The sequence below is a fragment of the Marmota monax genome, unplaced genomic scaffold (assembly GCF_021218885.2).
Source record: "Marmota monax isolate L192 unplaced genomic scaffold, Marmota_monax_Labrador192_F-V1.1 WCK01_AAM20220418_F8-fsc00044, whole genome shotgun sequence".
NCBI lineage: Eukaryota > Metazoa > Chordata > Mammalia > Rodentia > Sciuridae > Marmota > Marmota monax.
The window spans coordinates 2,808,411-2,880,499 of NW_026695198.1; the positions used below are offsets into that span (position 1 = coordinate 2,808,411).

General features: G+C 36.7%; 1 protein-coding gene and 1 pseudogene across 1 annotated transcript; both read left to right on the forward strand.

Moving 5' to 3' along the window:
* Positions 1–872: 872 nt before the first annotated feature.
* Positions 873–32,675, forward strand: Ube2v2 (ubiquitin conjugating enzyme E2 V2). Its single transcript, XM_046428597.2, has 4 exons — positions 873–972; positions 18,788–18,936; positions 27,400–27,525; positions 31,790–32,675. Exons 1-4 carry the CDS (start codon positions 957–959, stop codon positions 31,934–31,936), a joined length of 438 nt encoding a protein of 145 aa, XP_046284553.1. The 5' UTR covers positions 873–956; the 3' UTR covers positions 31,937–32,675.
* Positions 32,676–49,090: 16,415 nt separating this feature from the next.
* LOC124082133 (serine/threonine-protein phosphatase 2A catalytic subunit beta isoform-like) lies at positions 49,091–50,031 on the forward strand (annotated as a pseudogene).
* Positions 50,032–72,089: the final 22,058 nt, after the last annotated feature.

The window sequence follows — 72,089 nt, forward strand, 5'->3', positions numbered from 1 at the left end:
ACTTAGTAGCAGGAGTACAGAAGGGTCTGTCTGATTGGGTCCTTTCCTTGTGTCCTTGAGCACTTTCCTCATCCAGGAAGTTGACATCATCAGAAGACCCTCACCATGCTCCTTTGTTCTGGCTCTGACCCAGCCTCCTCACTGGCCATCTTTGCTTTTTGAAGGACATAATGATTGCTTAGAAAGTTTAGTTTATTCCTCTTGAAAGATGTTTTTAGGGTTAGTCATACATTTAAATAATTTTCACTATTGTGTATACAACTAAATACAATAAATTGGTTTCTTAGGGATTCTTCAAATTTACTGTCCAACTCAATTTTTCAATTGTTGATGCACATATTTTGTGTAGGTTTTTATTTTAATAACATGTCCAAATTCAACTTTGTTCAAATATCATTTCGATAATTAATGAATATGAAACATTACTGAGGGCCCCCCCCCCCTCTTTTTTCAAGGTTCTATAGGATCGAGAATCTGTGTTCTCCCTAGCTGCACATTTCTTTAGATGCCCTTTGACTATCACATCGCAGACTGCTGCCCTCCTGCACACGCCTTTTTTTTTTTTTTTTTTTAAATATTTATGTTTTAGTTACAAGTGGACACAATATCTTTATTTTTATGCGGTGCTGAGGCTCGAACCCAGGGCGTCACTTGTGCCAGGCAAGCGCTCTGCCTGAGCCACAACCCCAGCTCTGCACACGCCTTTTAACACGTTTTCTTTTTCTATTTTATGGAGACTGACTCATCTTTGTCTGCCAGCCCTCTTCTAGTGTTTTGAGGTAACTATAATCACGGGGGCCGAGTCCCCAGCGCCCCCGGGCACAACCATCACTGGGGCCCAGCAGCGCCCGCCGCCGGGGGTGGAGCCCATGGTGACGTGGACCCGGCGGCGTGCTCCCGGAAGTGACGAACCACGTCCCGTGCGTGAGGGCGGCTGCGTCGGGCTGCAGGAGAAGATGGCGGTCTCCACAGGTCGGTTCCTGGGCCGGGCTGCCTGCTTTCCCGCTCTGACCCGGCTCTCCCCCTTCCCCCGCTCCTGGCGGCGGGGTGCTGTCCGTGTAGGAGAAGCCGGAGTGCGCTCTCTTGAATTCTGCGCTCCCCTGGAACGAAGCCTGGGACTGGGGAGGGATCGGGTGGGACCGACGCGGATGCCAAGGGCCCGGGTCGGCCGTCGGGGGTGGCGGGTCGTGCTCGTGCGTCCGTCGCGCGCTTGTCCGGTGGCGGGGTGGCCCCCGCCCTGGCGCAGAATCAGGGCCCTGCGGGGTGATGATTGAAGGCGCTGGGGGAAGAGAGGAGGCGAGGCCCAAGGTGGGCGGGTGTCAACCTTGGTCACCGTAGGCGGGTGGCGTTGAGAGACATCCTGGGTCGAGTTGGGAGGTCCGGTTCTCCAAGACTCTCCTTGACGTGGGTGGAGGAGAGGACGATGGCTCTTCAGAATGAGGAGAGAGGATTCTTCTTACCTCACTGAATACATACTATCCTTTTTAAAATTTTTCATTTCAGTGAAAAGCTGCAGTGCAAACAAAACCAGACCAAGATGAAACATAATTGAACAAGTGGTTTCTTAGATAAGCTTTGCAACTTCTCTCTAGTACTGAATACAATGTTTGGTTTCTCAGGAATGCAGACTTTGAAATTAAGTGTTAACATGGAGGCTTTAAATATTTGACTGTTTCAAAAATAATTAATTACAAGTGTTAGGTGTTACTGTTTAAAAGTGAAAGCGCATATGACCTATTTGCTATTCTTTATCCAAACTAGATTATAGAACTGTGATTTAATATTTCATGCCATCATTGCATAATAAAAAGAAATTTCAAATCTGTGTGCTAAAATGAAAGGATTTGAATGTGTGTCGTGATTGATACTTTTAGGGTATTACCTCAGTACATTCTGTGTTGGTTAAATCATCTTTATTATGTGTAGGTGTCATTGATGATAAAATCTAGCAATTTTAGCCTTGGAAAAATATTTCAATATTCTTGGTGTCAGTACTAACCAGCAAAGGAAGGAATATTTATTTATTTATTTATTTTGGTACTGGGTAGTGAACTCAGGAACACTTAACCACTGAGCCACATCCCTAGCCCTGTTTTGTATTACTTAGAGACAGGGTCTCACTGAGTTGCTTAGTGCCTGCTGAGGCTGGCTTTGAGCCTGCAATCCTACTCTCTCAGCCTCCCAGGCCCCACACTGGCCAGGAAAGATTATTTTAAAAGTGAAGGTTTTTTTTTTTTTTTTTTTTCTTTCCCCTTTTAATATATTTTTTTAGTTGTAGATGGATACAATACCTTTTTTTTTTTTTTTAATTTTATTTTTATGTGGTGCTAGGAATCAAACCCAGTGCCTTCCACATGTGAGGCAAGCACTCTACCACTGAGCTACAACCCCAGCCCTAAAAGTGAAGTTTTAGCGTTACAGTTTTTGTTTTTGCTAGTTGATATCCATTTGCTTGTGAATGGGGCCTTATCCTTTTCAGACTTGTGTTTGGTACCTATAGTTAAAAGTATACTTGAAAATTAAATAATAAGATGATACATTTAATTGGATAGTTTTCATCCTCCCTCCCCCAACACTAGACATGAGAGAATGTTAAAATAATTTGAAAAAGAGGAGACATTAGATGATACTAGGGCCACATACTTTTTATTAACAACTTTTAGTTTTTATAGGAAGTTGAATATACACTATAAACAAGTTGCTGATAGTTTATTAGGGTGTTTGTTGCACATTAGAATCCTGTTTATATTTCAACATTCTGTTACAGTTTCACTGTTTTTAGATATAAGAAATTTGGAACCTTGGAATAATTAAGAAAATATACTTTAGGCAGTTGAGTTTTCATAAACCATTGAAATTCACTTTGAAACTTGTTAGTGTGGATATGGCTCAGTTGAAGAGTGTTTCCCTAGCATATGCAAGGCCTTGGGTTTGATTCCCCCTAGTACTGCAACAACAAAATGCCATGCTTAGTTTCATATTGTTTTATTTACCTATTTTTGTGCTTTAGATAATTGATGGTATTGTCAAATTGGGAGGGGATTGAGTCAAGAAGAAGCTTTACACTATGTTTTGAAATGAATTATTTTTGAATTACACTATTAGTTATATTTTTGTTTGCTTTTTGGTAGCATGAGAGGGAAACAGTACTTACACAAGTAAATATAAATAAATGTTATATGAAATTTAAACTGAAATTTGATGTTGAAATTTAAAATTAGATGAGCTGGATGGATAATATGTTTTTTTCTTTAAGCCAAAATATCTTAATACAAATAGTTATTTATTTATTTATTTTTTGTTTGTTTGTTTTTTTGTGGACCTGGAGATTGAACCCAGGGCCTTGTGTATGTGAGGCAAGTACTCTACCAACTGAGCTATATCCCCAGCCCAAAATAGTTGTTTAATAGGCTAAAAAAGAAAAAAAAAAGGTGCAGTATATATGATTTTATATGTATATGTGCAACATGTATATGAATATTTGTTTATTTTTTTATATACATACTTAAGAATATTTTGGGGGGCTGGGATTGTGGCTCAGTGGTAGAGCGCTCGCCTACCATGCATGAGACACTGGGTTCAATCCTCAGCACCACATAAATGTAAAATAAAGATATTGTGTCCACCTAAAACTAAAAAATAATATTAAAAAAAATTCTCCAGTTCAATATTATAAAAAAAAAAAAAAAGAATATTTTTGGTACTGGGGATTGAACATAGGGGCACTTTACCATTGATCTACTTCCCAGCCCTTCCCCCTTTATTGTTACTATTTTCTATTTTGAGATGGTCTTACTAAATTGCTGAGGCTTGCCTTGAACCTATAATCCTGCTTCCTCAGCCTCCTGAGTTCATGGGAATACTGCTGTACCTGGCCAGAGCTAGTTTCTTGATTTTAGATTCTTTAATACTACTGTATCACACTGTATTCTTTTTTTTTTTTGGGGGGGGGGGGGACTGGGGATTGAACTCAGGCACTCAACCACTGAGCCACATCCCCAACCCTATTTGTATTTTATTTAGAGACAGAGTTTCACTGAGTTGCTAAATACCTCGCCATTGCTGAGGCTGGCTTTGAACTTGTGATCCTCCTGTCTCAGCCTCTGGAGCCACTGGGATTACAGGCATGCGCCACCACGTGCCTCTTCATCATATCATATTTTATGTATGCTTCGGTTGCTTTTATTTTGTGGAAACCCAGTTGTGTTATTTCACAGATAAATGCCATTAACGATAAAGGCAAAACACGTTAGAGAGAGACTAAAAAGGCATTATAGGTAATTAAGAGTCCATGTTGTTTTATCAAGTGAAAGGTTGTATTGCAAAGAATAAAATATTTAGACAAAGCGATGTTAGTGGCTAAATATTGTTCCACATTAAAACAAATTTGTGAGCACAAATTTGGTTTTATAGGCAAATGACATATGAATTGTTATAAATTTATGATTGTCTCTCAGGTTGTTTTGGGTGGAGTAGAGGAAGGGAATATACTGGTAATGCTACAAACAATTAATAGAACTGCATTTAACCTGATGTGTTAAATTTAAAATATTTACAGTATTGTAATTTATTATTTCTAAAGTGACCCTTATTTATTTTTAAACATTTTTTCAAAGTCATAGCCAGGTTTTGTTTAGGTAGGTAGATACATTCTCTTGGGATTGTTGGAATCAGTGCCTTAAAAATTCCCTATACTGGGCTAGGGTTGTGGCTCAGTGGTAAAGTTCTCGCCTAGCATGCACAAGGCACTGGGTTCAATCCTCAGCACCACATAAATGTTAAACAAAGATATTATGTCCACCTAAAACTTAAGAATAAATATTAAAAAAAAAATTTCCCTATATTGGTTACCTAGAGATGTCATGGGAGAAAAATGTCTCTGAAGGAGGATTTGAGGAGTATCTGAAGAGTTAGGGGAACTTGACTCAGAACCAATGAGATTCTTGGCATATGTGACAGATTAGAATTTCAGCACAGGCCAGTCAAAGTCATAGACAGGTTTATTTAGAAAAGTAGATACATGTTCAGGAAGAATGGGGCAATCTCAAGAGAGCTATGTCTTTGGGGTGAAGCAAGGAATATATATGAATGCAGGTAATCTTCAGGGGGAAAGACATCCCTAAAATGGCTCTTTAGAACTTAAAAAAAATCTTTAAAAATTCTTTAAAAAATATTAATTTTTTTAAAACACATTCTCCTTTCTTTTTCTCTTGTGGTGCTTGGGCTCAAACCTGGGGCCTTGTGCATGTTGGGCAAATGCTGTACTGCTGAGCTACATTTCTAGCCCCCTTTTTAAACATTTAACTCTGTTATCATTTCTTCTTTTTTCTACCTTTCTGTTCTTATTCTTACCTACTTTTCCGGATAGAGTACTTCTGGACAAGACTATATATTTGATAGATAGAAAGAACTTGGTTCCAAAAATGTTGGTACTGGGAAGATTGGGTAATGCCTGTGTAACCGGCTCATCTTCTCCAGGGATTTTGAAGTTATGAAAATTTAGAGTCTTATGGAAAAGAGCCAGTCTCCTTTGGCCCTTGACCACACCTTTGAGTGATTGTCATAAGGAAGCTGAAAATTCTGGTAGATGGAGCTGTAATGGATATTGAGTTTGGTTTCAGGAAGTTACTTTTTTTTTTTTTTTTAAAGCTTTCCTAAGATACTCATGTACAGTACAGTTGTCTCTTTAAAGTGCACAATTTAGTGGGTTTTGCTATATTCACAGAGGCATGCTGTAGTTATCTTAGAACATTTTCATTTTCTCAGAAAGAAACCCTTGGGCTGGAGACATAGCTCAGTTGGTAGAGTGCTTACTTCGCATGCACATCCCCAGAACCAAAAAAAAAGGAAAGAAACCCTTTTGTTTCACTAATGTGTGCCCTAAAGCCATTTATTAACCCCTACCAACTACCTGTGTACTTCTGTCTTGGTATATATGCCTATTCTATACTTTAATATGAATGCAATTATATTGTTGTATGTGGTTATTTGTGTCTAATTTGTGTAATGTTTTTAAGGGTTATCCATGTTGTAGATGTATCTATACTTTATATCCATTTTTGTGGCTGAAAACTATCCTACTGTATGGATGTGCTGCGTTGCCTTTAACTGTTTGTTTGTTCATGCACATTTGGTTTGTTATCTGTTGGAAATGGACTGTTATAGACATTCAGGTTTTTGTATGGACATTTTTTTTGGGGGGGGGTAGATACCTAGGAGTGGAATTGGTGAGTAGTAAGGTGACTTTAACTATTAGGGGAACTGCCATATTTTTCCCAAAGTAATAATTTTACATTTGTACCAGCATTATATGAGAATACATCTTCACCAGTACTTCCTTGACTATGATTATAGTCATCATGAGATGTGACGGATATCTCATGATTTTGTCTTGCATTTCACTGATGACTAGTGATATTGAATATTGCTTCATGTGCTTAGTAGCTGTTTGCCTATCTTCTTTGGAGAAATGTCTTTGTAGATCCTTTGTACATTTTTAAATTGGGCTTTTTTTAAAAAATTGTTTATTTATAGAGGTTCTTTATAGATACAAGTCCCTAATCAGATATATGGCTTGCAGGTGTTTTCTTCTGTCAGTTGTCTTTACTTTTTGTTTGGTACCAGGGGTTAAACTCAGTGGTACTTAACCACTGAGCCACATCCCCAGCCATTTTTTGTATTTTATTTAGAGACAGGGTAGTTACTTATTTAGTGCCTCGACATTGCTGAGGCTGGCTTTGAACTTTTGATCCTCCTGCTTCAGCCTGCTGAGCTGCTGGGATTATAGGCATGGGCCACCATGCCCAGCATCTTCTTGATGGTATCCTTTGAAACCTAAAAGTTTTAAATTTTGTTGAACACCAATTTATCGGTTTTTCTATTTTATTAAAATGCAGAGTATGGCTTTTTTTTTTTTTTTTTTTTTTTTTGATTAGCTGCTGCTTTGTACTCTTGAATTCTATTGATTGTCATGTGATGAGGCAGGAGTCACATCTTAAAAGGTGTGAGGTTTATCCCCACGTTACAAGTTATGTAGGTAGATATTAGGCATACTGCAAAGTTTATTCTTCGGAAATACTGTAATTATGCAATGTAGTGACTGGAATATTATTGAAAAGTACAAGCAGTGCATAGTCTAGTGTTACCTGCTACTGAAATTACCAGTTGTGGTTTACTAAATTGTAATGATGAGTGGCTATTTCCTCAGAGGAAATACTTAAGTTATTGAAAAGTCTTTAATTTTTGAAAAAGAATGTTAGGTAACTGTTGAGTTCTCCCTGGATCTGTCTGTCTAGATAGCTGAGATATCTATAGTGTAACTAGCAGAGCCTACAACAACTTACTGCATTATATTTGAATGAGTCCCCTTCCATAGCTGGGGATTGAACACAGGGCTTTGTGCATGGGAGGCAAACACTCTACCAACTCAGTCCCCTATGGTGCAATTTCTATGTAAGTGACTTAAGAATGGCAAAGTACAATCTGTTTTCCCCTTTGCACATCATAATATTTCACTAAATTTTCATTTTTAATTTACTTTTATGAATTGAAATAGTACTAACAATAATTTATTGTTTATTTCCTCCTATTAGTGTCAAGTGAATAGGCTTCTGAATGAAATATCCACATAGTTGCAGGTTTTTGTGCAGGTGGCTGGTGGGTGGGAAATGGTGCTTAGGTTGTAACCTAAAGAGTAACAGTAGCATGGTTCATATTCTTTTATACAATGCATGTTCCCCATGACAAGATTGAGTTACTTTGTAGATGATCTAATCCTAAAGTTTTTCTATTTGTATTTGAAGGTATAGAACAAATACATCAAATCCACAAAGTTTCATTTGAATTTTGTTTTTTTTTTCCAGATATATTTTTCTATTTTTACCCTATTTCATCAACTCTAAGACCCATTTTAATTTCTGAAATGGGTATTTCAGAAATTTATGTTTTAATTGGTAGTGTTTTTTCCCTTTCTTTCTTTGTTTTTGGGTATCAGGGATTGAACTCAGGGGTACTTGACCACTGAGCCACATCCCCAGCCCATTTTTGCATTTTTATTTAGAGAAAGGGTCTCACTGAGTTGCTTAGTGCTTTGCTATCGCTGAGGCTGACTTTGAACTCACAATTCTCCTGTCTCAGCCTGCTGAGCCACTGGGATTATAGGCGTGTGCCACTGTATCGGCTCTGTGTTTTTTTTTTTTTTTTTATTTCTTAAAGTAATGGTTCATCATATAGTTGATGCCATTTTAGATTTAGTAAAAAATTTTTTGGGGGGAGTGGGTGGGTGGGCAATACTGGAATTGAAACCAGGTGGACTGCACCATTGAGCTACATCCCCAGCCTTTTTAAAAATTTTTTTGAGACAGGGTCTCCTTAAATTGCCTAGACTAGTCTTGAACTTATGATCTTGCCTTGGTCTCCTGAATCACTGCAGTTACAAACATGTGCCATCATACCTGGCAAAAGACTGTATTTAAAAATACATTAAGAAGCACTCATTGAGGTGAACATGTTCTAGATTCTGTACTGGTTTCTACAATAATGTTAACATGTTCTTATTTATTAACTGAATACAAAGCAACTGTTATAAATTAAAACTTAAATGTATTCTAGTGAAATACGTTTTTAATCTTGTGCAGTTTTTTTGGAAATATTTATTTTAGAGAGCTAGATTTCTGTTTCTGGTAAGCTTTCATTTCAGCAAAATGATATTACCTGTTTTTTTTTTTTCTGTTAATTACGTAAATAATATTTTAGGTTTGGCATGGTGGCGCATGGGTGTAATCCCAGCAGTTCAGGAGGCTTAGAAAGGAGGATCCCTAGTTCAAAGCCAGCCTCAGCAATTTATTGAGGTCCTGCTTCTAAAATACCACAAAGGGCTGGAGATGTGGCTCAGTGGTTGAGTGCCCCTGGGTTCAATTCCCAGTACTCCCCCCCCCCCAAAAAAAAAAATTAATATTAAACCAATATTTATATATATTCATGATGTCTCAGTGATGGCTGCAATTCAGTTCTAAAAATGTTTTTTTCTTTTTTTACTTTGTAAATATATTTTATTTAAACAGCCTGAGTTTTTGAAACTGGGACCAGTCTCCTACTCTCCCCAAATTTCAATTCTTTATAGTCCTAACCATAGGAAAAAACAGAAAAACTAAAAATAAACAATTAATTATTCTTACGAATTTATATAATCATAAGGTAGCAAGTTCCTTTTTACTACTTATTATGTACTAGGTAAACTGTGCGCAATATATACACACACTCATATATATAAAATCACAATTAAACCTCATGATACTCCTCTTAAAGAAAATATACTAGATGGGCTGGGGTTGTGGCTCAGCGGTAGAGGGCTCGCTTAGCATATTTGAGGCCCTGGGTTCGATCCTCAGCACCACATAAAAATAAATAAAATAAAACTATATATAAAAAAGAAAATATACTACATAGTTTCTCATTTAGCTTTTTAAAAAATATTATTTTAGTTGTATATGGGCATCATATCTTTATTTCTTTTTATGTGGTGCTGAGGGTCGAACCCAGAGCCTCACTCATGTAAGGCAAGTGCGCTGCCACTAGTTACAACCCAGCCCATTCATTTAGCTTTGACTTGCTTTTTAGCTGGGGAAACTATCTGAGGATTAAGCTTAGGAAAAAAAGCCACCCATGCTAGCTAACCTGTCCTTCATAAATTAATCCTCAACTGAGTGGTCACCGCCTACTTGCATTCACAATTATTACAGACACAGTGTAAAAGGACCAGATAATGATAAATTTCTTCATTTACCACATGAATTGATAGACATCACACAATAGTTCAATCCCTTGGCCTTTACAATAGTTATCTATCCTGGACTTATACTGAATGAGTTTTCTGATAATACATGGTTATAAATCTTAATATGAAAAAGAAGGCTTAGGTAAACAGAGTGTTTTGGGAAATTCTGCAAGAGCATTAGGACAACTATGAAAATAAACATGCAGATTTCAACATACTGATCATCTCACATACTTATCCCATTTTTCCCCTGAAGCAATAGCAGCTGTAATCTACTTGTTAAGCAAAAATTCTGGACACAATATACTATTAATATGCGAAGTTGATTATTGCCACCTTATGTATACATACCGAACAAATAAAGACTTTAAATATTTATTTTTATTAGTACATATAGTACATATAGCTATACATAATAGGTTCATTTGACATAATCATATACACATGGAATATAATTTGCTTCATTTTGGTACCCTGTTCAGTTCAAAAGGTTTTTTAAAAATGTAAATAGTATTGTTAATTGTGGGGTTGTAACTGATGTTTTTGAAACAGCCACTTGGGGTTAGCATTATGGAACAGGGTTTTTTTTAATAGTAAAGAATGGTGATGGGAATTAATGATTTAGATTCTATTTCTTGTATTACTAAATGTTCAGAACTGATAGGATGCCAGGTCTACCAAGCTAGGAATTCCACCTATATAGTGCTTGGAAATAAGCAAGTACATGCAGTCCAGAATAGAAGGCAGAGAAAAATGATCATACAGAATAATATCATTTACTCTTGGGAACACTTTGCTTTTGTTAGAGCTCTAAAATATTCTAAATATCTTTATGGGGAAAAGAGACCCAGTCAGTTTATATTTATCATCTTATTTTTAGTGCCTTAAAATAAATTTTATTGTGTATAGTTAAGTATTCATATGATGTCATTTTACACATTTATACACAGATACAGACATGTATAAATTGCACTGTAATGAAACAAATCAACATACTCATCATCTCACATATTTACCCCATTTTTCCTCTGAAGCAAGAGCAGCTGTAATCTACTTGTTAAGCAAAAATTCTGAACACAATATGCTATTAAGCATGATCCTCATGTTGTATTAAATCTGTAGACTTCTTATGCTACGTATCTGCTGCTTTGTTTCTGTTGACCTTCATCTCCTCATTTTTTCCCCCTCAAGCACCGTTTCATTCTTTGTATATTTGACTTTTTATGTGTTGCTGTTAAGTCTTTTTTATTTTTAAAAATTTTCATTAGAGCTTTATGGTTATACATGGTAGTTAGGTGGGTCTGTTTTTTTCACTTACAGTTGATATAATTCACATACTTTAAAATAACTTTATAATGTTTTAAATGATGTGACATAATTTGCCTAAATGTATATGGCAATTGTTCTTTAAGAAGTTTTTATACTGCCAAACATTTTTGTTTAGTTGATTTTCTACACTCTTCATCTCTTTTAGGTGTTTATTGCTATGAAGCAAATCATCTCAAAACGTAGTGGCTTCAAACAATAATGATTTTTATTTTTCATGACATAGGAGTTGACAGCTTGGTGTTCAGTACATGGTAGTTTTGCTGCTAGATGTATTTGGAGAAGCTGCTGTGGCTTCTTCAGATGGCTGGTTTGGTGTTCCTCACATCCTTATAAGTGTCAGGGTGGTCAGGAATCTTATATGATGATTAGTTTCCAAGAAGCAAGCAGAAGCTACCAGGCCTCTTAAAAGGACTTAGCATTACTTCTATTACATTCTGTTGATCAAAATAAGTGGGAAAGTCAGCCCAGCTTCAAGGGGAGCAGAGACAGGCTCCGTCTTGTTGAGAGGAGAAAGGGATGGGGCCTGGGTCTGGGCCTGGAGGGTAGGAAAAATGATGTACCATGGTTCTAGATGTTGTTAATACCTGTGTTTTGTTCTTGAGGGTAAGTTTTACAAGCAGGATTTTAAGTCATAGCATATAAATGTTCAAAATTCTTGTTATTTTTTTGTTAAATTAACTTCTTAAGCAAGATTTGCAGTCACTAATATATTTTCCCACAGTTTTATCTTATTGGGAATTTTTCTTCCAATAATAATAACCTCATTTTAATTTTAGTTTGCATGTATTTGTTTAGATCTGTGTGTATGTATATTACATGTATTCATTTTACTACTTCTTCAGTGGAACTGTATATTGATATTTAAGGTGTTTTTTTTTCTGAGACAGAAAAAAATCTTGCTATGTTGCCCAGGCTGGCCTTGATCTCCTGGGTTCAAGGGATCCCCCTGCCTCAGCCCTCTGAGGAGCTGGGACTATTTTACGCAGCAGTATTCAAAGGTTTTAATAGTTTAAAAATCACCTTGAGGGGCTGGGATTGTGGCTCAGTGGCAGAGTGCTTGCCTTGCACGTAGGAGGCACTGGGTTCGATCCTCAGTACTACATAAAAATAAATAAATGAAGGTATTGTGTCCAAGTACAACTTGTGTGTGTGTGTATATATATATATATATATATACATATATATACACACATATATATATACATATATATACACACATATATATACATATATATACACACACACATATATATATATATATATACATATATATATATATATATATGTATATATACACACACACACACACATACATATACATATATTTATTGAGCCCAGAGGCACTTTACCACTGAGCTCCATCCCCAGCCCTTTTTATTCTTTATTTTGAGACAAGGTCTCACTGAGTTGCCCGGGCTGGTCTTCTAACTTCTGATCCTCCTGCTTGGGTCATTGGGATTCCAAGTGTGTACCACTGTGCCTGGCTCAATTTGAAAATTTTATACCTTATACTAATTACTTTTACCCTTTTGCCTTGAAATTTTTTTTTTTTTTAACTTCTTAGGATAGGATCACATCTGATTTTCTGAAACAGTGTTACAAATGAAACCAGAGAAGGTTAAATAGGGAGGAAAATCAGACTTTCCCTCTCTGTGGAGGGAAACCAATTTTTAATCTGTAATATATAATAATTCTTGACTTTGTGATTGAGAGTTACTATATGCAGAAGTGTTTTTTTTTTTTTGTGAGATGGTGGTGGTGGTGGGTCCTTGCTGTTGCCCAGTCTGGCCTCTAACTCCTCAGCTCAAGCCAACCTTCTGCCTCATTCTTCCGCCTCATTTTTCCAAGTAGCTGGTTCTACAAATTCACAACACTGTGCCCTGCTAAGACTCACAAATTTTTAGGAAGTGAAACAGTATAAATTGCACAACTCTTGAAATGGATTTAATGTTTGATTCAGAAGGCATTTCAGACACTGTATAGATAGTTTGTTTCAAAATCAATTTATGAGCCAGATATAGTAGTCACCTGTAATTCCAGCAATTGGAGAGGCTGAGACAGGAGGATTGCAGGTTTGAGGCCTATCTGGGCATTGTAGTGAGAGCTTGTCTCAAAAAAAATAAAAAGGGTTGGGGATATAGCTCATTGGTAGAACACCTCTGGGTTCAATCCCCAGTACCACCAAAAAAAAAAAAAAAAAAAAAAAAACTCCGATAGCTTGTTTTCATAAAGTGCAAGAATCTTACATTTGAAAGGGGCTTTAGAGATACTGTGGGTCAGCAGCGGTTCTGGGGGGCGATAGAGATGTGGCAAGATTTCTCCTTTCCACAGCCTTATCTCAGTCTAGTAGATCTCTCTCCTGCAGTGGGCTCTTATATGTTGGTCATTGAGATATGCTGAGAGTGAACAAAAGATTTTATATCACTGATGGCATTCAGCCAAAGTATGAAAGTAAACGCTTTACCCAGAGTCATCTGACTAGTATCTTAGTAAAGGGGAACTATCAGTTTTTAAAAGTTTTATGTTGCCTTTACTTGTCTTATATTTTTCATACTCTAATTGTGTCATTTCTGTGATTTGCCTCCCCTTTGAACTGTAAGCTCTATCAGGGAAGGAACTATGAAGTTGCTCCTATAGTTGATGAGGGTGTGTTTCCCATCCCCATCAGATTTGCAGGATTTGGGGACAGTTTAACCAGGAGTTAGGGAAGCGAGTACCATCTAGGACCAAATAGGTTTCATGATGAAGCCATGGGAATAATGGCCGTGAACTTGGGTTGTGAACTAAGTTTCAACCCTTATTCCTCCACTCATGCTCCATATTGTTAGGTCAGACCATATGAAAGTGCTATTTCTGTTGGTTTAAAATAAGCCTGAGCATTAGCAATTTCGTAAGGCTTAACCTAATAATTAATTGTTTTTTTTTTTTTTTTTAAATTTGTGGTGCTGGGGATTGAACCCAGGGCCTTGTGCATGCAAGGCAAGCACTTGACCAACTGAGCTATATCCCCAGCCTAAGCCTCAGTTTTCTTACCTAGTAAAAGGTGAGGTTTAATAACTTGCATAGTGAACTATGATAAAATACTTTTGCCTGTAAAGTTTTTAGCAAATGTCTGTCACATAGACATGTTCAATAAATATGTTAGTTTTCATTAAGTCGGCTATATGGGGAGTTGAATTCCCAGATTGATAAAGGAACCAGAGAGCTAAAATTTAACAGATGCGGCTTTTAATGAGTTCCATCTTAACAAGGTGAACCCTCTAGTTTTTTGAAGAGTGACAGAAACCTATGTGTCTAAGGAAACTCTGCAAAGGGAAGATGAGCAGTGGCTGGTTGTGGAACCTGGAAGAGCTGGATTGTCCACCAGTACATGTGTTCCTGTGACCCTCCTCCTTATCCCCACAGATACCCTGGAAACTGGGGAAAGGCAGACCTGGGTGTTTATGAGGAGCACCTACAGTAAGGTTAGAAAGTAAATGAGATGAAAAACATTTTAAAGGTGTTTTCTTTAATTTTTGAGTAGATGATCATTCACCTGGTCAAACTGTGCAGCAATATCTCTTTATTCTTGTCCTCCCAACCAGACTAGTATTTAAAAATATTTGTTCAATTTGTGTTTTCACCCTGCCCGCCATTAACTTGAAAAAAATTAAAATGGGAAAAAGACAAAAGGTCAAAAATTCATGTATTAAAATTAGGAAATCTTTTTTCTAATGAGCATACTAAGACATGACTTCTCCTGGAGTTTTATTTGTCAGTCTTTATGCGTTTTTTGGGCACTGGGCTAAGAGGGCGGGTAGCATGTGAATTTAAGGCAATAAGATTAGATATATTTCAGCTGAAAAATTGAGGCATTCCCCCCCCCCCCCTTTTCAGTACTAGAGATTAAACCCATGGGTGCTTTACTACTGGCTACATCCCTAGTCCTTTTTATTTTTTGAGATAGGATCTTGCTTAATTGCTGAGGCTGGCCACAAACTTGTGATCCTCCCGTCAGCCAGTCAAGTCCTGGGATTGCAGGAATGTACTGCTGCCCCTGAGGAGGCATGTTTTCCAGGTTCTTTGCAGTCATGGTTTGCTTATTAATATTACTACTATTTTTGGTCATAGTAGAGGTTCCTTGTGGTGTAGTTACTAGAAAATTCAGTTGGTGGGAAACCTGGAGACTTGAATTCTTGATGTGATTTGTTGACCGGTGTTTCTGTAACCTTAAGATTTTTTTCTGCAATTTGAGATTCAGAGGGCAGTCTTTGTGTAGAGTAACTTTGTGAAGCAACAGCCCCATCTTGTGGCTGTTTTCTCTTCACAGGCATTAATGGTTAAATGAAATAAGACCAGAGTGCTCTAGCTCTGAATTTGAAAATATAGCTCATCATTTGTTTTGGTTTTGAGTTTTATACTTTATTAGAATTCTTTTAAGTGTTAACATTGTCGGGTACAGTGGCTCATTCCTAAAATCCCAGCTACTTGGGAAGCTGAGAGAGAGTCATAAGTTTGAGACCAGCCTCAACAATTTAGGCCTCGAGCAATTTAGACCCTGTTTCAAGAAACTAAGTAAAAAAAAAAAAAAAAATGGGGATGTAGCTCAGTGATAAAGCACCCTAGGTTTAATACCCATTGCTAGAAAAAAAATGTTAACATTGCCAATAATGATGAGTCTTATTAATATTAAAGCTATTTTCCCAAACTGTTATGTGGAGAGGTGGCAAAAAGTTTAGCAGTAAATGTTTGTCACATTTATGGTACTTAAGTACAGGAGACATAAATTTTACATTGTTTCTTTGTAGTTTTGGATGCCTGCCTTGACACAAAATGGAGGAAAAAATTTAACACATTTAGTTATTTTTGGAGGGCTGACTTTATAATGGCAAGGGTAATTGAGCTTGTTTGCTTGTTTAAGATTACTTCAAAAAGCAGTTTTATACAAATGTGTTATAAAGATCATGATTCTGTAGCTACCAAAAATAAAGTAAATAAACAAATAAACAGAGTAGTGTCTCACTAAAATGTAAATAGAAACTTAGAATAAAATTTCCAGAGGCCGCCCTACCAGAATTTACAAGGAGCTTTGATTCTCAACAACTCAGATGGAGTTAAATAGAAGTTTATGTCATGCTTTGGACACTACAATGACCACAGTCAATATTTATAGTATATAAGATATACTTTTTATGAATTTCTACAGTGATTCAGTAAGGTAGGAACTATTGTTATCTGATTTATAGCTAAAAAAATGTTGCTAGGATTACATATCAAAAGTGAGTGGCAGCTGGCTGCGGTGGGCCACAGAGGCTGAGCCAGGAGGATCATGAATTCAAAGCCAGCCTCAGCAACTTAGTGAGACCTTGTATCTAAATAAAAAATATTTAAAAAGGACTGGGATGTGGCATAGTGGTTGATGCCACTGGTTTCAATTGCCAGTACCCAAAAAAAAAAAAAAAAATGTGATTGGCAAAACTGAAGCTGGAGCTGGCTTTAGGCAGTTTAATTCCTAGATCTGTGTGTTTATGCCACCAGGGTGTACTACTGTATAGCTAATAACACTGTACAACTAAGTGGTGAAAAGGGCATTAAGATCTAGAAACTAGGTTTCCTTTTTCTTTTCCCAGAACTGGGGGGTTGAACCCAGGAGTATTCTACTGAACTACATCCCACTCTTTAAATTTCTTTCTTTCTTTTCTTTTTTTTAATTTTGAGAAAATGTCTCACCAAACTGCTGAGGCTGGCTTCAGACTTGATATTCTTCTGTTGCAGCCTCCCCAAAACTATGATTACAGGAGCATATCATTGTGCCTGGATAGAAACTAGGTTTTAATATTGGACCTGTTCCTGTGAGCTGTGTGACCTTGGGAATGTTGTATAACTTCTTTGGTTTCAAGTGGCTATAGGAATAAATGGAATAATTTATTTAAAACAAGTGGTTACTAATAATCATAGTAATTATAATGACTACTGATATTGGGATTTATAGCAGCTCCATATTTCTGTGCTCTATGATTTTCAATCATTTTTATGAAGCATAGTATACAAAGTGGCTTATGGTTTTTGGTTTTATTTTGTTTTAAAGTTATGGTACTTATTGGATTTTCATTATATGTCCAGAAGGATTACCAAACATTAGTAATGCCTAGTTGCAAGTTGTGCATTACCATGCACAGTTGCTTTTAAGGACAAATCAGCCTATATGTATGTGTATGGGTGGGAGGAGAGAAAGCATACAAGCACATGCATATGGATCAGAGACAGAATTTTGAGGGCATTTATGTACTTTTAACAGAATTTGTGTGGTGGGGTTGGGGAATGTTTCATGTAAGATGTTCTTGAGAGCATGGAAGACCTCCCCTTTAATAGAGAGTCCTTACTGATACAGTAATCATAGGAAAGAAAGGTTTTGGAAAAGTAGATTTGTGGTTGGCTTCTAGGGATTGGAGATTGGAATTATGGGAAAGACCAGATTCTTTGAGAAAGAAGGCATAAATGTAAACAGGACATTCTAGGCACAGGGATTCCTGTTAAGATTTTAGTAATACAGTAAGGAATGTTAAGGTCAAAAGAGAAATGAACATTTATGAACATTCTGTTGAGGTCTAGAAAATGGAAAAGTGTGACATGGAGTGGAGGTGTGAGAAGGGTTACTGGATGATGAAACATTTGCTAGATTGTGCCAGGAGGTGGTGGGAGTGTCCTAGAAAATTTAGGAATATGAGATTTATTCTCAAATCAGGTAATGCCCCAAGTGACCTTTGAGTGATGGTGTTGACCTGGTAGAAGTAGGCCAGGTAGAAGTAAAAGTAGGACCAGAGTCCTAACTAATGGAAAGATGAGGAGTAGGAACCATCGGGAGGGCTACTTCTGTATCTAGAAAACTGTAGCTTCTGGTGAATTTTCTAATATGGAACATGATTCTTATTAAAAATTATTAAATGGGGCTGGGGTTGTGGCTCAGCGGTAGAGTGCTCGCCTAGCATGTGTGAGGCGCTGGGTTTGATCCTCAGCACCATATAAAAATAAATAAATAAAAAAACAATTAAAAATTATTAGAACATATACATTAAATAATTTAACCATAAATTTTTGGGTCATGCCTACTTACTTGATACAGAATTCTTGGCTTGGAACAGAAATCTCAAGTAGGAATTTTTTTTTTAATGATTTCCTTATGATTGATTTATGTTAGTGTAAAATTGATTAAACAGGAATTTATATATACATTGTATTCTGTTATTAACTCATTAAGTCCCAGGTTTTCAATTCTCCAAATATTTTAGTGAAATTGATACAAGTGCAAGTTTGAAATCATAATCTAGAATTTATATATTTCTACATATGTAGTTTATATATGAATAAATATAACATTAAAGTATAAAGTAATGTGAAAATACATATATGAAAAAATACATATTAAAATGTTCTGATCTTCATTTATTACTTTTCTCAAAAGAATAGAACTCTAAAAACAATATTTATCAAAAGTTATCATAAGTAGTATATTTTTTGTTCAATTTATGTTTTTATAGGTATCCCACATCTGGGATGATGGTACTTAATGGGTTAATGTTTGATACAGTGCTTTCTATATCAAACAGAAGTCATTTGTAAAATTAATTTGGAAGAAGTTGAATTTACATATGTGTAGCTCTTATTATGAGTTTTGTACATTTACATTGATGTTCTTTTGTGTAGGAGTTAAAGTTCCTCGTAATTTTCGCTTGTTGGAAGAACTTGAAGAAGGACAAAAAGGAGTAGGTGATGGCACGGTTAGCTGGGGACTTGAAGATGATGAAGATATGACACTTACAAGGTGGACAGGCATGATTATTGGGCCACCAAGGGTCAGTGCTATAAATTTATATTTTTTCTATTAATATTGTTACTTTAGAATAAACCTTATTTTTATACTATTAATATTAAAATAAAAACTTATGATAAACCTTTAATTGAAAGAATTATTCTGTTAAATAATTTTGTATACATTTATGGGTATCTCTTGTGTGCAGGGTGTAATGCTTGATTATGAGGAGGATTGTGGGGGGAGGAAGATTGAGATGATTTTGTCATGAAGGTGTTTGTAGTTTAGTAGAGGAAAAAAAATCAGTAGAAATGACAGATTCTAAATATGGCAGAGCAAGTTCACTATGGGACTTTAGAATATGTTTCTTCTAGCTGGAATAATTGAGGAAGGCTGGACAGTGGAGGAAGTTGCCTTTGGAATGAGCCTTAAAGAACTGACTGGTAGGATTTCTGAAGGTGGTGATGGGGATGGAGAACATTCCAGATAGAGAGGAAAAAGGTGAGGAAATGGAGGGGGTGTTTGGGAGGAGCAGTCATTTTAATGTAACATTTTACTAACCCCCTTGTATATATATAAAACCAAGGGTTTCTAATTTTATTGAGCGCACATTTCTATTTTCCCCTCTGTTTCACGTGCCTTGGAAATGCTGTGGGCCTCAATTTCTTCATTTATAAAATATATTAAAAAATCTAGGGTTCTGCTGATGTAGCTCAGTGGATAGCATGTATGTATTTAGCATGCTGAAGTCCTGGGGCTCAATCCCCAGCACCAAAAAAAATGAAACAAAACAAAACACAGCTGAATTTTTACATACTGACTAGTATTGTTGGCAGTTGGTCTGTTGTGCATTATTCTTAGATCTTTCTTGGGTTTATGAAGATCTTTTTTTTTTTTTTTTTTTTTTCTAGATTGGGATTTTTTTTTTTCCTGCATTGCATTTCTTACTCAAAGGTCCAACCTACTATACTCCCTGCAGTGTCTTTGGAACATGTGTTATGTAATGTTTTTGCCTTGCAGGAAAGAATACAAATTTGAAGGGTTTCTTTAAATCTTTGGTGTTTTTTTTTTTGTTGTTTGTTTGTTTGTTTTTTTGCTGTTGAATAAAGATTACATTTCCTCTTGATTATTGCAAAAGAAAAATAGGTCAAGTAATTAGCAGTGTTAACTTTAGAGAATAAATTAATGAATGTTTTGTGTTGTTTTCTGGTGTTCCTTTGCAAAATTCTCATAGGTTCTTTTTTTTTTAAATTTTTTTTTTAGAGAGAGAATTTTTTTAATATTTATTTTTTAGTTCTCGACGGACACAACATCTTTGTTTGTATGTGGTGCTGAGGATCGAACCCGGGCCGCACGCATGCCAGGCGAGCGCGCTACCGCTTGAGCCACATCCCCAGCCCCCTCATAGGTTCTTAACTGTCACCTTCTTCCTTCCCCTTCTCTGGTTTTTCCTTAAGACATTTAAGGAAGGAAATAGGATGTTGATGGTTAGAACAATTTTTTATAACTTGGAATTTGTAATGAATACTTGGAGTTTTTACTGCCTGTGAACCAAGTCTGTTTTGTTTTTAAAAAAAAATGCTTGTAATTTATGAACATTCTGACTTAGAATAGTTTGGAGATTTAAGTCAGAAGTTAGATATAAATTTGTGAAACTGTTTAGATTTGGTTTCTCCAGCCATTGTTTCTGCCTCCAGTGGATTCCCCTGACCCCTGCTCCCCTAGCTGGGGTTTCATTTTGTCTTGCCCAGGCTGGTCACAAACTTGTGGGCTCAAGTGATCCTTCTGCCTCAGTCTCCTGAGTAACTGCGACTACAGGTGTTCATCATCACACCTGGCACTTTCAGTGGACTTAAGAATGTTTTGGAGCTTGTATATGGGTTCATCAGTGGTCTTTTTTTATTTTATTTTTATTAATATAATTAAAAAAAAAAAAATATATATATATATATATATATATATATATATATATATATATTTAGTTTTAGGTGAACACAATATCTTTATTTTACATTTATGTGGTGCTGAGGATTGAATCCAGTGCCTCATGCATGGTAGGCGAGCCATCTACCATTGAGCCACAATCCTAGCCCATCAGTGGTCTTGTGAGTTGACCCATAGCACAGTTCCCAGATGTTGAGGAAATGTTAACAGCTCCTGCTTACTTTCTCACTCAGTTGGGGCTCCCCATGATAATTCCCCAAGTCAGCTGCCTTTTCTGGTGTCATTGAACCACAGAAAACACCATGTACCATCCATCCCTAGGTAGTGAAGGCTGTTTCTCTGCAAGTAGCGCAGAGGGACCTAGGGAACATAGACAAGATGCTACTCTGGACCCTCTTCTTTCTATGGATTGTAGTACTGGAGCTGTAAGAGAGAAAAAGTAATATCTTTTCCTCATTTATCACAAGGTTTATGGCTGAGAAACTGGTAGTAAAAGATTAACAAGAGAAGAACATACAAATTATGAAGAAGAAATGAATACCTAAAGAAACAGGGAAGCCTGTGTATTTTTATACTGACTTTGATGAAGAATGAATGTGGACATTTGCAGGAGCATGCTTGGACAAAGGGAATATGATCTAGTGGTAATAAATTGGGCAGAATTTAGTAAGTCCTATTCAAATTTTTCTGTGTGCCTTCAGAAATGAGGATTTTCCTTTCCTGTGGATATCAGGAGAGCACCTCTGAAATGAAGTCTCATGATCTACTTCAGGGGAAAGTCAGCAAGATTTTGTGTTCTGCTGCAGGGAAGAAGGGGAGGCGCCTCGAGAGTAGTCTTCACTGTTTCTCCCATTTTCCCCAATGCCACGGTGCCATATTTTAGGGTAGTTTGTCCTGAATCCCATCAGGGCCCCCTCTGACCTTCTTTGGGTGCCAGGATGAGGCAGTAAGGGCATGGTCCTACAAAGGCACCCATACTTCCTGAGCTAGACTCTGCCTACGGTCCCCTTGTCTTCTCCAGTTCTGTTGAAGGCAGATGTTTACATTGCTGCCTTTCTGTAAAATAACAAGGGATAGTGTTTTATCCCAATTTTTTTCTCTTTATAAAGTGGAATATTTAGAGCAATTTTGTTCCCAGTTTTGAGTATCCACATTCAGCCACAACACTAGTAAGACTCTTACCTTCACATACTGTTTCATGGTTGTTTTTTATTTATTTTTTTCATTCTCTCTTTTTTTTTTATTGGTTGTTCAAAACATTACAAAGCTCTTGACATATCATATTTCATACATTTGATTCAAGTGGGTTATGAACTCCCATTTTTACCCCATATACAGATTGCAAAATCACATCGGTTACACATCCACGTTTTTACATAATGCCATACTAGTGACTGTTGTATTCTGCTACCTTTCCTATCCTCTACTATCCCCCCTCCCCTCCCCTCCCCTCCCATCTTCTCTCTCTACCCCATCTGCTGTAATTCAATTCTCTCCCTTGTTTTTTTTTTTCCCTTTCCCCTCACAACCTCTTATATGTAATTTTGTATAACAATGAGGGTCTCCTTCCATTTCCATGCAATTTCCCTTCTCTCTCCCTTTCCCTCCCACCTCTAGTCCCTGTTTAATGTTAATCTTTTTCTCATGTTCTTCCTCCCTGCTCTGTTCTTAGTTGCTCTCCTTATATCAAAGAAGACATTTGGCATTTGTTTTTTAGGGTCATGGTTGTTTTTTATTTTGTGTGATATTAATTAAGATCCTTAATATTTTTCCCCACCATGCTGAGGATTGAACCCAGGGCCTCACTCATTCAAAATACACACCCTACAACTGAGCTACATCCACAGCCTTTCTTTTTTTTCTTTTAAATTTTTTTTAGAGAGAGAGAGAGAGAGAGAGAGAGAGAGAGAGAGAAAGAAGAGAATTTTAATTTTTATTTATTTATTTTTAGTTATTGGTGGGCACAACATCTTTGTTTGTATGTGGTGCTGAGGATCGAACCCGGGCCGCATGCATGCCAGGCAAGCGCGTTACCGCTTGAGCCACATCCCCAGCCCCATCCACAGCCTTTTATATTTCTGCTTTTATTTTTATTTTTTGGTGGTGCTGGGATTGAACTCAGGGCTTTGTGCATGTTAGGAAAGCACTCTACCAACTGAGCTATATCCCCAGCCCTTGTATTCCTGTTTTTAAAATTATTCCAATAGTTATTTGGATCTATAGGATTAACAACTTTTCTTTGTATTTGTTTGTTCTATTTTCTGTAGCAATATTTGTTGGCATAAGAGGCTTAGTAACTTTTTCAAGCTTTCTCATATGTAAATAGAGGTACTGTCTCCATCTTTAGAAGTTGTGAGAATTAAATGAAATCATAGACAAAGGAGAGCACCTGACTTGTAAATATTAGCTGCTTTTCCTACCTTCATTTCTATTTTATTTTGCTATTTTGTTAGATAAAAGGAAGACTAGGCTGTTAATTTAAAATTTAGAGGAGGTAAAGTGTTAATTAAGATGTAGAAATTTAAATTTATTCTAAGCATTGAATTAGGTTAGTGGGCTAGTTTAGGGATCTCTATAACTTTACAAAAATTAAGGTAGAATTTATATTTAATGAAATATATAGATTTTGCTGTGAATTTGACAAATACCTCACTACCTCTGCTACTATTGAAATATAGAATCTTTTGTTCACTTCAGAAAGCTCCCCATGCCCTTTTTCACTTGCTCTCCCTTCTTCCTGCTCCTGAGAGTAGTTTCACATGGTCTAAGACTTTGATCAGTAGAATCATAGCGTGCACACTTAATGGTTCTGCTTCTTTACACAATGTTTGCGCAACTCAGCTATGTTGTCACAGGTAGCAAAAGTGTTTCTTTTATTGCAGAATTGTATTTTAATGTATGGATGTCAGTTTTCCTGTTCATTAGGATTTTATCTTTCTGGATGTTAGAAATAAAACTGCAATGACTGTTCTCTTTTTTTGGTACTGAGAATTGAACCCAGGGTTACTTGACCACTGAGTTACATTTTCAGTCCTTTTTTGTTTTGTTTTTTTCCTCAGTTCTTTTTATTTTATATTTTAAGACAGGGTCTCACTAAGTTGCTGAGGCTATCCTCCAACTTGTGATTCTCCTGCCTTGGCCTCCTAGTCATTAGAATTACATGGGTTTACCACAGTGCCTGGCTACTATGAGTGTATTATCTTTTAAAAAATAATTTATTTTAATTAGGTATATATGACAGCAGAATGCATTTTGATTCATTGTACACAATTGCAGCACAACTTTACATTTCTATGTTGTATACAGTGTAACACTGCACCTTATGTGCAGTCATACTTGTACCTAGGGTAATGATATCCATCTCATTCCACCATCTTTCTTGCCTCCATGTACCCTCCCTTCTCTCCTTCCTCTTTGCTCAGTCAAAGTTCCTCCATTTTTCCCATGCCTCCCCTCTGCCTGTTATGGATCAGTATCCACTTATCAGAGAGAACATTGGCCTTTGGTTTTTTGGGATTAGTTTACTTCGCTTAGCATAATGTTCTTCAACTCCATCCATTTACCTGCGAATGCCATAATTTTATTCTCTGAGTAATATTCTGTTGTGTATATATACCACAGTTTCTTTATCCATTAATTTATTGAAGGGCATCTAGTTTGCTTCCTGAAGCACAAGAAATAAAATCAAGAATTAATAAATGGGATAGATTCAAATTAAAAAGCTTCTTCTCAGCAGAAGAAACAATCAATGAGGTGAACAGAGAGCCTACATTTTGGGAGCAAATTTTTGCCACACACACATCAGATAAAGCACTAATCTCTAGGATATATAAAGCTCTCAAAAACCTAACACCAAAAAACCAAACAGCCCAATCAATAAATGGGCTAAGGAGCTGAACAGACACTTCTCAGAAGAAGATATGTATTCAGTCAACAAATATATGAAAAAATGTTCAACATCTCTACTAATTACAGAAATGCAAATCAAAACTACTCTTAAGATTTTATCTCATGCGAGTCAGAATGGCAGTTATCAAGAATACAGACAACAATAGATGTTCGTGAGGAAAAGGCACTCTCATATATTGCTGGTGGGACTGCAAATTGGTGCAACCAGTCTGGAAAGTAGTATGAAGATTCCTTGGGCTGGGGATGTGGCTCAAGCGGTAGCGCACTCGCCTGGCATGCGTGCAGCCCGGGTTCGATCCTCAGCACCACATACAAACAAAGATGTTGTGTCCGCCGAAAACTGAAAAATAAATATTGAAATTCTCTCTCTCTCTCTCTCTCTCTCTCTCTCTCTCTCTTAAAAAAAAAAAAAAAAAAAAAGATTCCTTAGAAAACTTCGAATAGAACCACCATTTGACTGAGCTATCCCACACCTTGGTCTATACCGAAAGGACTTAGCCATATCAGTGTTCATAGCTGCTCAATTCACAATATGAGTATATTCTTTTTTAAAAAATATATTTTTTAGTTGTAGATGGACACAATACCTTTATTTTGCTTATTTAATTTGTTTACGTGGTGCTGGGGATTGAACCCAGTGCCTCACACATGCTAGGCAAGCTCTGTACTACTGAGCCATAACCCCAGCCCCATGAGTATATTCTTTTTTTTTTAACCTTACAATTTATTTTAATTTTATTTTTTTTAGTCATACATGAGAGTATATTCTTAAAGAAGCCTTTTTATGAACATATGTTTGTTTCTGTTTTTCTAGGGTAAATGCCTGAGAGTAGAATTGGTACATTGTAGAGTTGGTGTATGCTTATTTTTCTTTACAAGAAAACACTAAATTATTTCTAAGTACAGCAAAGTGTAGGAGTTTGGGAGTTCTAGTTTTTTTTTTTTTTTTTTTAAGATATCTCAGGTATTTTTAATATTACAGAATTTTTTGGGTGGGGGGCTAGTAATTTTTTTTTTTTTTTAGTGTTCTTTTGTCTGATGAATTCAGATTGAAGAACCACAGACAAGATGATCTCTTGAGATCTAATTTTAGTAATTATTATATCTATCTAAAATGGAGGGCACACTATTTGTTATTAAACTTGGATGAGTTTTATACATCTCTTTTTGAACATATTGAAATGTTTAATAACATTTGTACCTTGATTGTTGCATGCATTTTACATTACAGTAGTTTAATGTTGCAAATTTTATATGCACTTGGGATTAGGGTTTATTTACAGTAAAGGAACCAGCTTGGTAAGTAAGATCAATAGAACAAATTAGCTTTTTTTTTTTTTTTTCTTCCTGGTTTATATAGGAATCAGTAGATATTGAATTTGTTATCCTGTTTTAGTATAGACTATAAGTTAACCAAATAAAAGCCTTAAAAAAAAAGTTAGTAGACATAAGAATAAGCATTGAAGTGAATAATCTAGAAGCTTTAAGTCATAGCCTTAAAATGGGTGTTTTATAAGGCAGTAATATTAATTAAACTTAATATTTAAGAAACCCTACTTTAACATTATGTCGAAGTGTAAACTTTGCTATTGGGTGCTATGGCACATGCCTATAATCCCAGTGACTGCGAGGCTGAGGCAAGAGGATGCTGAATTCAAAGCCAGCCTCAGCAAAAGTGAGATGCTAAGCAATTCATTGAGATCCTGTCTCTAAATAAAATACAAAGTAGGGCTGGGGATGTGGTTCAGTGGTCGAGTTCAATACCTGCTACTCCTCCCCCAACCAAAAAAAACCAAAACAACTTAGCTGTTGTAGCTCTGATTTCAAATAATGATGTTTAATGAAACAGTAATGTAAGTATAAGTAATTGGAGACTTAAAATAATTATGTTTTACCACTGCAAGATGGTATAATATGATTTTCTCCCTGTCCCTCTCCCTCTCCCTCTGCCTCTCCCTCGTACCAGGTATTAAACCCAAGGGCACTTAACTACTGAGCCATATCCACAGCCCCCCACTGTTTTATGTTTTATTTAGAGACAGGGTCTCACTGAGTTGCTTAGGACCTTGCTAAGTTGCTGAGGCTGGCTCTGAACTCCCAATCCTTTTGCCTCAGACCCCCAAGCTGTTAGGATCACAGGCATGCACCACAGTGCCTGGTGCTGATATTTTCTCTTTTACTAGAAGTTATTGATTGCCATTCTAAGTAGAGTGACCATAATTTGTTATCCAATCAGATCCTTTTGAGAATGAAAAGAGGCACTATTAATAATTAACATTAGATCACTAGGAATAAACAGGACTATGTTGGAAAATGAGAACCTTTCTATATGTGTGACACAAATCAAATAGTCCCTCCTTTTATGGTGTATCTTTTTTAGCAAATTCTAAATTTAAGTCGTTTCCTTTTTCCTTATTTGTCATAGGCATTGTTTATACCACAAAAAGTGAGTTCTGATTATGTTATTTTGTGGAATTATTTTAATTTTATAAAATTTCTGCTTTTCAGTATGTTTGCTGCATTTTTTCCTAACTATATAGACCAATTAAATGTAGAAAAATAAATTCTTAAGTTTACTGTCATAGTGAGTACATTTATTCTTTATTATTTCAGGTATTATAATTATGATTATCTTTTTTCTTTTCCTTTTCAGACTAATTATGAAAACAGAATATATAGCCTGAAAGTAGAATGTGGACCTAAATACCCAGAAGCTCCTCCATCCGTTAGATTTGTAACAAAAATTAATATGAATGGAATAAATAATTCCAGTGGAATGGTAAGTTAAAATAGTTATTTTATATAATATAGTCAGGAGAAAGTTTTAAAGAACTTTTGTTTAGCTGAAAGACTAAAAAAAGGTGCTTGTCTCATATTATTTTTCTTTATAAATCAGTGTATCCTTAGAAACCTTAATGCACCTACCTAGGTAGATGTGATGATAACCGTTAATTATTAAGATTTTATTGTTTGAATCTGTAGACATAGTTTGATTGAATCCTTATTTGTGAAAAGATGACTATTATTTCCTTTCTTTAGGGATAAGGGTACATTTATTAAGATAAAAAGGACGAATATTCACAAATGGTGTTTTTCTGGGAGGAACAAGTGTGCCTATTGTAACAGTCATGCCTGAGCATGTCATGTTAAGCAAATAAACCAAAAAGACATGCTGTTTCTGACCCCTATAAATTAATAGAAATAGCTGAATTTGTTATGTGAATAGATTCCTAGGTTCATTCTTGTTAGGGCCTTGAAGTCCAGACCGTCTTGGTGCCATGTTGAGAGCATACTTACATGCAAAATACATCTGTCTTAGGAAATAAGTTGTAGCCTTGATTTAGTTACTTGGTGGTGAATGCTGTAATCCCAGTGACTCAGTTGGGAGGCTGAAACAGGAGGATTGCAAGTTAGAGGCCTGCTTCAGCAGTTTATCAGGCCCCAAGCAACTTAATGGACTCTTTCTCAAAATTAAAAAAAACAACAAAAAGAAAGGGCTGGGGATGGGGATGTAGATCAGTGGGAAAGTGCCTTTGGGTTCAATCCCTAGTATCCCTCCCTCACCAAACAGCTTGACTTCTTGTATATTCCTTTTTACATTACTAACATGTTACCCATGTATCATCCATTTTGTGTCTCTCTCCATGTTTCTTTCCTATCTGCCATCTATTAAAAACCACAGCCTTATCTTGATGCCATTTGTTGTGTTCCAGCATTGTAAGATTTATTCCAGGTTTTTCTTTTTCATATTCCTCTTCAGTGTGCATATTTCTTTCCATGGCTCACTGGGAGCTCACAAGATATATGCTTGCCTGCATGTTATAAATCTAACTGATAAAGGAGCAAGTTTTTCATTTTGCCTCAGGACTTTTCCACTTTCTATTCTTTCTATCTGAGAATTTCATCTTCTGGTCTGGTTAATCCCCTATGAATACTTCTCAGTGTAAATGGCAGTTCCTCAGAGAAGTCTTTCCTGATTGCCTAATTTGAATTATGTCCCCTCTTTTACTCTATTGGAATCACCCTTTTATTCTTTTCTTAAAGTTAATATACATTTATTATTTTTCTTTGTTTTATTTTTGGTGATTTTATTTTTTCAGGGGCTTTGTGCCAGAATCAAATATTTTTGGTGTTTTTGAAACATTTATAATATATAGATAAGTTTTAGAGAATGATATAACCAACATCAAGAATGATATAACCAACATCTATATATCTTTCACCTAACTTGTCAAATTTTAATATTTATCTTTTTTGTAACTGATTTTTAAAAATTTAATACAAAAGGACATTCTAAAGTTAATTCTGTGTGTGGTGCTTTCCTCTTTCCCTGTCCTCATTCTGCGGTGGAAGCCCCATCTTTAATTTGGTGTTTATCATTCTGTACATAATTATCTTGCTTTCACTATGCATTGTGTATCTGTGTCTGTGATTATATCACTTTTATATGGTATCATGTTAGTGATTTTTCAAGATCATCCATGTTGAAGCATGCAAATTATAGCCCTCATTTTTACTGTTTAATATTCATTTTCCACTTTTTGGGCCTTTACATTTTTTTAGTTTATACTGAAAAGATTGCTACAATGAACATTCTTTTTTTTTTTTTTAATACCTTTATTTATTTACTTATTTTTTTATGTGGTTCTGAGAGTCGAACCCAGGGCCTTGCACGTGCTAGGCGAGCGCTCTACCGCTGATCCATAGCTCCAGTGCCCCTACAATGAACATTCATATACAAGTGTTCTTGTGCCCTAGGGCTGTGCTGCTTAGGGTGGCATATTTTTTGACTTAGTTGTCTGGCTTTAACCTGTTGTAGATCTGTATTTTGTAAAACACAGTAAACATTGCTAGGAAAATGAAATTTAAAAAGATATACAAAATGAAAGCTCATATTTTTACTGTTTATTTATTTATTTATTTTTGATGCCCAGGGATTGAAACCAGGGGTGCTTAACCATTGATCCACATCCCCTACCCTTTTTATATTTTATTTTGAGACTGTCTTGCTAAGCAGTGTAGGTACTTCTTGAATTGCTGAGGCTGACTTTGAACTTATGATATCTTCCTGCCTCAGCCTCCTGATCTGCTGGGATTACAGGCATGCACCACCATACCCGGCTATTATTGTAGCTTTGCAGCAGTTTTTGAAATTAGTACTTTTCTTCTTTCTTGTATTGTTTTGACTATTCTGGGTTTCTTGCATTTCTGTATGAATTTGGGATCAGCTTGTTCATTTCTGAGAAATGAAAAAGGCAGTTGAAAATTTTTTTTAGAGAGAGAGAGAGAATTTTTAATATTTTTTTTTAGTTTTCGGCAGACACAACATCTTTATTTGTATGTGGTGCTGAGGATCGAACCCAGCGCTGCACGCATGCCAGGCGAGCGCGCTACCGCTTGAGCCACATCCCCAGCCCAAGGCAGTTGAAATTTTTATAGGAATTTTATCTGTACATTAATTTGAGGAATATTGTCATCGTCATACTACTTTATAGTTCTTAATACGTACATCTCATACTTCTTTTGTTAAATTTATACCTGTGTATTCTTTTGATCCTGTATTAAATGGCATTGTTCTGCTAGTTTTTATTTTATGCATTGTAAGTGATTTTTACTTGTATTCTGCAGCCCCGCTGAGCTTGCTTATTATCCATAGTTTCTTCAGTGGAGTCTTTAGAATTGCCTGTATACAAGATTATGTCATCTGCAAATAGAGAGTGTTTTATTTCTGTCTTTCCAAGCCAACTGCCTTTTATTTCATTTTTTTACTTAAGTGTCCTGTTCAGTATAGTGTCAAATAGAATTGATAAGTACAGACATCCCTGTCTTTGTTCCTGATCTGAGAAGGAAACAGTTTATCACCATTAAGAATGATGTTAACTGTGATTTTGTAAACTCCCTTTTGAGAATTGAGGCAGTTCACTTCTATTTGTAGTTTCTTATGTGTTTATATCATGAAAAATTGTTGGATTTTGTCAAATTATTTTTGCACATACTAAGATAATCATAATATTTGTTCTCTGTTCTAATACATGGTATAATATACTGATTAAAAATATATTTAAACTGTCTTGCAATTCTGGGATAAATTCTACTTGGCATATAATCTTGTATGTTGTTCAAGGAAAGCTGTAAGTGAGAACTTATGGCCTCTGGGGTCTTTTGTAAGCCTGTGCACAGCCCTATATTTGCATGTAGTCTTCTGTATTTGTAGGCATATGTTGGAGCTTTTTGGTGCCTTTGTGGACATCTCATGTTCCAGTTTTTCTGCTTATGTATTTTGGTCATCTTTCCATTGGTTATCTTCCCAGTGGTTACTTATTTTTTAATTTAAAAAATTATTTTAGTTGTAGATGGACATAATACCTTTATTTTATTTATTTATTTTTAAATGGTACTGAGGATTGAACCCAGTGCCTCACATGTGCTAGGTGAGCACTCTACCACTGAGGACCCCAGTCCCCCAGTGATTATTGACAAACACCCAGGGTGGGAGGTGGGGAGAGATAGGAGAGGGTCCCAATGAGTGAGTTCTGAAGTCAGATTTTAAAAAGCTTCCTGAATGGGGTTTTTAGGAAATAACACTATCCCCAGATAAATGTCAATACCTGACAATCAGGTCTTTGAAGAAGTTTTAGCCCAATTTAGTCAATCACAGTGGAAGGTTAATGGATTACATTGGAAAGAAAAGTCTGAATGCAGAGATCAGATTAGAAACTCTTATCTGAATTTCAGTTTGAGTTAATTTGTCCAGATTTTGGGTAGTGGCCTTGGAAATAGAAACTTTTTGACCTTATATCATTAAGAAGAAACTTATAAATATTTTTATAAATTAGTTATTTAGTATAACATTTTTAGGAAATTCCTGTTAAAGAAGAAATATTTCCCTAAATTTTGTATTAATTCTGAACCTGTAATTTTATAGTATACTTTTTGAATCTATAATTTCATTATATAACATTCTTATTAAAGCATGTTTACAAAATTGGTGCCATAATACTTTAAACTTAGAAGTTAATTGTCCTTTTTCCTTCCCCTTTCAGGTGGATGCACGAAGCATACCAGTGTTAGCAAAATGGCAAAATTCATATAGCATTAAAGTTGTACTTCAAGAGCTAAGACGTCTAATGATGTCCAAAGAAAATATGAAGCTTCCACAGCCACCAGAAGGACAAACGTACAACAATTAATTTTAGTGAATCTCAAACTTGTCTTAAATCAACAACCTTCTACTCATATTAATGTCTTGATTAAATATCACAATGCAAAATTACCCACACATTAAGTAAAAGAATTCCAGCTGGTAAACATGACCCGGACATTTGTAAGGATATATTTAATATATGTACACCCATTATGTTTTCAGGTAACAGGAGGAAAAATGCAGCACAATTTTTCTTTCTTTTGTTAAGGCACTGTCATTTAAACATGAACCTGGAGTACTCGAAATAGAATTCAGGTTTACAAGAGGAAAGCATGGCAAGAAGTGTCAGATGCATTGGAAACTTGCGTGTTTCTGAAAAGTAAAATCTCAAGAAAGACAAACAGAAATGGCATGCTTTGTCCATCTCGCTTAGTGAAAGAGCTGCAGTTGAAATTGTTTAAGTAGCAGGTACAATGAATATTGTCACAAATTGTGGTAATTTTTGAAGCGGTGTGGGTGCTGACTACTAGTAGTATCAAAAATATGTTCAGGATTGTTTTGATACCTGTATTTATAATAAAAAATGTTGGGGGGGGGGTTGATGGATTTCTGTTAAAAGCTGTTCCTGTGTGTTACATGTAACATGGTAAATATTTGTTTACAGTCTTTGTTTAATAAACCATGCATTTAAGTTTAAGTGAAGTCAACAAAAAGGAAATAGGTGTATGGATATGTGATTTTGAGATTAAAGTTAGTCTTAAAATGTAAATAAAATGTGGAACGTGTCCTCAGAGACTGTGCCATTTCTATTATATTAATGTATATGTGCAGTACCTTGCCAAGGTGGCAAAAATTGGAATTATTGTAGCTTTTCATTCATATACACCCTTTATTATTTATCCTATTTTGTATACTTGTGAATTGGGATTTTCAGAGTATCTACTTTAAAAATTACATAATTAGTTTAATTTCTATTTCAACAAGGAGGAATCCAGGTATTATATTTTTAGATTTGATTTTACTAGAAATAATATAATTAAAAAGGTCTTTGAATTTTAGTGATTCGTATAGAATTACAGGTTGCAAACTATTCAAACATATTTTTTTTCTTTATAACTTTTTTTCTGTGAAACTTTTAGTTAATAGATTGAACTAATTGCAGACATTTCCTCCTCAAGTTAATGCTTTTAATACTAACCAGGATTAATATATCTCTGTACGCTAACAAATATGTAACCCCGAAGGTAGAAACTCATTTTTGTCTGCTTTTACCAAAGCTACATGAAGTTTCAGGTCACTGTTTTCACTTCCAAGCACTGGGTATAATGTTTTGTTGAACATGTTGTCTTCTTATGAATTCACTGAAGCATATCAAAGGCAGTCAGATAGGCTCCTTTTATTTTGGCAAGTTTGATAATTTGTCTCACTCTCAGCCCAGAATATATAGGTAAACCAAAACCATGATTGTCAAAATATCAAGTTATATGTTCAAACTTTGCTAACATAGTAAAGGAAAAATAATTAACTTTGAATTGTTTTAAAAGTATTTGAAATATTTTAGTTACTTTTTTTTTTTTTTTTTTTTTTGGTAATGGGGCTTGAGCCACATCCTGAGCCCTATTTTGAATTTTATTTAGAGACAGGTTCTCACTGAGTTGCTTAGTGCCTCACTTTTACTGAGGCTGGCTTTGAACTCTCCATCCTTCTGCCTCAGCCTCCAGAGCTGCTGGGATTACAGGTGTGAGCCACCACGCCCCAGCATTTTAGTATAACATTTAGTATAGGGATAGATGTCTCAAACTTACCCTGATGTTTTTTATTAAGCTCATTCAAAGTTAAAGCCTTGAGCTACCTTAATCACTAGTGCATTCAAGTCCGTAATAGTTTATGTAAACTTATTATTTTCAACATGGCTACTCTATTTTAATTATCAAAGATGTCTTAAATACTTTTAAAATGACATGTGAAGAACATACATACAAATTAGAATGTGTAATTTATTAAAATAGACCAAATGAATTGTTACCTTGGAATAGTCTTTAAAGTTTTTTTTAATGGTTAAAGAAGATTAAATTGGATTACATTGACACTTTGTAGAGTTTGATGGTAACTGGTATGAGTCAGTCTAATAACTTCCACTTCGAAAATATGTCTTGTCATACATGGAAGCTAGTAATTTTGATTGCTGTTGGAAAGCTGAAGAACTCATGTCCTCTTTCCTTGCCCCATATCCATCATTGTGAAAGCTGCCCCCACCTTTAGTATATGTTGTCAGTCAGCCCTATAATGTTTCCCTTCCTTTGTTTTTTGGGATTATGGATCTCTGCAGAAATCTGCATGCCAATTAACTAATTTCCAAAGCAGAATCCATATTGCATGTCTCAATCAAGATGTACATGGCAATCTAAGACACTGATTGATATGAGTTAACAGAGCTGCTCTAAATTATAGTAATATTTCTAAGATAGCAGTTTTGAAACAATTTTTCCTTTGTTTTGTAAAGTGGCGAAGGTTGTAGGAGTTATGTGATATCACCTTTCAAATGAACTGTAAAATTGCCTTAGAAATTTGTTTAAAAGGCTAGCAAGTAAGACCCTTGAAGATGATCACATATTAATAAAGATTATAAAAATAAAATTCTTGTCCTGTTAGGTCAGTGTTATGCTTTAATGGTTTTAATTACTTAACTAATTTTCAGAATTGATGATTAAAGTTTTTTTTTCCTAGCATTTTAAAGTAATGACATTTGTTTAGGGGTTTGTGCATAGCCTTCCAGGATTTTAGACATAAATATTTGGAAGGATCATCAATGGCATTTAAGTTTTTGGTTGTGAAAACAAAATTTATAATATTCTTTAAAAGAATTTATAATATTTAGAGCTTGAGTACTTAAAGAGTGAATTATTTGACTCATGGTTTATTACTCTGAATTACTTAATACTAGTAGATTGATTTTAATGTTAATTACCACTAAATATATATATTAGTAGTAGTAATTACATGTGAAAAATATTTGAAAATTTAGAGAACTGGAAACTATTAATGACTTATTAGGTTTGGTGTGTATAGCTTTAGGTGGTTCTGATAGGTACATCATTAAACTATATAGCACTGAACTATATATTGTCTTTGATCAAAACCATGTCTGCTATTTCAGTGAACGTGTGATTGTGTTCTTGTACATCTTAAAGAATAAAAATACTAATGATAAAGGATATTATCATGCATAATAGGATTTCAAGAGGCATTTAAGGATTTTTCCTCCTAGATTTTTCCTGTTAGTAAGTATACTTTTTGGATATATAGGGAGAGTCATGCCATCGTTTATTGTGGGGAAGGATATAAAAGAGACTGATTTTGCTTTTTTGGTATCCATATAATTTTCCTGCACCAATTTGGCAAATTTGATGGATTTTGACAAAAAGATTCCAGCTTCTCAAGGTTCTAGAAAGGTGTACATGTTTTGTAACCAGAAACACCAAAATAAGAATGGACATAGTGTATTATAGATTGATAGGAACGTTAGTGGTTAATTTCCACCCAAAACTGAGTTTATTAAAAAGAAGGAATATCTTTTATGCTAAATATGCCTTAATAGAAGTTACTAAAGAGTAGATGGCAGACTTAACATAATTCATACTGAAAATATTGGTTATTTATACTATAGAACGTCAAAAATTAAAATTCACCAAAAGAAATTTCTGAAGAGAAAATTATTGGATGATATATAGTAAGTGACAAGTCAAAACCACCTTTTTGTGAAATAAAGCAGTTTTGAGAATTCCTGGAATGAGTAATGTGATTTTAGAATAACCATCAGATAGGAAGAGGTTGCCATGGTGTTTATATCCTTAGTAGGATGTTCTCATTTTAAAAAATTCCCCAGAGTCAGAGTCTGCTTGTCTAATTTTTTACATGTGATCCAAGACCCAGGTTCTTTTTCCTTCATGTTTGTTTATAAAATAAAAGCAAAACATCTCACTTTCTTAACTTGGAAAGATTCCTTTCTAAAGGAATGCAATGTAAGAGTTGCGCAGTGATCCATTTGCTGTTAAATGTAGACTTACATGAATTCTTTTATCTGGTCTTTGTTCAGTAGTGAGCAGCTATAGAAATTTGGGGAGCCCAAGGATTGTACAGAAATAAAGTTAATATTCTCCTAATAGTTGACACAAAGAAACCATAACAGAAATATGGGGTCAGTAAATAAGCAAATTATTGAATATTGGTAGTGAATAATAATAGTTGATCATATTAAGTATATAAGCCCTAATGTACCTGTATCAATTTCATTGAGATATTCACAGAATTGAAAACTTGGGGGTTAAAAAAGAGGTAGACAATGCATAATTGTATTTATACTAAGTGAAGGTCAAATAACAAGGATGTTGTTTGTTCATTGCTGTAGTTGAGCAATTTAAGAAAAAATTCTTCAACCCTTACAAGGGGGCACTCTTAACAATTGAGTCTGTGTTCTTTATTTTTTTTTTTAAACAATAGATTAGTAATAGATTGCAAAGTAATCTAGAAAATTTATGTTAAAGTGTGAAGTTTTAGCAGGATATATTAAAATATAAAATTTCAACAATGAATATATATATTTTTAAACTGTAAAACTTCAGAAAGTATTTAAGGCATTCCCCTCCCCTGTATTTTTATTTTATAAGTATGCTTTTTTAATTGTATGTAAAGTTATGGTACTGTTTATTACTGGGAAGGATGTAAAAGACACGGATTTTACTTTTCTGGTAAGCATCAGTAGAATTCATTTACGATTAAGAAATATGATATCAGCCAGGCATTTCATGCATGCCTGTTATCCTAGCGACTTGGGAGGCTGAGGCAGGAGGATTGAGACCAGCCTCAGCAACTTAGTGAGACCCTGTCTGAAAATAAAAAGGGCTAGGGTGTGGCTCAGTGGTGAAGCGCCCCTGGGTAAAATCTGCAGTATCCCCACCCCTACTCTTCTAAAAAAGAAACATGATACTTGTATATGCTTTAATATCCAAGGATGGAATTTTTATAGTCCTGAAAGTTTATCAGTTTTTATTTGGAAGAAAAATTATTTTCTTCACAGTTTATAATTGATGATGAGAAATGTACTGTTTTTACTCCTTTTCAGATGGCATCAGCCAAATAAGTAGATGGTAAAATGTACAGATTATATCTACTATCACAAATTATCTATTGTATTATCTTAATTTTAAAAATCTGGGTAATTGTTGACAGTTACACAAATTTGAAGTAGATGATAAGCTGTTTCTTCAGTTACTCTAATGCTTAAATGAAGGTGATTGAATATATAAGAAAGGTAAAATATTTCTTGCTTTGGTTTCTTGGTTAATATATGTATCTCTTTAAAAAGAAAAAGAGGATTAGGGATATAGTTCAGTGGTAGGAATTCTTGTTTAGTTTGTGCTAATTCAATCCCAGCCCTGTTTTTTTTTTTTTTAAAAAGCCAAGAATCCTTATGGACTCAGGATGGTAAACCATGTAATGCATAAAACTATTAATGCAAATATTGTATGCACTTATGTCTTAGCTCTCTTAGAATTATTAGCAGCACTCAATTACATAGCAATTAAAACAATATTCAAGATGTTACATTTCTACTTGAAATGTAAATATTAGTGTCATCTGGGGCTGGGGCTGAGGCTCAGCAGTAGTGCTCTTGCCTGGCATGTGTGAGACACTGGGTTTGATTCTCAGCACCACGTATAAATAAATAAAGGTCTATCAACAACTAAAAACACTTAAAAAATATTAGTGTCATCTCTTTTTGTTAATAATTTGCCATGTCCATACTACTGCACCTCTCAAATTTTCTTCATCCTTTTTTCTTGGCAAACTACTATGAAAACATCCTTGTTATTTGATCTTCACTTATATAAATAAAGTTATGCATTGTCTGCCTCTTTTTTAACCCCCAAGTTTTCAATTCTGTGACTACCTCAATGAATTTATACAGGTACATTAAGGTAGGGTGGAAATCACAATCTAGGGCTTATATATTTAATATCCATTATTAATATTACTAATCATTCACCTATTAGTAGAATTCTGAAAAATATTTCAAAGTTACTATATGTATGTTGCTCATTTTTTTTAAAGATTTTTTATTTTTCGGTGGACACAACATCTTTATTTTATTTTTATGTGATGCTGAGAATCGAACCCAGTGCCCCGCGCATACCAGGCAAGTGCTTTACCGCTTGAGCCACATCCGCAGCCCTCAATTTAAATTTTTATATGTGTTCAACATGTGGGATGATGAGAAAAAAAGACACTTCTTTCAAAAAACTAAAACTTGAAACTTTTGACTCCACTTTGGGACCACAGTTGATTATGAAGAATTATAATAATACTTTGTTGAGGTTGTGACACTCTGTAGGAATAAAAATAATCATTGTGATGTAAAATAGCTTGATATATTAATAACACCATTTTAAACTAGGGTGGCAATTTTAATCATTGATTTCTTAAAATTATGTGATTTCCCCAAGCACAGTACTAAGGTGGCATTGAATACATTTATTGGTTTAGAAAACTGCAATTAAATTGTGACCCCCATACTCCATTGCCTGTGACTATTGCCATCATTCTCTTATAAATCTCTTGTAGTCTCTTTGTCCTTCCCTTTTTATCAGTGTGCTCACGTCTCTCATGTTTAGTTCTGTCCCCGTTGAGTTAGTTCTTTTATCTCAGCTCTTTCAGTTTTCCTTTCCCTGTCATCCTTAACATCAATACTAACCATGAATTTGAAGGTTCCTCCTGAAAACCTGCTTCACTTGTGCACTACTTCCCTTTCAAAGCCTAACTCTAGTCCTATTATTATTTTTTGCCCATGAACCTTTGACCTCAGCTATGTGGATTTCTGTCCCCTCCTCCAGCTGGGTCTTTTCTTAGCCTCTTTACACTCTAATTTGCAGATCACTGTCATTGTTGTCCTTGGATTACTTGAGTTGAGGTTTTTTGACTTTACCTGGCATTGGAGAGTTGATGTCCAAGCAGCCAACTATGATGATAACAGTAATAAAGTTATAAAATCATCTACAAATTTATTTTTTAAATAATTATATCATTTGAGTTAAAACTCCAAAGTATATATTTTATAAATTAAAAATGGGCCCAAATTAGATATTATTTTCTTTCACATTTGAGATTTTTTTGGTTCTATTTATTACTGCAATAAGATGCACATTATAAAATTCACTGTTTAAAGGTTTTACGTTTTCTTTTAAAATTTTTTTTCAGTTGTAGATAGACACAATACCTTTATTTTATTTATTTATTTTTATGTGGTGCTGAGGATCGAACCCAGGGCTTCACATGTGCGAAGCAAGTGGTCTCCCACTGAGCCATAACCTCAGCCCAGATTTTACATGTTTTCTAATAACCGTATAGTTTTACCTTTTATTTTTATGTATTTGGTATATTTTAGGAAAATTATTTCATGTTATGATATAGGTACCAACTTCTTTCTTTAGCATGTGGGTATCCACTTGTCTCAGAACCATTTGTCACAAAGACTTTTTCCCCCATTGGAAAAATCATGATTTTTACATCTTTGTCATCTTAGATGTATAGGATTATTTCTGAAACTACTGATCTATGTATCTATTCTTATGCCAGCATCATATTGTTTTGTTAAGTTTGTAGTAGGTTTCGAAATTAGGAAATAAAAGTCCTCTTTGTTCTTTTTCAAAATTTTTAGTTTTGACACATTTAACAGGAATTTTAGATTTTTTCATTTCAAAAAAGGCTGATGGGATTTTGATGGGGATTGCACTGAATCTGGATCACTGGGGATTATTGCATCTAATAATATTCTAATTCGTGAATATCTGATAATAGTCTATGTCTTTATGATTCTTTGGACTTCATAATTTTTCTAACAAAGTTTTGTAGTTTTCAGTATGTATGTAGTTTTCACCTCCTCTCCTTGGTTAAATTTATTCCTGAGTATTTAATTAACTTATTTAGAGGTGGGGTTTGGATCCAAGGCCTCCTGCATGCTAGGCAAATGCTTTACCACTGAGCTACATCCCCAATCCCTTTATTCTTTTTGATGCTACCATTTAAGTTATTTTAAGATTTTTTTTTAAATTAGGTTTTGAGGACTATATATTTGATAACAAGGAAATATTAGTCATTTTTTCAGACTAAAAAATGCTGAATGGTGCCCCAAACTAGCATTTAATGAAATGACTAGAATTGTATTTCCAAAACATGTAGGCATGCTTCCTGTTAAATCCCATGTTAAGTCCTTGTAAAAGTCTACTTATTTAGTACAGTGTGTAGATGATAATACTGAGGTCATAGATAATCATATATAAATAATGGCAATGATCAAATTGCCTCCTTGACACCTATCCTTGTTAATATAACCTAATTGCCCATTCAGTCATTCTATAAGCTGATAAATGAAGAGTAGTTGAGAGATTTCGTGCAAATTCTGGGACAAATACCATGTTGCCCTATGTCCTATGACTGACTGTGTAGTTTGCCCTTTGTAGCCTTCCGTTTTTCTATAAAGGCCATGCTTATCTCAGAGTTTTGGTTTAATGAAATTAAGTGAATAGCTATAATTAAGAGTGTTGCATAGAGATTGATCAATAAATGGTAGTTAATCCCTTCCTTCCCTCCATCCCTCTGTCCTTCCTTCCTTTTTGTAGTATTAGGGATTGAACCCAGGGGTGCACTGCTACTGAGCTACGTACATGTCCAGCTCTTTTTATTATTATTATTTTTTAAAACATTTTTTAGTTATAAGTGAACACAATTCTCACCCACGTTCCCCACGAGTGGTGGAATTTGGATTTCCTCTGCGTGTAGCAGGCTGGCTGTAGAATAAAAGCTAAGAAAAAGAAAACAGTGAAGAAGCCACAGGACACAGGAAGTAATTTTAGAAAGCAGAGGGCAGGAGGGCTCTCGGATCTTAGGGAGTGAGCTTCTGCACTGGAATGAGAGCGAGAGCCCACGCTTGCTTTATTTATTTGGGGGAAACATCAAAGATTTTCCATGGAATGTTCTTTGCCAAATGAAGTAGGGGGTGGGCTGTTCTGTTCCCAATAGGTTACACCCAATTCTAGAGCTATGAGAGCTGTCCCACTAGCAGAGATTTTACGCCTTGGGCAGTCTACACTCAGGACTGCTGGGATCATTCCCAAGGGGAGACCTAAGTAGCTTTATGGGTGGTGTCCCACACACAATATCTTTGTTTATTTTTATGTGGTGGTGAGGATCAAACCCACTGCCTCACAGGTACAAGGCAAGAGCTCTGCCACTAAGTCACAACTCCAGCCCTCTTTTTTTTTTTTTTTTTTAGTAGTAGTTTTTATTTTGAGGCAGGGTCTTGCTAAATTTCTGAGGCTGTCCTAGAACTTGTAATCCTCCTGCCTCAGTCTCCCAAGTTGCTGGAATTATAGGTGTGCACCAGTGTGCCTTCCTGGTAGTAATTTCTTAATGTTATTAATCTAAGAATGTTTGGTCAGTGTTAAAATACACATATGCATCAAACCTGTACTCCTGTGTAAAGAATTGATTTTTTAAAAAGAGGTTAAATGGTGCATTATTAAGCTACTAGTGCATTCTGAATGAAGTTAATTTTTGCTCATGGTCAAAGGTGGATAGATGGACTTTGGGACTTTTTTGAGCCCAATTACCCTAGATGCTGTCATAAATGCCTTCACCATATTACACATCGGTGCAGTGTTGCTGGGGTTGTTAATCTTTTGTTGGGTACAGTTTTTCTGGCACCAGAAGTAAGTCTTAAACATAAAGTTTGTTAGAAAGAGGTACTGCTTATAATGAGGGACTGGGGTTGTGGCTCAATGGCACAGCACTCGCCTCGAACATGTGAGGCACTGGGCACCACACATAAATAAAATTTTAAAAAGTACATACAAACTAAAAAATATTCAAAAATAAAAAGAGGTACTGCTTGTAATGAAGAATAAAATTTGCAAAGCCTGGGTTGAAAAGTTACACATTTTAATGACATTCTAAAAAAAAAAACCAAAAAACCCTGATTCTCTAACGTATATGCAACATGACTAAGAAAGATGAAATTTTAAACTTGTTTTATCACTAAGCCCTCCTACTTTTGAATTTTGTCATTGCAAAGTCATCTGGAACCCTCCTTCCAAAAAGTCGCTTTCTACTTTGAATGAGCATCAATGAGGCAAATCTAGATAGTAGGACTTTTCATAAAGAAGAATGAAATCATGTAATTTGCAGGATCATCATGTTAAGCAAAATAAGTCAGTCTCAGACCTAAGTGTCCCATGTTTTTCTCATGTGGAATCCAGAAAAAAGATTTAAAACGGACATGAAAGTAGAAAGAGGCCTAGTTGGAAGGGAGAGGGGACTAGGAGAAAGGGGATGTGGTAAGGGAGGGTGGTAGGGAGGGTGGATATGATCAAAGCGTGTTTTATGCATGTATGGAAATGTCACAATGAAACCCATTTGTACAATTAACATGTACTAATAATTGTAATAAACAAAGAGTCGGACTTTGGTCTTACATCCTTGACTTCTGGGAGTTGGCCTTAACCTAATTCCCAGTCAGGGAAGGTCTTAGTAAATGTTTATTTCATTGGCCTTTAAAAGTAAAATGTGGATTACGTTGATAAAATTTTCTAATAATTCCCCTCCCAAAGGACAAACTCTGGTCTTACTAACAGTTGTATGATTTTTGTCAATTGATTTTTATTTCGTCAATTACATTAATTTTTCTTCTTTTGGTATGGAGAGTTGAACCCAGGGGTGCTTACTCGCTGAGGTACATCTCCAGCCCTTTTTTATTTTTTTGAGACAGGATCTCACTGAGTTGCTTATGGCTTCACTAAGTTACTGAGGCTGGCTTTGAACTCGCAACCCTCCTGCCTCAGCCTTCCAGGACACTGGGATTAAAGGTATGCACCACTGCACCAGGCACATTAATTCACTAATTCAATAAAATGTATTAGGTTTCTGTAATTCACTAGGCACCATTAGGTGCTGAAGATAACAGTGGTATCATACATCCAGTCTCTCTTCTCCTGGTTTATAACCTAGTGGGGCTTAAAGATGGGTATATGGGCAATTTACATAGATGCCAAGACAAATAAACTGGTGGTCTTTGGGCGGGAGCATTAGTAAGGGGCACCCACCATCTTGGGACAAAATTTCCAACTTCTTGGGTGGCTACAACAGACAATATGATTGAGAGCACATCTTTTTTTAAAAAAAATATATTTTCAGTTGTGGATGGACACAATACCTTTATTTTGTTTATTTAGTTTTATATGGTGCTGGAGATCAAACTTAGGGCCTCACACATGCTAGGCATGTGAGCTACAATCCTAGCCTTTGAGAGCACATCTTTAAACCCTAATATTATTGTTTTGCTCCTCATCCTGGTCTTTGTTAGCTTGCAATTATTTGTTAGAGTTATATTGTCCTTCTACAAAAACTCTTGAAGACCTTGGATGACCCACACATTCGGAATAAGTTATCATTCACACACAGGCAGTTGGAGTAGGCAATTTTTTACACACTTTTAGTGCTAAGTCCTTTAATTTCTCAGTCATTGTACAGCGTCTTCTCAGCAGCACAGAATGCTATACTATGTTTTGATCATTGCTGGTTCTATGGAGGTACTGGAGTAATGGTTTTATTCATACGTAGGGTACAGTCTGTCTTTTATTTTGCAGGGGGCATACCTGGGATTGAACTCAGGAGCACTCAACCACTGAGCCACATCCCCAATCCTATTTTGTATTTTACGTAGAAACAGGGTCTCACTGAGTTGCTTAGCACCTCGTTTTTGCTGAGGCTGGCTTTGAACTCACCATCCTCTTGTCTCAGCCTCCTGATCCATCGGGATTACAGGCGTGCACCACTATGCCCAGTTTACAGTTTGTCTTTTGAAAGGACTTAATTCAGTGGTATAGACCAGTGCTTCTCAGATTTTGATGGTTTTCCTGGGACTTTGTAAAGCTGCAGATTTTAATCCAATAGGCCTGGGATGGGACCTGAGGTTCTATATTTCTTCTTTTTCCCTATATTTTTTTATTGGTGCATTATAGTTGTAATGGTGGGATTTGTTGTTAAATATTCATGCAGGAACACAATAGAGTTCTCTATTTTTAACAAGCTCCCAGGGATGTTCACCAGTTAGTAGGCCACAGTTTGAGTAGAAGAGCCTAATAAACAGTATACTAGGGGAGGGATTAAAGGAAGTGTACCTAGCAAATAGACACTATGGAGTAGGAAATGAAGACTGTGTTTTTGACATATGTGTTTAATTCTCTTGCCTTATGCAGATAAGCAAGTGTTGTCTTGCGGCAGTGCCCTTTGGTGTCCTGATTCAGTTTTTCCAAATTCTCTTTTCTCCCTCCCTGTCATGGCCCTTGGCTGTAAATTTGTATGGTGTTCTTCAGGCCCAGATTTTTGACCTAAGCGCCACTGATCATCAAAGCTTGTGGGTTTGTGTGTAGGTGTGTGTGTGTGTGTGTGTGTGTGTGTGTAGGCAAGGGGTGATCTCTGGTGATTCCACCCTGAATATGTAAACTTTAACATTGTCATATTGTGAAGGTGAGTTCCCTTTTAGACATTTCCCAACTGGGCTATGTACACAATAATTTTTGCCCCATCACTGCCCTTTGCATCAGCATAGGTCCTTGGTTGTGCAGACAGGGATGTTTCAAATTTAAATTTTACCTTTTCAAATAAAAGTTGCAACTCACATTCATTTCAAATCTTCTCCAAACTGAACTGATGAAGGGAAGTCTTTGCAGGTAGAGACATTATATTCCAGAAATGACTTGCCATGGTGAGTTCTCCCTCCCTCTAGCTGGGCCACCTAGTGTTGGCATAGCCACAACGTGAAAGGGTCAGGGTGGAAAGAAGCAAGTGATTAGATCAAGTTGCAGAAATGCCAACTTGTAGTGGAAGATGAAAGAGAACTTAGGGCCTCCTCCGTTCTTGGTCATTGTTAGAGCTGTGGAGGATTGTTTTTAAACATTTAATGATACATATTAACATATTTAAAAATGTTAAATGACCGAGGCAAGTAAGTATAAAGCAGATACAAATAGGTATATAGTAGATATTTGTCAGTGTATTTGCTAGGTAGTTAGAGTGATGTTAAGGAGCCTTGCTATCTGTTGAAAGATCTTTAATTGTATTCCTTTTTCACTTGTTTTAAACTTTAGCATTTATTTTTTTCCCTCTTTCTTCAGTATTGAACCCAGGAGCATTTTACCACCGAGCTGCATCCCCAAACCTTCCCCCCGGCCCCCTTCTATTTGAGCCCTTTTTATTATTTTGAAGCAGGGTCTCACAAAGTTGCCCAGACTGGCCTTGAACTTATGATCCTCCTGTCTCAGACTCCCAGGTACCTGGGATTGCTTGTGTGTGTCACTGTGCTAGGAAGAAAGCCTTTTAATACATTCTAAGACCTGCAACCATTTCTTTTTCTGTGATTATGTTTTTTATTATTTTTAAATTATTATTATTTTTATTTGTCCTACTTCGTTTTACATGACAGCAGAATGCATTCCAACTCATTATATACAAACGGAGTACAACACTTTAATTCTCCGGTTGTATGTGGTGTAGAGATGCACCATTTGTGCACCATTTGTTCAATCACACATGTACCTAGGGTAATGCTGTCCACCTCATTCTATCATCTTTCCTAACTCCATAACTCCTCAAGCCTCCACTTTTCCCAATCCAAAGATACTTCATTCTTCTCATTCCCCCTGTGCCTTCCGACCCCCATCATAGATCAGCATCCACTAATCAGAGAAAACATTGTTTTTTTAGTTTTTGGGGACTGCTCACTTCGCTTAGCATAAAAGTCTCCAACTCTATCCATTTACCTGCAAAAGTCATAATTTTATTCTCTTTTAATGCTGAGTAATATTGCATTGTGTATATATATATATATATATATATATATATATATATGCCACAGTTTCTTTATCTATTTATCTATTGATAGGCATCTAGGTTGGTTTCACAGTTTAGCTATTGTGAATTGTGCTGCTATAAACATTGGTTTGGCTATGTCACTGTAGTATGCTGATTTTAAGTCCTTTGTGTATAGACCAAGGAGTGGGATAGCTGGGTCAAATGGTGGTTCCATTCCAAGTTTTTCGAGGAATTTCCATACTGCTTTCCAAAGTGGTTGCACCAATTTGCAGTCCTACCAGCAATGTATGAGTGTGCCTTTTCCTCCACATTCTCTCCAACACTTAATGTTGCTTGTATTCTTGATAATTGCATTCTGACTGGAGTGAGATGAAGTCTTAGAGTAGTTTTGATTTGCATTTCTCTAATTACTAAAGATGTTGAACATTTTTTTCATATATTTGTTGATCGCTTGTATATCTTCTTCTGAGAAGTGTCTGTTTAGTTCCTTAGCCCATTTATTGATTGGGATGTTTGGTTTTTGGTATTAAGTCTTTCGAGTTCTTTATATATCCTGGAGATCAGTGCTTTATCTGATGTGCATGTGGTCGATTTTCTCCCATTTTCTAGGCTCTCTAAAGAGGTTTTTTTTTTTTTTCCCAAGAAGAAGCTTTTGAGTTTGAATCCATCCCATTTATTGATTCTTGATTTTATTTCTTGCATGTTAGGAGTCTTGTTAAGGAAGTTGGAGTCTAATCTGACATGATGAGATATGGGCCTACTTTTTCCTCTGTTAGGGGCAGGGTCTCTGGTCTAATTCCTTGGTTCTTCATCCACTCTGAGTTGAGTTCACTTTTCTTGCTAAGGGTTGCTTTGGCTATTCTGGATCTTTTATTTTTCCAAATGAATTTCATGATTACTTTTTCTATTTCTATAAAGAATGTCATTGGGATTTTAATAGGATTTGCATTGAATCTGTATAGTGCTTTTGGTAGTATGACCATTTTGATAATATTAATTTTGTCTATCCAGGAGCATGGGAGATCTTTCCATCTTCTGAGGTTTTTTTCAATTTCTTTTTTTAGTGTTCTATAGTTTTCATTGTGGAGGTCTTTTACCTCTTTTGTTAGATGGATTCCCAGTTTTTTTTTTTAAAGCTATTTTGAATGGGGTAGTTTTCCTAATATCTCTTTCAGTGGATTCATCACTGATGTATGTCATGTTCCTCATGACTAAAACAATCAGGGTCACTCCAGGTGAACTGGGCTGCAAGAAGTAATCACACAAGGGACAGAGATTCCTTTTTCTTTGGGGTTCTGTGATTGCTCCTCTGATCTTAAGGGTCTGCAGAAATAGAGAGCATGCACGTGCCGAACCCCTTTATTGAGGAGAAGCCATTAAAATGAGGCAAGGAGTCAAGTTTTGGGGGGGTTGAGTCTAGCTTCGTGATGTCTGCTGTCAGCAGGTTGACTGATATTTAGGAAGGCCACACCCAAAGGCAGAGTAAGAGAAGGGGTCACACAAAGGACGTTTCCATGGAACATTCTATCCCAAACAGGGCAAAGGGGTAATATCACAAAGGAACAGATGAGTTCCATCTGAAGACACGCCCTAACTTCCTGAACCGGGTCAACGTCCAGGTCACTTCAAAATGTAGTGACCGGCCAAAGCCTCTTGCTCCAGGATAGAAGGCGCGAATCATTCAAGTGGTTCCCCACAGGTGTGTAAGAATGCATTTGATTTGTAGGTGTTGATTTTATATCCTGCTACTTTGCTGATTCATTTATCAGTTCTAAAAGTTTTCTGGTGGAATATTTTGGATCTTCTAGATATAGAATTATGTCATCAGCAAATAGTGATAGTTTGAGTTTTTTTTAACCTATTTGCATCCCTTTAATTTCTTTCTTTAATTGCTCTGGCTAGAGTTTCAAGGACACTGTTGAATAGAAGTGGTGAAAGAGGACATCCTTGTCTTGTTCCAGTTTTTAGAAGGAATTTTTTCAATTTTTCTCCATTTAGAATGATGCTGGCCTTGGGTTTGGTATATATAGCTTTTACAATGTTGAGTTATGTTCCTACTATTTCTAGTTTTTCTAGTGTGTGCTATTTTGTCAAATGCTTTTTCTGCATCAATTGAAGTGATCATATGATTTTTGTTATTAAGTCTATTAATATGATGAATTACGTTTATTGATTTCTGTATGTTGAAACAACCCTGCATCCCTGGGATGAACCCCAGTTGATCTTGGTGCACTATTTTTTTTAATATGTTTTTGTATGGAATTGGCCAGGATTTTATTGAGAATTTTTGCATCTATGTTCATCAGGAATATTGGTCTGAAGTTTTCTTTCCTTGATGTGTCTTTGATTTTGGTATTAGGGTGATATTAGTCTCATTGAATGAGTTTGGAAGGGTTCCCTCCTTTTCTATTTCATGGAATACTTTGAGGAGTATTGGTGTTAATTCTTCTTTAAAAGTCTTGTAGAACTCGGCTGAGAATCCATCTGGATCTGAGCTTTTCTTGGTTGGTAGGCTTTTTGATGAAGTTTTTTATTTCATAATTGAAATTGATCTATTTAAATCATGTATGACCTCCTCACTCAGTTTGGGTGGTCATATGTGTCTAGAAATTTGTCAGTGTCTCAATATTTTCTATTTTATTGGAGTATAAATTTTCAAAATAGTTTCTTATTATCTTCTGTATTTCAGACATGTCCATTGTGATATTTCCTTCTTTATCTCATATTTCAGTAAGTTGAGTTTTCTCTCTTTTTCTCTTCATTAGCATGGCCAGTGGCTTATCTATTTTTTTAAATTTTTTTCAAAGAACCAACTTTTCGTTTTGTCAAAAATTTTCAATTGTTTCTTTTGTTTCGATTTCATCGATTTCAGCTCTGATTCTAATTATTTACTGTCTTCTACTGCTTTTGGTGTTGATTTGTTCTTTTCCTAGGGCTTTGAGATGTAGTGTTAGGTAATTTGTTGACTTTTTTATTCTTTTAATTTGTATTCTTTTAATATGTTGACTTTTTATTCTTTTAATGAATGCACTGAATGCAATAAACTTTCCTCTTAGTACTGCCTTCACAGTGTCCCAGAGATTTTGATACGTTGTATCAGTGTTCTCATTTACCTCTAAGAATTTTTTTTAATTTCATCCTTGATTTCTTTTACTATTCATTCATCATTCAATAGTGTTCTAGGAGTCTGTCTGGGGAGGCTAGCGTAGCAGGCAGAGGTGGGGCCAGGGTGGGTGGGGGCGGGGAGGGGAGAGGGAGGCGGCTGGGAAGGGGAGCTGGACCAATGGGTCAAGCAGCTGAATGAGTGTAAATAGCTTAATGAGAACCAAGTGAGGACGCTGTGTGAAAAGGCTAAGGAAATTTTAACAAAAGAGTTGAATGTGCAAGAAGTTCGGTGTCCTGTTACTGTCTGTGGAGATGTACATGGCCAATTCCATGACCTTATGGAACTCTTTAGAAATGGTGGGAAATCACCAGATACAAACTATGTATTCATGGGTGACTATGTAGACAGAGGTTATTATTCTTTGGAGACTGACTCTTCTTGTAGCATTAAAGGTGCATTATCCAGAACGTATTACAATATTGAGAGGAAATCATGAAAGCTGACAAATTACCCAAGTGTATGGCTTTCATGATGAATCTCTATAAAGTATGGAAATGCCAATGTTTGGAAATATTTTGCAGATCTATTTGATTACCTTCCACTTACAGCTTTAGTAGATGGACAGATATTCTGCCTCCATGGTGGTCTCTCTCCATCCATAGATACACTGGATCATATAAGAGCCCTGGATCATTTACAAGAAGTTCCACATGAGACCAGGGCCCAATGTGTGATCTGTTATGGTCAGATCCAGATGATCGTGGTGGCTGGGGTATTTTACCACGTGGTGCTGGCTACACATTTGGACAAGACATTTCTGAAACATTCAACCATGTCAATGGTCTCACACTGGTTTCACATGCTCACCAGCTGGTAATGGAAGGATATAATTGGTGCCATGATCAGAATGTGGTTACCATTTTCAGTGCACCCAATTACTGTTACCATTGTGGGAACCAGGCTGCTATCATGGAACTAGATGACACTTTAAAATATTCTTTTCTTCAGTTTGTCCCAGCACTTCCTCGTGGAGAGCCTCATGTTACCCGATGCACCCCAGACTACTTCCTGTAAATCCCTCCTGGGAAAACCTGCCTTTGTATGTGGAAGTATACCTGCCTTTAAAAAAAAAAAATATATATATATATATATACACACACACACATACACACACACACACACACACACACACACACACATAGTTAGATACAATACCTTTATTTGTTTTTATGTGGTGCTGAGGATTGAACCCAGGGCTTCGTGCTTGCTAGGCGAGTGCACCTCCACTGAGCCATAACACCAGCCCCTATCTTTCTTAAAGTAATGTTTTTACCCGTATTTCCTCTCACACGTCTTTGCTGAAGTAGTCGATTGTTGCTTGTATTTGCTCTCGTAATTCTTCTTTGCTTCACATAGCATCTTAATTGGTACATTCTGAACTCCTTCTCTGACATTTCATCTGCTGTGCTGTCAATAGAATCTATTATTGTATCAGCTTGGTTTGTTTCCGGCACTTTCTTCCCATGTTTCTTCATGTTGTCCATGTGTCTTCCTCTCTAGCAGTGTGGATTCAAGGTATTACACTTTCTACCTTATAATCTTGTAGTGTCCCTTTATGTTACCAGTACCTTGCCTGCAGGAACCTGGATGATGGTCTTGTAGGTCCTGGCTGTTGTCACTAGAGGGAAGCCTGCAGGGAAAGCCACCCCATGCATTTGTAGATGGGATGCAGCTCCTACTGTGTGTGCAGGGTCTCTCTGCTCCTACCACACGGCTGGCCAGGGTCGCTGTAGTCTTCTGCTTCTCCTCCTTCTGTGTGTTGGGTAGGCCAGGGTCACAGTTGTCTCTGTGATTATGTTTTTAAAATTTTAATCTAGGGTCCCTTGTTAGCACTTTTGGTTGACCATTCTCTAAGTTGAGATCAGTTCTTTTGAGAGAAATTTCTCAACTAGTAACGATGGCTCCAAATATTCGGTTACCTTGAGTTTCAAGATATATTCCTTGGGCAAGGAAGAAGCCAACTACTTATCAAGGGTCAGCTATCTTAAAGGTGAATCCTGCTAGAATCAAAGTTGGGGAATACTGATATCATGAGGTACTTTTGTGTTAAGATTTTTTTTTTTTTTGGTACTGGGGATTGAATCCAGAGGTGCTTAACCACTGAACCACATCCCCAGCCCCTTTTTATATTTTTATTTAGAGACAGGGTCTCATTAATTTACTTAGGGCCTTGCTAAGTCACTGAGGTTAGCTTAGAAACTGTGATCCTTCTGCCTCAACTTCCCAAGCTGCTGGAATCATAGGTGTGCACCACTGCACCCAGTGAGGAAATATTTTTATCACTGAGAAGTATTCCTGTTGTTGTCATCAAATGTACTTGTTTTCAAAATTGTTTTCTCTAAGCAGAGAAGGTATGAATAAACATATAATAACTTCCAGAACTTTGTCATCAGCTCAGGTTTAAAAATAAAAGTTTCAAATCGAAACTGGAAGTGTTGTTGGTAGTCTAATTCACTCATTCATTCAATGTTGAACAAATATAGATAGATATTGATACACACCTCACTGGCAAATGCCTCACATTGCTGAGGTGGTGCAATGTACAAGAATTATAGGCTTTAGACTTGGGTCTTGAATTAGGTAAACCTGCAGAGGCCAGACAGTCCAAACATATCCACCTTTAAGTCAACCTGGTATGAAATGCTGATCAATAGGGCTCTTTATTAGAGGATGGTGACTAATAGCTGATCATTATTTTCTCTCTAAGCATGAATGATTTGTGCTTTTTCTTTCTTCGTGTGTATGTGTGTGTGTGTGTGTGTGTGTGTGTGTGTTGTATGTGTGAAGCTGGGGGGGTTGGGATTTGAACCCTGGGGTACTTTACTACTGAGCTATATCCCCAGTCCTTTTTATTTTTTATCTTAAGATAGAGTCTTACCAAGTTGCTGAGTCTAACCTTGAACTTGCAATCCCCTTACCTCACTCTCTCAAGTTGCTGGGATTATAGGCATGCACCACCATACCTGGTCGGTACCACCATGCCTGGCTTGCCAGTCTTTCTTCCAACATGGCTTACCATTTTACATCCCCACCAGCAATGTAAGAGAGTTCCAATCATGTGCTCACCAGCACTGGTTTTTCTTTTTAATTCTAGCCATCACAGTGGGTGTGAAGTGGCATTTCACAGTGTTTTTTCCTAAATACTAATAACATTGAGCATCTTCTTGTGTCTTCATTGACTATTTTCATATCTTTGGAGAAATGTCTATTTAAGTACTTTGTCCATTTTGAAAATTAGTTTGTCCTTTTAGGCTCAATACTGGTTTGCACAAATTTTCTTCTATTATTGAAGTGTCTCTTTACATTTTCTTGTTAGTATCATTTGATGCAAAAAAGATTTTAATTTTATGCAGTCCAATTTTTCTATTTTTTCTTTGGTTACCTATTCTTTTGATATTTTATTTAAGAAACACTGTCTGGACCAAGCTCACTGTATTAGTTGGGGTTCTCCAGAGAAACCAAACCAATAGGGAATGATAGTTAGCTAGCTAGCTATTTATTATGAGGGATTGGCTTACATGATTATAGAGGCAAAAACATCCCATGACCATCTATCTGCAAGTTGAATACTCAGGGAAGCTGCTGGTGTGGTTTAATTGAAGTCTGAAGGTCTGAGAATGTGAAGAGCTGATGGTCTAAGTATCAGTCCATGGTAAAGAGTACACCAATGTCCCAGTTCATGAAGTCCAGCAGTAGGAGCAAATTTCCCTTCTCTTTATTTTGTTCTATTCAGACCCATTTTTTTTTTCTTTCTCAGTATTATTTTGGCTCTTCTGGGGTACTTTGCATTTGTGTTTAAAATTTAGGATCAACTTGTCTTTTGATGTAAACTAAAACAAATCAAAAAACAAATGGAAGTTGAAATTTTGATAGAGATTGCACTGAATATGTAGACTGTGTTGAGGAGTACTGTCATCTTAATAATATTAAATCTTTCAACCCATGAACATAATATGATTGCCTTAGTCTATTTTGTGTTGCTATAACCAAATAACTGAGGCTGGTGCCTTAGAAAGAAGAGGTTCATTTAGCTCATGATTCTGGTGGCTGAAGGGTCCAAAAATCATGGAATCAGCATCCTGGCAAGGGATCCCTGGCTGCATCATGCATTGGAGGGAGAAGTGGAAAGAGAAGTGACAAAGGTGGCCAAGTGTGGCCTTGTTTTATAATGATCAACTCTCACAAGAACTAATGGACTAACTCACTTTGCAAGACCAGCATTAACCCAGAGATGTCCCCACGATTTAATTACCTTCCACTAGGTTACATCCCTTAAAATTTCCACCCCTCAACATGGCCATAATAGGGGCCAAGCTTCTAGAACAGGAACTTCTAGGGGACAAACCACATCACAATTATAGCACTGGCTTTCTATTTACTTATGTTTTCTTTAATTTCTTCTAGCAATGTTTTGTCATTTTCAGCATACAAGTTGTGTACCTTTTTACTTTATCCCAATGTGTTTTATTCTTTTTGTACATGGGACCGTTATCTTAGTTTCATTTTCACATTATTGTCACAACTAGTTTTTGTATGGTGATCTTGCATTTTGCAATCTTACTGAACTTGTTTATTAGTGCTAATAGATTTTTTTTGTGTAAATTTTTTCCATATGTGAGATCCTGTTATCCTCAGAGAGAATTTTTCTCATTTCTTTTTCTTGCTTAATTGCTCTTCCATTATCTTTTGCAGTCAGAATTTCTACCAAGTCCAAATTTCCTGTATCATTTTTACTCCTTTTTAAAAGAAAAATTTGCAGATTTAAATTCTACCATGAGCAGTTTATAGCCATGATCTGATTTTTTTTATGTCAGTTTATTTCTAGCAATATTGTTCAAGATGAATTGAATAAGACTGACAGGTGGTATCTTATGTCAAGGGGCATATTCTTGAATTGTGCTATAATGCAGAATTGATCGATGAGATTATTTACCCAATTTTTTATGATATATATGAGCATTGCATATTAACTCTCTATGTGGTTGGCAGAAAAAATAATCAATTATGAGGATCAAATTTTTTAGGAGTCCAGAGTGAGATTAACCAACTCTTCCTTACTGGTAATTTATCCAAGGTAATTCATCAGTAATTGTATTTATCTGCATTCTCAAATTTTATCCTTTTCCTTGAGGTCTCACTTCTCAGGATCTCAAATCCAATGGGGGAAAAGAGATCACTTAAAAATTAACTTGGGGGGGGGAAAAAAAAGAGTACATGTACAATGGCATAAGTTGGTGTGAATATACTTTATATACAGAGATATGAAAAATTATGCTCTATATGTGTAATAAGGATTGTAATGCATTCCACTGTTATGTATTTTTAAAAAAGGTAAAAAATATTATCTGAACTGAAAAAATTGATTAAATAAAAAAAAATTAACTTAGGGCTGGGGATATAGCTCAGTTTGGTAGGGTGCTTGCCTTACATGTACAAGTCCCTGGGTTTAATCCCCAGTATATATATATATATATATATATATATATATATATATATATATTATATAATTCCCCCATTTTTATACTGTTCTCTATTAATAGACATTAATTTTATAATATGGAACTTAAACATCACAAAACTTGGTGATTTGGCCTAGTGTAATTTCCTGTTGCTTAAATAGTTATTACAATCCTCTGATAAATGTGCATATTAAGATTAGAGAAATCACAGTGTTTATCATAGCAAGATATAAACACTAAAACCCATGACTACAAGAGAACCTTTTTTATGGGCCCCATAAATCAGATTAATGTCTGGTTTGGACTGGAACTTAATAGGCAAATTGAATAGTGGTAGAGATATATGATTTGTGTGTGTGTGTGTGTATGTGTGTGTGTGTGGTAATTTTTATACAAACAGAGTGAATTTTCCAAATCACAGAGTGGAACCAATCTGTGACCTTGGCTGTCCTGTCAATTCCTGGGCAGCAAGCCTGCTAAATTTGCAAAATCTAAGGCAACACCCGTAAATGGATACTATCATGCTAAGTGAAATAAGCCAATTCCTCAAGAAATAAAAGGTCAAATGTTCTCTGTGATATGCATGGATGCTAACACACAAAAGAGGTAGGGAGAAGAATAAAAGTTCATTGGATTAGACAAAGGGGAATGAAGGGGAGGTAGGGGATGGGAGTAGGAAAGATAGTAGAATGAGTTGGATATAAATTTCCTATGTTCACATTTGGATACGTGACAGGTGAAACTCTACATCATGTGCAACCACAAGAATGAGATCCTAATTAGAATAAGTTATACTCTATGTATGTATAATATGTCACAATATACTCTACTGCCATGTATATCTATAAAGAATAAAAAATAATAAACCATAAAAAATAAAAATTATATTTGTACTGAATTAAAAAAAAAAAAAACAATCTCAGACAACAGCCAGGGGATGAGAATCTTCTGTGCTTTTCCCAACTCCATGTCACCAGTTGGGGCAGCTGGCTCAATCCAGGAGCTCCCTGGAATAGCTGATGCTCTTGGTTGGCAGATTGTGGAGAGTAGGGAGTCTTGCTAAAACTGGAGCTCACAAGTTCTGAAACATTGGCTTACAGGGCAGATTGCCAATATTCCTATATACCTGAACTGGGAAGTGGCAGAGATAGCTAAAAGTGAAGGTAAATAAAGAAAACTGAAGAAGATAGTGCTTTATATTCCATTATTATGGTTAACATCATGGATGATTCAAACACAAACTATTAACTTGTGTGAATAATGGTATCAGTTGGCCGTGTGCAGGATTAAGGATTACAACTGTCTCTCTTTGTCTGTGGTTTTACTTTTCACGGTTTCAGTTATCTGCAGTCAACTGAAAATATTGAAAGTCTGAAAATATTAAAAGCAAAATCCAAGAAATAAACAATTCTTAAGTTTTAAATGGCACCCCATTCTGAGTTGCATGATGAAATCTCATTCTGTCCCAATTGGTCTTGCCCAGGACATGAATCACTCTTTTGTCTAGCATATACATATTTTTATATGTTACCTGTCCATTAGTCACTTAGCTATCTAGTTTATCAGATCAATTGTTGCAGTATCACAGTTCTTGTATTCGATGATCCTTATGTAGAAGCCTCATAGTATGTCATGATATCATCATTTGCTTCAGTTCATCTTATCATGTAGGTGTTGTGTCATCTTACATCACCACAAGAAGATGTATACAGTACAATATCTTATGAGAAAGACTGTATTCTCATAACTTTTCTTAGGGTGTATTATTATAATTGCTCTATTTTATCATTAGTTATTGGTATTAATCTCTTACTGTGCCTACTTATTAATTAAACTTTACCATACATAGGCAAGTATAGGACAAAACACAGGGTTTTTAAAGTACTGTGTTCGTCATCTTTTTGCGCTATAACAAAATGTCTGAGATTTTTATCTCATGCTTTTTTTTAACCAGTTGGATGAAGGCTCTTTTTCCTCAATTTGGATAGAAATCACAAAAAGGAAAGTGCAACTCCCTTTAAAAGCTATGAATCTCCGATGCCAGAATCTTTCAGCCCTCAGAATTCTTCCAGCAACTGGAGCTAGCAGTTCCTGATAGCTCTCTCTTCCTCTCTGTTGCTCCCTGCTATTCTATGACTACTAGCTGCCTTCAGTGTTACCAGACCTGGATGCTGGCCACTTGCAGCACCTGCAGTCTTCAGTGCTACCAGCTCTTAGTGCTGTTAGCTCAACCCACTCTAAGTGAGATAGAAATCAAGAATAGGCAAAATATAACAACCATCTGAAAGAGGCTTTATTAAGACTTATGCTGCAGCATAAGGGCAAGCAGTGCATGGATTTTTCTGAATCCATAAAGGGAGCATAAGGAGAAGTCTGCTCATATAGACCCCCCCAACACACACCAAAAAAAAAAAAATATATATATATATATATATAAAGGAGACCTTACTTATAATGTCAGATAACCCTCGACTTTATGCTTAGTAGCCGGTGTGAAAGGGGCTCCTTGCATACTGACTGGGGACAGCTGAAGAGTTTACAGCTGGGTGGAGTCATCTGGGATGGACATATTAAACAAAGCTGCCATGGCCATAGTAGAAGTCTCCAGGTGGCTGCAAGGCATTTGGAGTAACCATGGCTGTCAAAGGAAAGAATAGAGTTATTTTAGATTAGGCAGAGGGGAGAGAAGGGAGCCTAGTGGGTATGGTGGTAGGAAGGATAGTAGAAAGAATCAGACATTATTACCCTATGTACATATATAAGTATATGACCTGTGGGATTTTATATCATGTACAACCAGAAAAGTAAGAAATTATACTCCATCTATATGTGATGTATCAAAGTTTAATTCTACTGTCATGTATAACTAATTAGAACAAATAAAAAAGAGAGGGAGGGATTGGGGTTGTGGCTCAGCAGTAGAGCGCTGGCCTAGCACATGCGAGGCCCAGGTTTGATCCTCAGCACCACATAAAAATAAATAAAGATATTGTGTCCAACTAAAAAATAAATATTAAAAAAAGAGAGAGGGAGATGAAAAAAAGAACAGGGGCTGGAGTCTCAATAGCCCTTTTGAGGTCATAACCCCAATTAACTAATTCCTTCAACTAGGCCCCTTTCCACCATCTCCCAAAAGTGCCACCAGGTGGGAAACAAGTCTCCAACATATGACTTTTAGGGGACAATTAAGATCCAAATGATAACAGGTACTATAAGTGGTTTTAGGTATCCACTGGGGCCTTGCAAAATTCCTCCACTCCCCCCCACAATGAAGGGAAACTACCACACTTGCAAAATTCCTATTTCTGTTTCTTTTGATCTGTGGGTAAATATAATGACTAGAGATGACCAGATTGACTTGAAAATAAGCAGGCTCAGCAAGACAGCTATTTGAGGGAATTCACTAGAGATGATGCAATACTCAGAGAGAAAGCAGCTTGACATAGCCAATTTTCATGTCTTAATTTCCAGAACAGCTTTCTTTGCTATTTATAGGCACATGTGTTATCTTGGTCCTCTGGGAGCAAAAAATTCATATGTTTGAGTAGAAGAATTTCGCCTGTAGGAAGTTTCCTATGAGAAACAGAACATTTGTTTATTTGTTTTACTTTTTGGTTTCTCTAAAGGAAAGCTGAAAATTTGCAAAGACTAGAGTTGTTTAGTATCAGGCGCTTGGAAGATGTGAGAATGTGCACACATGTTTTATTAAAATGACCTGTCGTTTAGTGATGCAATAGAAATCAGAGTGGACCACAGCACTCAAGATTGTATCCAGGAAAGGAGTCTAGCTTGGGAGACATGAATACATACATAAGAAATCTAAGAGGCTAGAAATAGACTGAGTAGAAGCTAGCCCAGGTCCTCAGAGCATGCAGATGCTTTTCCTTTTCATCTATTCTGAAGGATTTACTTTTTACAGTATGCTGTAAACATGTTAAGTGAAACCTAGATAGTGCTAAAGGCCTTTCTTTTCCTCTGTTGCTCTTAAAAAATAGATAACGTGGAGTATGATTCATTTCCTTTCTAGTTCCAAGAATGCTGGCCGAAGACATGAGGTAAGATGGAGTCAGGTTGACCATAGGAGTTATAGAAGGGGGAACTTCAGAAACCTAAGAGGGGAAGCATTGCTCATTCCTGCTTTTACCTGTACACTGCTAATGAAAGTGGCAACGTGTTTCCAGAGAAACAATGTTTCTCAAATGTTCTTGGCTGTTTTAAAAATGGAAAACCCATTATAAACAAAGACTCATCTTTGAGGAGAAAACAGAATGTCCCAGAGTCCTGGAGGGCTATAAAATTTGTAGGTTACCATCAGAATAATGAATAAGAAAACTCAATACCAGCAGACTCTTGTCTACTTTCTGATTGAACTTCTGGTATTTCTTGTATTGAACTTGAACCTGTATGTTCTCTAGGGATCCAAATTATTATTTTACCACTTTGGCATATTATTTTGTTATGTCTCAAAAAGATGTGGGTTTGGGATTAATTTTATTTTAATATACAGAAATCATTTAATAAGTGTGATAAAATTATGAGATTTGCAATAAATTAAATTGAGCACCTTAATGCATTCATTTCATAAACCGAATAAACACACTAAGATTAATACAAGATGTCATGTTGGTGGCGGTGACTTAGGACAAAGCAGCCCATGGCTTGAAAGAAACATCAATCAGGCACTGAAGGAAATGCCTGTCAATCAGCAGGATCTCCTGGCTAAAGCCTGTCAATCATCGGGATCTCCTGATCAATCCTGGTCTCAGCCAGTTCCCCGGACCAACTCCAGCAGGACAAGGGACTTTAAAAATACCTTTTCCTGTCCCAAGCCCTTCCCTTCCTGCCATAAACCCCATAAAATTCCAGTCCTGTGGAGCTCCCACGTGGTTTCTCCTCAGACCCTCCTCCTGTCCACTCTGTAGGTCTGATCGAGTTCCGCCCAGGAGTGAGTCTCAAGTAAACCCTGGGTCAGCGGGCTTTTAAATCTGACTCCTTTGGTGCCACCGTTGCCTGACCTTACACAAAACAGTGCTGGGGTTGTAGCTCGTGGTAGAGTGCTTGCCTTGCAAGTGTGAGGCACTAGGTTCAAAGCACTGCATTTAAATAAATAAAATAAAAGTCCATCAACAACTAAAATATACGTGTGTGTGTGTGTGTGTGTGTGTGTGTAGATTGAAGCCAGAATTAGGCAGTCAGTATAGTTAGGTAAATCAAGTCAGGTCAAGACCAAGGAGGCCAATTTTGAGTGAGTCAGGGAAGTTGGAGACTGTCCCCTGAAGGACTGAAATGTTAACCCCTTCAGAGCCCTTCCTCCACCCTTAACAAGTACCTGCTCCTGCTCCAACCTGTACCTAAGGTCACCTGTCCCAGGAATTGCCCCTCCCTATAGGAAGCTGTAAGGATGGCTGCTCCATCCTGTCCTTCCCCCTTCAGCCCACCTGTTTCCCACCTTTTGGCCATCCCACCAAGCATTACTGGGCCTAGTCCTGTAGGCCGGAAGGAGAGAGATAAAGGGAAGAGGGCAGGAGAACAAAGGAACCTATAAAAAGGGCAGAACATCTGCTTCTTGGGGTATCAGGATACCAGCTTTGGCCCCCTTCTCCGTCCTGGGAGAAGTTTATGTTACCCATTTTAAAATGAACCCTGCTTTATACTCTTGCCTGGGTGTGCTTCTCTAATGTTCAAACTTCAACATGTGAGAAAGCAGAACTTGTCACTGATAACTGGCGGTATCAAGAATACACAAGAATATTCTTTAAAAAAGATTATACAAAAGTTTATAAATATGGCATCTGTAAAAATTTCAGTCCAAGGGAGAGAGAAGATGGTAGGTTGAAGGAAGGATGCACTTCCCAGCAGTGCCTGGGCTCCAGACCTACACGAGAAGACTGCTCCTCAGGGAGGTGGGTGTGAGGACGGCCTTGGGCCTGAGCCTCAGCAACTCCATTTTAAAAACTCCAGTGTGAAACCTGCAGTCTCACCAGGCACTGGCAGGCTGTCCTTGCCCAAAAGGTGAAAAGATCAGGGCGGGGACCACCAGAATAGATGTTTTAACCCCAGAGTAAATGATGTCACTGAGAGATCTGGTGGCCGCTGATAAGGATTGAAAGGGGGGTCAAAAGCTCCAAAATTTGGTTTAAATATTAGAGCAAATGAACAGGTATTCAGCTAGTTGACAATGATGCCCTCACACTGAGAGCCTGATGAGGACCTGGACTGACATCCCCACACTTCTCATTGTGACACCTGATCCTCTGCATTGTTCTCATGGCTCTCAAACTCTACAGCAGCCTGTTGACTCTGGTGAGAAAAGGACTTCTCCTTAAGACCACATCCTCAGCCAGCCATCATCAGCTCCACCCCAGGAGAACCTGCCTTGGTTCCTGGCCTTACCACCATGGTCTGAGTTAGTGTGCATCTGCTGGACTTAAAGCCTAAGGCTTGAGACTTCTGATCTGACACATGAACTTAGCATGCAGAGGGAATGTCTGTCATGAGCCTTGTCAGGTCGGTGGCGGTGACTTAGAACAAAGAAGCCTGTGCTGGAAAGGAACATCAATCAGGTGCCTGTGGAAATACCTGTCAATCAGCGGGATCTCCTGACTAATGCCTGTCAATCAGCAGGACCCCCTGGCCAATCCTGGAGTTCAGCCAGCTCCCCTGACCAACTCCAATGGGACAAGGGACCCTAAAAACACCTTTTCATGTCCCAAGCCCTTCCCTTCCTGCCATAAGCCCCATAAAATTCCAATCTTGTCGAGCTCCCATGCGGTTTCTCCTTAGACCCTTCTCCTGTCCACTCTCTCAGTCTGATGGAGTTCTGCCCAGGAGTGATATCTCAAATAAAGTCTCCTTTGGTGGCTGCCCGCCTCGCCCGATCTTACAAGCCTGTCATGATTAAGTGTGTTTGCAGTGCTTAAAATTAATCTAGAATTGTTTGTTGTGAATTGATCATGTCTATTGCAGTACACAGCATTAAGGAAATTGTCATTTCCCTGATTAAGAACCCACAGAGTAAAATTGTTTTGAGGGATTTGAGTGAATAAAGCATTTACTAGGGCAGAAGCACGTGGACATTCTTTATTTTTCTCCCCCTGGACTGCGTAAGTCACACCTTTTGCCCATTGCTACAGTGGGTAATTAAGGGAACCCTCTGAAACTTAGTTTTGGACTGTAAAAGAAAACATAGAGACACAGAAAGTCAGAAACCTTATAATATAAGAAACCCTATGTTAGAGGTGTGCCAGCTTGGCAGTAGAAGTGGCTGCTAAGGGAAGGGGGAGTGCAGGCAGATAAAGAAAACTAGATGGCCAGAAGATAAAGAAATTAAAACAATAAAGAAAAATTGGCTTGGGGACACCTGTGGATCAGAGAAGAAGACTGATTTTAATGGGTACAATGTTGGGGGACGGGGAAGTAATTCAGTGAAAGCAAACTCCAAAATAGCTCACCCAAAGGATGGATAGTTTGGTGGGAATCAGGATCAGTGGCAAAAAAGCATTTGGGTACAGAAAACATCCTCAAGTGTGGGAACTGGTTGCTTTATGTAAGTGCTGAGCAGCAGTGAGCAGAGACAGGAGATAGAAGACTCACAAAGTTGCCTATTATAACTGCCTATTATAATTCCCAGAGTTGCCTGAACTAGAGTGACTGAAATAGGCACAAAGAAAATATTTCCTGGACCATTCAAGCTCTGGATCCCTTTGTTGCTGGCACCTTATAAAAGCTTTCAGGAAGACACTGAAGTCAGAATTAGACAGGCAGTCAGTATAGTTAGGTAAATTGAGTCAGGTTGGATAAAGGAGGCCAATTTGAGTGAGTCCAGGAAATTGGAGACTGCCCCCTGAGGAAATGAAATTCCTTCAAAGCCCTTCCTCCACTCTTATTGAGAATCTGCCCCTGCTTCAAACTGTTGCTAAGGTAACCTGTCCCAGGAATTGCCTCTCCCCACAGGGAGCTACAGGGTCGTTAATCAGTGTGTTCTGGGCTGCTCCATCCTGCCCTTCCCCCTTCTGCCCATCTGGTTCCCACATTTTGGCCATGCCACTGAGAATCTCCTAGCCTAGTCCTGTATGCAGGAAGGAGAGAGATAAGGGGAAGAGGGCAGGAGAACAAAGGAAGCCTAAGACCTATAAAAAGGGCAGAACACCTCCTTGGGATGGATACCAGGATACCAGCTGTGGCCTCTTCTCCCTCTTGGGAGAAGTCTATGTTACCCCTTTCTAAATAAACCCTGCTTTATATGCTTGCCTTGGCATGCTTCTCCAATGTTCAAACTTCAACATGTAGGGGAGCAGAACTGTCACTGATAACTAGCGGTATCAACACCTCTAGAGGCCACACAAGAGTATCTGTACTCCAGGGTGGATAACTGGTATTTCATATTCATCGTGGTGGAAGTGCAACCGGTGGAGGTTTAGTTCCTATACTCTAAAAGTGGATTTTACTGAAGGACTCAGAGATCCAAATGTCCTGCAGAGACCAGCATCTCCCCAGCAATAAGTGCAGGTCAGATCTCTAAGTTTAGCCAAGACTAACCCCCAATTATTGGAACTTCCTGTTTAGAACTTTGAACCACTCCTTCTGCAGAAATACACAATTTGTCAGCACTCCTCAGTTTATTCCACCCTGTACAGGGAGACTGGAAGCTGAGATCTAATATAACCAGCTTTGCTTCTGAGCCATAATGACTGGCAGTAAAGCGAGAAATGCAAAGGCGTTGGACTTAATAACCCCCAGACCTTGAACCAAGGGTTACAAAGCCAAAAATAAGTATAAAGAACAAAAATTAATCGCTGCTAAGCGTTTTGACCGCTACAGTGAAAATGAGCTCTTTATTTCTCAAATTTTTCCTTTTTTTTAAAGAGAGAGAGAGAGAGAGAGAGAGAGAGAGAGAGAGAATTTTAATATTTATTTTTTAGTTCTCGATGGACACAACATCTTTGTTGGTATGTGGTGCTGAGGATCGAACCCGGGCCGCGCGCATGCCAGGTGAGTGCGCTACCGCTTGAGCCACATCCCCTGCCCTTTTTGTTTTTCTTATTTTAATTTTAATTTTTTTCCTCTGTATCCACCCATTTAAAAAAAATATTTTTGAGAGCCAAGTGCTGGAGAGTTAGAGGGCAGATGAGTTTGCCTCCTGTTGAAACGGAGGACCTATTCCTGTGCGTAAAGGGAGGGACCATGAAGCAGCTGCCAAAGCTTCTTTTGCTTTGAGAAACTCCCACCTTCTCTCCCTGGGTGGAACAGATTGCTCCACCATGGTTCACTTTGAGAAAAAAAGAAACTGAATGTGGTAAAGTAGGAACATCCTTGGCCATATGAATGATCCCTGCCTATGTGTGTCTTGTCCAATCACCTACCAACTGCCATCATAACCCTCTGGACTGCCCTAATACTGAATAACCTTAACAGTCCATGCCCCATCTGATGGAGAACAAGGACTTTGGGTCACTTCCCCCACAACTTTGTTCTCCCTCAGCAGTAAGTAGCTTGGAGATATCTTCACTCATTTTTCCATTAAAAAAAAGGAATGTAGAAATCAGTGGTGGAAAAATGTAACAGTGGTTCACTCTATGTTTTGAATATACCTCTTGATTCTCTGCCACTGAGACTTATTTATAAAAGGACATGTTTCTTTCTCTTTCTCTTTCCCTTATCCTTCTTAATCTCGCCCCCTCCTTAATCTCAGGGGAAACATCCTAGACAGAGCTGTCTGTCCTTCAGCACACCCACCACAGGAACAAAGTAATTCAGACTTTGGGGATGGCACCAGAAGATCTCAGAAGTGACTGTCTCCTAAATTAACTAGTGAATTACTACTCCCACAGAGAACAGGAGGAAAGTAGCCTTGGAACTACACCCTATTCTCCCTGATGGGCAGAATCACAGTCTCTGGGCAAGAGTTCCTTTTGTTTCTCCTTTGAAAGTAAAGCAATAAAAAACTTCTCCCCCCACTTTCATATATATATATATATATATATAATTTTAGGGCTGGGGATAGAGTTCAGTTGGTAGAGTGCTTGCCTCACATGTACACAGGTTCAATCCCCAGCACCACACACACAGAAAAAAAAAATTTCTATCCATTTGGGCTGGGGGATGTGGCTCAGTGGGGGAGTGCTTGCCTAGTATCTGTGAGGCACTGGGTTTGGTTTTTAGCACCACATATAAATAAATAAAATAAAGGTCCTTCAGCAACTAAAAAATAGTTAAAAATATATACAAATTTAAATTGATTTTTTTCAAATATAATTTCACTGTATTTTATTACTATTATTTTTTATTTTTTCTCCATTCTGCAAGATTTTGTGTGTATATATGTGTGTGGGGGTGTGTGGGTATATGTATTCTCTATATTGGTATGTATGTGTGTGTGTGTATTCATATAATTTTGCTTTTACTTTAACTGCTTTCCTCTTCACTTGTTTATTATTTAGCCTTGGTTTGACATAGGTGGGGTATAATTATATGTGGGTTTTAGTTTTTTCTTTTTCTTTTTTTTTTTTTGGTACCAGGGATTGAACTCAAGGGCGCTTAACTCTACTGAGTCACACCCCCAGAATTTTTATGTTTTATTTAGAGACAGGGACACATTTATGCTTAGGCCCTTGCTAAGTTGTTGAGGTTGGCTTTGGACTCACAATCTTCCTGCCTCAGCCTCCCAAAATGCAGGGATTATGGCTGTGTGCCACCATGCCCAACTTTGATTGTTTTGATCTACATTTGTTTTTTTTTTCACCTAGATTTTTGTCCCTCTTATCACCCCTTCTTTAATCTCTTCTCACACTAACAGCCAAATTTTCCTGTTCCCTTTTCCTCTTTCTCTCTCTTTTTAATACTTTAATTTTTTATTTCTCCTTTATAGCTGATATAACTTATCTTATTCCTCTCCTATGTTCACTTTTTAAAACTAATTCAATCTTTATTTTGTCTTCCTACTCTATTTTCTCTTCACATAAGAAGCTGTAATCCCACTAAATAATAGAATTTTACAGTTTAGGTAATTCCTAATCTATTCATGTTGTTGTGAATTTTAATGTAGTGGATGACATAGTAGACACCCTTTCCCTTGTTCTATAATCTAGTACCGCTATATTCTTACAACCTACCTCCTAAATATCACAGCCTCTCCCTGCCCCCCATCTACAATTAAAAACTGTAAACCATTATGCAAATCTACCTGCTATATGGTAAAAGATAACTGAACTCATCATTTCTGTTTATAGTGACAAAACTGTAAATGTCAAAATAGAAGCTAATTTGCTGGACACAGTGGTGCACACCTGTAATCCTAGCAGGTTGGGCGGCTGAGGCAGGAGGACCATGAGTTGAAAGTCAGCCTCAGGAAAAGCGAGGTGCTAAGAAATTCAGTGAGACCTTGTCTCTAAATAAAATACAAAATAGGTCTGGGTCTGGGGTGTGGCTCAGTGGTTGAGTGCCCCAGAGTTCAATCCCTGGTACAAAAAAAAAGGAAGCTAATTGATCTATTGCTGCATTGGATGTGTAAACATTTGATATTGATATCCCCCTTAAAGGCGAGGTATTGGTAACTTGCAGGGACACTACAAGACAATAGGGTAGAAGCTGCAATACCTCCAATCTACACTGCAAGAGAGGAAGACACATAGGCAACATGAAAAACCAAGGGAGGAAAGTGCCCCTAACAAACAAAGATACTACAACAATAGAATCCATAGGTAGTGCAGTAGGTGAAATGTCAGAGAAAGAGTTCAGAATATGCAGAAATATAATGATCTGGGAATTAAAGAATGACCTAAGTGACCAGATACAGGCAAAAATTGATCACTCCAGAAAAGAGATAAGAGAGCAAACACAAGCAACCATTGATCAGACCAACAAAGAGATAAGAGAGCAAATACAGGTAGCATAAGATTACTTCAAGAAGAAATAGAGATTCTAAAAAAACAAACAAACAAACAAAAATGAACAGAAATCCTTGAAATGAAGGAAACAATAAACTAAATAAGAAACTCAATAGAAAGCATCACCAATAGACTAGATCACTTGGAAGACAGAACCGCAGACAATAAAGACAAAATACACGATCTTGAAAATAAAAATGACCACACAGTGAAGATGGCAAGAAACCATGAACAGAACATCCAAGAATTATGGGATAACATCAAAAGACCAAATTTAAGATTTATTGGGATAGAGGAAGCCACAGAGATTCAAACCAAAGGAATGCACGATCTCTTCAATGAGATAATATCAGGAAAATTCCCAAACACAAAGAATGAATTGGAAAATCAAATAGAAAAGGCTTACAGGACACCAAATGTACAAAATTACAACAGATATACGCCAAGACACATTACAAATGAAAATGCCTAGCCTACAGAATAAGGATAGAATTTTAAAAGCCTCAAGAGAGAGGAATCAGATTACATACAGGGGAAGACCAATTTGTATCTCAGCAGTTCTTCCAACCCAGACCCTCAAAGCCAGGAGATCATGGAACAACATATACCAAGCTCTGAAAGAAAATGGATGCCAACCAAGAATCTTATATCCAACCAAACTAAGCTTCAGATCTGATTACAAAATAAAAACCTTCCATGATAAATAAAAGTTGAAAGAATTTATAGCAAGAAAGCCTGCACTACCAAATATTCTTTGCAAAATAGTCCATGAAGAGGAAATGAAACACAATGAGGAAAACCTGCAAAGGGAGGAACTACATTAAAGGAAAGGTAAATCAAAGGAGAAACCAAGTCAAGTTATAAACCGAAAATAAACCAAAATGACCGTGAATACAAACCATGTCTCCATAATAACCCTGAATGTCAATGGCCTAAACTCATCCGTTAAAAGACATACACTAGCAGATTGAAATAAAAAAGATCCAACAATATGTTGCCTTCAAGAGACTTATCTCATAGGAAGAGACATCCACAGAGTGAAGGTGAAAGGATGTGAAAAAACATACCACTCACATGGACCTAGTAAGCAAAAGAACTTGGCTGACAGCAGGAGAAAAAAGAGAGACAGGCAACCCCATGCAAGGCTCCCTGTTACCTCTTCCATCCTCATATCAGATAAAGTGGACTTCAAACCAAAGTTAGTGAAAAGGGATAAAGAAAATCATTTCATACTACTTAAGGGACATCAACAGGACATAACAATCATAAATATCTATGCCCCAAACAGTGGGGCTTCTATGCATATCAAACAAACCCTTCTCAACTATAAGAATCAAACAGACCACAACACAATAACACTGGGTGACTTTAACACACCTCTCTCGCCACTAGACAGACTTTCCAAACAAAAACTAAACAAAGAAACTATGGAACTTAATAAAACAATCAATAATTTAGACTTAGCATATATATATATATATATATATATATATATATATATATATATATATACTATTCCACCCATCAATGAATGAATGAATACAGTTTCTTCTCATCAGCACATGGATCCTTCTGTAAAATAGACCTTATATTATGCCACAAAACAACTCTTAGCAAAAACACAAAAAATAGAGATATACCCTGCATTCTATCAGATCATGATTCCAAAACCAGAGACACATCAACTCTTAGCAAACACACAAAAAATAGAGATACTAACCTGCATTCTATGATTTGTAATGAAATTATAAATCAATGATAAAATAAAGAATAGAAGCTACTTCAACACCTGGAGACTGAATAATATGCTATTGAATGATGCATGGATAACAGAAGACATCAGGGAGGAGATAAAAAAATTCTTAGAGGTAAATGAGAACTCTGATACAATGCATCATAATCTCTGGGACACTACAAAGGCAGTATTAAGAAGAAAGTTCATTGCATTAAGCTCATTCATTAAAAGAAGAAAAAGTCCACAGATAAATAACCTGACATTACATCTCAAAGCCCTAGATAGAGAAAGAAGAAAAACCAACACCCAAAAAGCCCAAGACAGAAAATAATTAAAATTAGGGCTAAATTCAATGAAGTTGAAACAAAAGAAACTATTAAAAAATTGACAAAACAAAAAGATGGTTCTTTGAAAAAATTAATAGAATGGACAAACCCTTAACCAGCCAATGAAAAGAAAAAGAGAGAAAACTCAAATCTCTAAAATTTGTGATGAAAAAGAAAATATCATAAGAGACAGTATTGAAATACAGAAGATAATTAGAAACTATTTTGAAAACTTATACTCCAGTAAAATAGAGAACCTCAAAGAAACTAACAAATTTCTAGAGACATATGACCTAACCAAAATGAACCAAGAGGACATGCATAACTTCAACAGATGAAATCCAATCAAGAAAATTGAAGATGTCATCAAAAGCCTACCAATCCAGAAAAGACCAGGACTAGATGAATTCTCAGCAAGTTCTACAAGACCTACAAAGAAAAATTAATAGCAGTCAATACTCCTCAAATTATTCTATGAAAAAGAAAAAGAGGGAACACTTTCAAACTCATTCTACAAGATATCCCCCTGATACCAAAACCAGACAGAGACACATCAAAGAAGGAAAATTTTAGACCAATATCCCTAATGAATATAGATGCAAAAATTCTCAATAAATTTTTGGCAAATTGCATACAAAAACATATTAAAAAATAGTGCACCATGATCAAGTGGGGTTCATTCCAGGGATGCAAGTTTGGCTCAAAATACGGAAATCAATAAATGTAATTCATCACATCAATAGACTTAAAGATAAGAGTCATATGATTTTACTAATTCATGTAGAGAAAGTACCCTTTCATGTTCAAAACACTAAAAAAACTAGGGATAGTAGGTGCATACCTCAACATTGTGAAAGCTATCTATGCTAAAGCCAAGGATAACATCATCCTAAATGGAGAATTGGAAGCATTTCTTCTAAAAATGAGAACAAGATAGGGATGCCCTCTTTCACCACTTCTATTCAACATAGTCCTTGAAATGCTAGCCAGAGCAATTAGATAGACAAAAGAAAAAGAGATACAAATAGGAGAAGAAGAACTCAAACTGTCATTATTTGCTGACGACATGATTCTGTACTTCAAGTATCCAAAAAATTCTACCAGAAAACCTCTAGAATTAATAAAAGAATTCAGCAAAGTAGCAGGATATAAAATCAATACCCATATAGCAAATGCATTTCTATATGTCAGTGATAAATCCTCTGTAAGAAAAATTAGGAAAACTACCCCATCCACTATAGCCTTAAAAAAATTTCTTGGGAATCAATCTAACAAGAGAGGTGAAAGACCTATAAAATGAAAACTACAGAACACTAAAGAAAGAAATTGAAGAAGACTTTAGAAGATGGAAAGATATCCATCTTGAAGAGAGCCTACAAAATTGAAGAAAATCTTTGCCACATGCACATCAGATAGAGCATTGATCTCCAGGATATATAAAGAACTCAAAAGATTTACCACCAAAAAACCAAACAACCCAATAAACAAATGAACTAAGGAACTAAACAGACACTTCACAGAAGAAGATATATGATCGATCAATAAATATATGAAAAAGTGTTCAACCTCTCTAGTAATTAGAGAAATGCAAATCAAAACTACACTAAGGTTTCATCTCACTCCAGTCAGAATGGCAATTATCAACAATACAAGCAATAATAAGTGTTGGGTAGAATGTGGGGAAAAAGGTACACTCATATATTGCTGGTGGGACTGCAAATTGGTGCAACCACTTTGGAAAGCAGTATGGAGATTCCTCAGAAAACTCGGAATGGAACCACCGTTTGACCCAGCTATCCCACTCCTTGGTCTATATTCAAAGGACTTAAAATCAGCATACTATAGTGACATAGCCACATCAATGTTTATAGCAGCACAATTCACAATAGCTAAATTGTGGAACCAACCTAGATGCCCATCAATAGATGAATGGATAAAGAAACTGTGGTATATATACACAGTTGACTATTACTGAGCATCCAAAGAGAATAAAATTATGGCATTTGCAGGTAAATGGATGGAGTTGGAGAATATTATGCTAAGTGAAGTAAACCAATCCCAAATAACCAAAGGCTGAATGTTCTCTCCGATAAATGGATGCTGACCCATAATGGGGGGAAATGTGGAAATATTGGAGGAACTTTGATTGGGTAAAGGGAGGGGAAAGAAGAGAAGGTACATGGAGGGTAGGAAAGATGGTGGAATGAGATGAACATTCATTACCCTAGGTACATGCATGGCTGCACATGCTATGTGACTCTACATTGTATACAACCAGAGAATTTAAAAGTTGTGCTCTGTTTGTGTACAATGAATCAAAATGCATCCTGCTATCATGTATAACTAAATTAGAATAACAAATAAATAATAAAAAACCAACTACTTTGTAAAACTATAATGTAATAAAAAAATTACCATTCGAGGAAGATGTGTCAGAATCACCACTTTGTTACTGGACTTTCCAATAGACTTATATGATTTGAAGGGCTTGTTTTCATTTTTGGTGATTTCTGGCTTTTGGGGCAAGAAATGGGGAGAAAAGGAAAAGGGGTTGAGAAGGAGATGTACTATCTAATTTTCTAACTATTTCTCCCTGATTTATTAGGAATTGTGTTTTTCTCTTTGGGAGCAATATTTGAATTCGCTCATGACTTTATTTGCCTATTTGCATGCTTCATTGGGCATTAAGAATAGTCCTTTGCTGGATGGGGGTATATAGAGCACTTGCCTCGTGCTTAAGGCACTGGGTTCCATCCCCAGCACTGCAAAATACAAAACAAAACAGAACACCCTTACTTTCTGTTGTGTGTGAACCATGCTATGGTTTGGATCTGGACTATCCCTCAAAGACCCATGTTGTAAAGCCTTGGTCCCCCACATGGCCATATTGGGAGATGGTGGAATTTAAGAGGAGGGGCCTAATGGGAAGTTTTAGGTCACTGGCCCATGACTCTGAAGGGGATGTGGGATGCTTTTCTCTTCCTCTCTCTCTGCTTCCAGGTTATGAGGTGAAGCAGCTTTGCCCTGCCACATACTCCCACCATGATGTGGTACTTCTCCACAGGTCCAAAAGCAATAGGGCCAATGGATAATGGACTGGGACCTCCAAAACTGTGATCCAAAATAAACCTTTTCTCTTTATAAGTTTATTTATCTCAGGTATTTGTTACAGTAACAGAAAGCTCACTAACACAGACCGACTCTTGGAAGGCCATATACAGAGATCACATAATTGATTGCAGAGACATTATTTTATTGCAGCTTTTGTCCAGTTTAATAAACTCTTTCTCTAGACACAATGCACTTTATGAAATAGAAGACTGCTAGTCTCATGCTTGCTGTCATGTTCAAGTTGTTCTTATTGTTTGAGCATTTCACATAGAGCATATTTTATTTTATGACTCTAATTATGTAATACAAGTTACAGTGGTGCCTGTGGCGACTAATGTGACCCTCTTTGTTAAGTATATTTGCCAGTTTGATAACATTCTTCTTGCTCGCTTTCAAAATCCTCATTGTTGGGCTGGGGCTGTAGCTCAGTGGCACAACGCCAGCCTAGCACGGGTGAGGCACTGGATTTGATCCTCAGCACCACATTAAAAAATAATAATAAATAAAGATATTGTGTCCATGTACAACTAAAAAAATATCAAAAAAAAATCCTCATTGTCTAATTCAGGGAAAAAAAAACCAAAAATAAAAAAC

Coding starts and splice junctions, on each gene's coding strand:
- Ube2v2 (XM_046428597.2), top strand. Junction 18,937..27,399: donor TGATTATTGGGCCACCAAGG/GTCAGTGCTATA, acceptor TTTCCTTTTCAG/ACTAATTATGAAAACAGAAT. Junction 27,526..31,789: donor TAAATAATTCCAGTGGAATG/GTAAGTTAAAAT, acceptor TTCCCCTTTCAG/GTGGATGCACGAAGCATACC.